At 44.9% G+C, this 72,089-nt stretch overlaps 1 protein-coding gene and 1 long non-coding RNA gene across 2 annotated transcripts; one reads left to right on the top strand and one right to left on the bottom strand.

The window, feature by feature from the left end:
• Positions 1-1,863: 1,863 nt before the first annotated feature.
• LOC115649484 lies at positions 1,864-20,464 on the bottom strand. The gene is made up of 4 exons (XR_003999827.1): positions 20,425-20,464; positions 19,097-19,269; positions 15,928-16,013; positions 1,864-1,876 (listed from the first exon to the last, which is right to left on the bottom strand). It is a non-coding gene; the product is annotated as an uncharacterized LOC115649484 (long non-coding RNA).
• A 22,163-nt stretch (positions 20,465-42,627) lies between these two features.
• Positions 42,628-50,947, top strand: LOC115647675 (paraneoplastic antigen Ma1 homolog). Its single transcript, XM_030554368.1, has 2 exons — positions 42,628-43,590; positions 50,561-50,947. The coding sequence occupies exons 1-2, from the start codon at positions 42,628-42,630 to the stop codon at positions 50,945-50,947; spliced, it is 1,350 nt and encodes a 449-aa protein (XP_030410228.1).
• The last annotated feature ends 21,142 nt before the right edge of the window (positions 50,948-72,089 follow it).

The raw sequence follows: 72,089 nt of genomic DNA, 5'->3' as shown, positions 1-72,089 counted from the left end.
TCACAAATGCTGATTGCCTGAGCAGGGTTGAACTGGCTCAGCACGGGGATGGATGGCTACAGCATTTAGGAACAGAAGGGTTTGAGCAAGTCCCTTCAAGTCTGAATGCCATGTGGTCTGGGAGACACTGCGCAACATTCTTGCGACAACATAGCACTCAGGAATTGTTTCTTCCTGGCCAGTTGCCAGGTATAGACATGATGGACAGGCTAGTCCTTCTGAAAAAGTAGCCTAAATGTCCATCATCTCACCCTTTGGGATATTTAGATTAGAATATTTTAAACTGGATTTTAGCTATGCTTTCATTAAAGTATCCAATCCCCACAGGCATAAACCCAAGGCCTAAACAGTAATGTCTCGTTGCTTCCTTGAGCTCTCCCTATCTGTATGTAATTTCTCTCATCTTATACATGTTTCTTGTAGGGAGTATGTCTTAGCACCTGACACAATGGGGTCCAAATCCATTCCTGGGGCTCCCGAGTGCTAATTCATTAATAAAATAATAATAATGTATGCAGATGCAATGTCATTTCTTCAGAAACTGCTCCAACTCAGCACAATGGCGTTTCCAGTAATGTAGCCCAGAACACAGATATAGCAGACTATTTCTGGGAGACAGTGCTGCTAAGACACTGAGAAAATGATTTGCCACTTTAAAGCTTTGGATTTTAGTCCCAGACTGTGTATTCTCTCCTGGGAGTGTGAGACAACACTTAATTATAAGGGACATCAAAGCCCTGAATAATTAACACTAGTGAGCAGAAGAAGTTAGACTCTAATTCACGTTCTCCTAGTTCCCTACTTAGTTCACCCTCCTCTAGACCAAACTGTATTTTCATGGGGTCAGTCCAAAGGAAGAGGATACATCTTGTATGTGTCCACACAGATATTTAGGTCAGTCTTTCCTCAGGGTCACCTGGGGTGTGGTAGACCGAAAGAGGCAGTTTGCAGAGGTGCCCCAAAAATAATGGAGGAGCAGCTGGGCCAAATTTAACTGGTATTCTGACCAATGTATCCTTTAAATCATGAAGTGTGTTGAACAGTCTTGACCTGTGGACACTAGAACTAGACCCAGTTTTCCAGTAGCAATCTCACCTGTACCAAATTCAGAGGTAAAAGAATCTCTCTATTCCTACTCGGGAGTCCCCTGTTTATGCAACCAAGGATTGCATCAGCCCTTTTGGCCTCAGCTTCTCATTGGGAGCTTGTGTTCAGCTGATTATCCTCCACTTACTCCCAAATCTTTTTCAGAGTCACCATTTGCCAGGACAGAGCGCCTCCTGTAACTATGTCTACATTATTTTTTCTTAGATGTAGACATTAAATTTAGCCTTATTTAAATGTATATTGTTTGCTTGCACCGTGCTTACCAAGCAATCCATATTACTCTGTGTCAGTGATCTTTCCTCTTCAGTATTTACCACTCCCTGAATTTCTGTGTCATCTGCAAACTTTATCAGTGAGTTTATGTTTTCTTCCAGGTCACTGATAAAAAAAATGAATAGGATAGGACCAAGAACCAACCCCAGATGCACTCCACTACACAGAATGTAGGTGATGTTTTTACAGCTCATAGTTTAACCACATCTGAACAGATTTTGATAAAGGAAATTTCCTGACCCTAGGATTATTCCCCAGCTAAATTTTAAGTATCTGCTCCAAAGCCTGTGAGCACTAGAGCTCTTTAGAAGAAGAGCTGGAAAAAAATCTCTGATACAAAGATTTAGGCAACCTTAATACAGGCTCACAGATGTCCTATATTCTCCCTTCATTTCATCAAAGTCTTACCTTCAGTGCTTTGCGCCACCAGGAAGAAGACAGCAAAAAGGAGATAAAGTATCTTCATGCCTAACGTTTGGCCAGGAACTCAGTGTCACTGAGGAGAAGAAATTCCAGGTTACACAGGAGACTGGGACCTTCTCTATTTATAGAGCAGTGGACATTGTGACATGCTGATCTATGGAAATTATGTTTTGATACAGGTGACATTTATAAAATGTGTGCTGCAACCTCTTAATTATAATGATTATTATATGTATTGCAACATAAAAACTCCCAGGGCACATCAAGGAAATACAGTTGAAGGCAGGGATTTGTTATGAAGTTGCAATATGAATATTTACACCTAGCAACCATCTATCGCCTGGTCCAAAGCCCTTTGAAGTCAATGCAGCGAAGAATCCTGTGGCACCTTATAGACTAACAGACGTTTTGGAGCATGAGCTTTCGTGGGTGAATACCCACTTCTTCAGATGTATGTGGTGGAAATTTCCAGGGGCAGGTATATATATGCTAGCAACCAAGCTAGAGATAACGAGGTCAGCTCAATCAGGGAGGATGAGGCCCTGTTCTAGCAGTTGAGGTGTGAAAACCAAGAGAGGAGAAACTGGTTCTGTAGTTGGCAAGCCATTCACAGTCTTTGTTCAATCCTGAGCTGATGGTGTCAAATTTGCAGATGAACTGAAGCTCAGCAGTTTCTCTTTGAAGTCTGGTCCTGAAGATTTTTTGCTGCAGGATGCTAGCATATATATACCTGCCCCTGGAAATTTCCACCACATGCATCTGAAGAAGTGGGTATTCACCCACGAAAGCTCATGCTCCAAAACGTCTGTTAGTCTATAAGGTGCCACAGGATTCTTTGCTGCTTTTACAGATCCAGACTAACACGACTACCCCTCTGATACTTGAAGTCAATGGAAATCCTCCCATTGACTTCAGATGAGATCCCTAGTGCAGAGGGGAATTCTAGAACACAGCACTACTCAAGAAGCGATTGGCAGAAGGATGTGTGTGTTTGTATATTTTTGTACATTTTTTCCCAGCATTTTCCATGTATTTCAGGAATTTTCCTAACTTCATGCATTAAAACCCATTACAAAAAGGTTAAAAAATCCGTTTTAAAATGAGAAATAAAGTGAATCATACTGAAAATACTGTGTGCCAGGCAGGGCCGGCTCTAGGTTTTTTGCTGGCCCAAGCAAAAAAATTTTTGGCTGCCCCCCCACTCTCCCAGACAAGAGTTCCCCTTCTTGCCCACCAGTGGCCCTCTACTCACATCCCCTGCTGCCCCAGCACTGGGCTTCCCCCCAAACGTGGGATCTGCTACCAGCACACTGCAGCTGAGCCCTGGCCCAGCTGTGACTCTGTCCTCATGCGAGTGGAACTGCTGGGTTGCGTGGAGTGGGAGTACTTCCAGGTGGCGGCACAGATGCAGGGCAGCTTAGAGAACACAGCCCCCTCTCTGGGCTTCGAGGCGCTGCTGGTGACCAAGGTGGATCAGTTCGTGCTCACTGCCCTCACCCCCAACATGCTGGCGGCCGAGGACCTGGAGAGCCCCCCGGGCCTGCTGCTTTTCAGCCTCATGGTGCCCTGGCTCAGCCCCAGTGGGAGGGAAGGCGAGGATCTCTGGCTGCGGGGCTACTTGCCCAGCACCGACGAGCCCAGCCGGCTGCTCACTTCCTCACACACTCCGGGAGCCCCTTTCACCCCCACCGCAGCCGGAGCGTGGCTCCAGGGGACCCCGTTTCCCTCCCTCCCTGGCTCCTCACACACTCTGGGCAGGATCGCCCAGAGGATGCAGGGGGCCTGGGGCAAAGCAATGTCGGGGGCCCATTCCATAAAAAAAAGTTGCAATACTATACTATAACAACATGTATTTGGAAATATAAAAAATAACTAGTGAAATACATTCAAAAATTAATTTGTAATAATTTGAAAATACACCAAATACGTTATTTAAAAACATTAAATGCTTTACTGGTATGTATACATTTGCAGTTACATAACGGGCTGTTACTGGGTGATGGTGATGGTTGGTGCCAATGGGCTGTCATTGCCTGGGGCCAGTGCTGCTGTTGCCCAGGGCTGGGTGGGGAACTGGGCTCTGGGTTGGGGGGTGCCCAGCTCACAGGGGCTGGGCTCAGGACTGTGGGGAGATGGGGTTGGGGGTTGTCCAACTCAGAGGGACTGCGCTCAGAGCTGGGGGTCAGGGCTGTGGGGGGGATGGGGTGAGGGGGTGCCCAGCTCAGAGGGGCTGGTCTCAGAGCTGGGAGTCAGGGCTGTGGGGGGGGGGATGGGGCAGGGGATTGTGCCCAGCTCAGAGGGGCTGGGCTTGGAGCTGGGGGTCAGGGCTGTGGGGGGTGCCCAGCTCAGAGGGGCTGGGGTCAGAGCTGGGGTTCAGGGCTGTGGGGGGAATGGGGTCGGGGGGTGCCTGGCTCAGAGGGGCTGGGCTCAGAACTGGGGGTCACGGCTGTGGGGAGTGCCCAGCTCAGAGGTGTTGGGCTCAGAGATGGGGTCAGGGCTGTGGGGGGGGTGAGGGGGTGACCAGCTCAGAGGGGCTGGTCTCAGAGCTGGGAGTCAGGGCTGTGGGGGGGGGGTATAGGGCAGGAGATTGTGTCCAGCTCAGAGGGGCTGGGCTCAGAGCTGGGGGTCAGGGCTGTGGGGGGAGTGGAGTGAGGGAGTGCCCAGCTCAGAGGGGCTGGTCTCAAAGCTGGGAGTCAGGGCTGGGTGGGGGGGATGGGACAGGGGATTGTGCCCAGGTCAGAGGGGCTGGGCTTGGAGCTGGGGGTCAGGGCTGTGGGGGGTGCCCAGCTCAGAGGGGCTGGGCTCAGATCTGGGGGTCAGGGCTGTGGGGGGAATGGGGTCGGGGGGTGTCATAAACAGATAGCTAAGGGTTAATGTCTCTTTCACCTGAAACACCTGACCAGAGAACCAATCAGAAAACCGGATTTTTTCAACCTTGGGTGGAGGGAAGTGTGTCTCTGAGTCTTTTGTCTGTCTGCCTGTTTCCTCTGAGCTTTGGAGAAGTAGTTCTATTTTCTAGTCTTCTGTTTCTAAGTGTAAGGACAAAGAGATCAGATAGTAAGTTCTATGGTTTCTTTTCTTTGGTATTTGCATGAATATAAGTGCTGAAATGCTTTGATTTGTATTCTTTTTGAATAAGGCTGTTTATTCAATATTCTTTTAAGCAATTGACCCTGTGTTGTATCATCTTAATACAGAGAGAACATTTGTATTTTTTCTTTCTTTTTTATATAAAGCTTTCTTTTAAGACCTGTTGGAGTTTTTCTTTACTTCAGGGAAATTGAGTCTGTACTCACCAGGGAATTGGTGGGAGGAAGAAATCAAGGGGAGAGCTGTGTGTTGGATTGCTAGCCTGATTTGGCATTTCCTCTGGGTGAAGAGGAAAGTGCTTTTGTTCCAGGATTGGGAACGGAGAGGGGGAATCACTCTGCGTAGTTTCACAGAGCTTGTGTCTGGGTATCTCTCCAGGAGCATCTGGAGGGGGGAAGGGAAAAAGGATTATTTCCCTTTGTTGTGAGACTCAAGGGATTTGGGTCTTGGGTCCCCAGGGAAGGTTTTTCAGTGGGACCAGAGTGCCCCAAAACACTCTAACTTTTTGGGTGGTGGCAGCAGTACCAGGTCCAAGCTGGTAACTAAGCTTGGAGGTTTTCATGCTAACCCCCATATTTTGGACGCTAAGGTCCAGAATCTGGGAATAAGGTTATAACATGAGTGGCAGTGGCGGGATATAGACAGAATCCAGAAGCCAGTAGGAATATTATATTTTCTTTTCTCTGCTAAGGGCTTTTTAGCAGAGAGAAACAGTTTGGTTTTAAAAGGGAACCAGAGAGAATTTTTTTTTCTGCTCTCTCTAGCAGTTTGTGGTTTGCATATTAAGCGAGAAGACTGTTAAGGGTCTTTTGTCATGCAATAGCCCTCCCATTAGGTGGCAAGTACCAGCACTTATATGCATGCAAATTAAGTGGTTTTTCTGGTTTCCCTTCATTGAACATTAGCTAGAGAGAGAAAAGGAAAAAAGCACTGTTGCTAGGCAGACTTCAGGAGGCAACAGAGAGCCTGCAGTTCAGAAAATAAACACCGGAGGGCACCCCAACACAAGAAAACAGGAACCATGACTTCTAAGGCAAAGATTGACGCCGAAGAACAAATCAAAGACGCTGAACACAGGCGACAGATGGAGATGAAAGAAAAGGAAGAAAGCCTCAAACTGGCAGCCTTCCAAAGAGAACAGGCAGCCCAAGAGGCAGCACACAAAAGAAAACTAGAAGAAGAAGAGGTAGCCTACCGAAGGAAACAAGCAGAAGATGAGTTGGCCCACAGAAGGAAGCAAGAAGAAGAAGAGGCGGCCCACCGCCGAGACATGGAAAAACAACAAAAACAAATGGAAAAAGAAAATGAAGAGAAGGAAAAACAGAGAAAACATGAACTGGATTTGGCAAAAGCTGGGCTGCATGTGCCAGCCAACCCTAACAACCCGGCGCCAATTATTGCTCCACAGTACAGGAAATTTCCCACCTACAAGGCAGGTGATGACACCGAGGCCTTCCTGGAAAATTTTGAAAGAGCCTGTCTTGGGTACAGCATCCCCAAAAACCAGTACATGGTAGAATTAAGGCCACACCTCAGTGGACCTTTAGCAGAGGTGGCAGCTGAAATGCCCAAGCCGCAAATGAATGACTATAAACTTTTTCAAACCAAGGCCAGATACAGGATGGGGATAACCCCAGATCATGCCCGTCGGCGCTTCAGAACCCAAAAATGGAAACCAGAGGTGTCATTTCCCAAACACGCCTACTACATTGCAAAAAACTATGAGGCCTGGTTAACAGGAAACAACATTCAAACCTTGGAAGAAGTGAACCTCCTCATACAAATGGAGCAGTTCTTGGATGGTGTTCCTGAAGACATCACACGGTACATACAAGATAGAAATCCCAAAACTATCGCTGAGGCGGGGAAGATTGGAGCCAAATGGATGGAACTGGCAGAAAGCAAAAAAGCTACTGTCAAGGGGAACGATTACCCCAGGGGGCACACAGACCATAAACCCTACAACCGAGGACAGCCAAAGACCCTCCATACCACCCAAGTAAAGCCACAGATACCCTACTCTTCAACCTCACCAGTCTCCAGTAACTCACCTCGGCCCAGTGACCCATCAGATGGAAGATGCTTTAAGTGTAATGAACTGGGACATATCAAGGCCAACTGTCCCAAGAACACCATGCGAGTGCAATTCATTACACCACCATCACACCAAAGATCCCCAGGCCCAGATGCCTCTCAAATACACTTGGAGCGAAGGGAAAATTTGAGAGTGGGCGGAAAGAAGGTTACTGCGTGGAGAGACACGGGGGCACAAGTGTCAGCTATCCACCAATCCTTCGTTGACCCCAAATTCATCAACCCAAAGGCCAAAGTTACCATTTACCCCTTCATGTCACAAGCTGTAGACTTGCCTACAGCTGAACTGCCTGTCCAGTACAAAGGCTGGTCAGGAATGTGGACTTTTGCAGTCTATGACAATTATCCTATCCCCATGCTACTGGGGGAAGACTTGGCCAACCAGGTGAGGCGGGCCAAGAGAGTGGGAATGGTTACCCGTAGCCAAACCAGGCAAGCTTCCAGACCCATTCCTGTTCCTGAGCCGTCCACAGAGGCCCCGTCTGTGTTACCAGAGACCCAGACAGAGGTAGTGGACCCGGATTCCATGCCTACCACTGACACAGCCACAGCATCTCCAGTCCCAGGCCCGGAACTGGAACAGCAACCAGCACCAACAAGTGCAACCACATCTTCAAACTCAACGCCAGAGGGCGCCAGCAAGCCAGAACTGGCAGAAGCAAAAGACAGCCATACCCAAAAGGCTCAGCCAGAGCCTGAAATACCCTCAGGTGCACCAGCGGAGAGCGGTTCACCAGCAACGGAAACAACCCCATCACCTACATCGCTTCCAGAGGGACCAAGCCCAAGTCCACAGTCTGAGGAAAAACTGGTGACCCCAGCCTCAAGGGAACAGTTCCAGGCTGAGCAGGAAGCAGATAACAGCCTTCAGAAAGCGTGGGCGGCGGCACGGAGCACCCCACCGCCTCTCAGCTCTTCAAATCGATCCCGGTTTGTTATAGACCAAGGACTTTTATACAAGGAAATTCTTTCTGGTGGACACCGGGAAGAATGGCAGCCGCAAAAACAGTTGGTGGTTCCAACTAAGTACCGGGAGAAGCTCTTAAGCTTAGCCCATGATCATCCCAGTGGCCATGCTGGGGTGAACAGAACCAAGGACCGGTTGGGGAAGTCCTTCCACTGGGAGGGGATGGGCAAGGATGTTGCCAAGTATGTCCGGTCTTGTGAGGTATGCCAAAGAGTAGGTAAGCCTCAAGACCAGGTCAAGGCCCCTCTCCAGCCACTCCCCATAATTGAGGTCCCATTTCAGCGAGTAGCTGTGGATATTCTGGGCCCTTTCCCAAAAAAGACGCCCAGAGGAAAGCAGTATGTATTGACTTTAGTGGACTTTGCTACCCGATGGCCAGAAGCAGTAGCTCTAGGCAACACCAGGGCTAACACTGTATGCCTGGCCCTAACAGACATCTTTGCCAGGGTAGGTTGGCCCTCCGACATCCTTACAGATTCAGGGTCTAATTTCCTGGCAGGGACCATGGAAAAACTGTGGGAAACTCATGGGGTGAATCACTTGGTTGCCACCCCGTACCACCATCAAACCAATGGCCTGGTGGAAAGGTTCAATGGAACTTTGGGGGCCATGATAAGAAAATTCATCAACGAATTCTCCAATAATTGGGACCTAGTGTTGCAGCAGTTGCTGTTTGCCTACAGGGCTGTACCACATCCCAGTTTAGGGTTTTCACCATTTGAACTTGTGTATGGTCACGAGGTTAAGGGGCCATTACAGTTGGTGAAGCAGCAATGGGAGGGGTTTACGCCTTCTCCAGGAACTAACATTCTGGACTTTGTAAGCAACCTACAAAGCACCCTCCGACACTCTTTAGCCCTTGCTAGAGAGAACCTAAAGGATGCTCAAGAAGAGCAAAAGGCCTGGTATGACAGACATGCCAGAGAACGTTCCTTCAAGGTAGGAGACCAGGTTATGGTCTTGAAGGCGCAACAGGCCCATAAGATGGAAGCATCATGGGAAGGGCCATTCACGGTCCAAGAGCGCCTGGGAGCTGTAAACTACCTCATAGCATTTCCCAATTCCTCACTAAAGCCTAAAGTGTACCATGTTAATTCTCTCAAGCCTTTCTATTCCAGAGACTTACAGGTTTGTCAGTTTACAGTCCAGGGAGATGATGCTGAGTGGCCTGACGGTGTCTACTACGACGGAAAAAAAGACGGTGGCGTGGAAGAGGTAAACCTCTCAACCACCCTGGAACGTCTGCAGCGGCAACAAATCAAGGAGCTGTGCACTAGCTTCGCCCCATTGTTCTCAGCCACCCGAGGACGGACTGAACGGGCATACCACTCCATTGATACAGGTAATGCTCACCCAATCAGAACCCCACCCTACCGGGTGTCTTCTCATGCCCAAGCTGCTATAGAACGGGAGATCCAGAACATGCTACAGATGGGTATAATCCGCCCATCTACCAGTGCCTGGGCATCTCCAGTGGTTCTGGTACCCAAACCAGATGGGGAAATACGCTTTTGCGTGGACTACCGTAAGCTAAATGCTGTAACTCGTCCGGACAACTATCCAATGCCACGTACTGATGAGCTATTGGAAAAGTTGGGACGTGCCCAGTTCATCTCTACCATAGACTTAACCAAGGGGTACTGGCAAGTACCGCTAGATGAACCTGCCAAGGAGAGGTCAGCATTCGTCACCCATACGGGGGTGTATGAATTCAATGTCCTTCCTTTCGGCCTTCGAAATGCACCCGCCACCTTCCAGAGGCTGGTAGATGGTCTACTAGCTGGACTGGGAGAATTCGCAGTTGCCTACCTCGATGATGTGGCCATTTTTTCAGACTCCTGGCCCGAACACCTACTACACCTGGAAAAGGTCTTTGAGCGCATCAGGCAGGCAGGACTAACTGTTAAGGCCAAAAAGTGTCAAATAGGCCAAAACAGAGTGACTTACCTGGGGCACCAGGTGGGTCGAGGAACCATAAACCCCCTACAGGCCAAGGTGGATGCTATCCAAAAGTGGCCTGTCCCAAGGTCAAAGAAACAGGTCCAATCCTTCTTAGGCTTGGCCGGATACTACAGGCGATTTGTACCACACTACAGCCAAATCGCTGCCCCATTGACCGACCTAACCAAGAAGACCCAGCCAAATGCCGTTAAGTGGACTAATGAGTGTCAAAAAGCCTTTACCCAGCTTAAGGCAACGCTCATGTCTGACCCTGTACTCAGGGCCCCGGATTTTGACAAACCATTCCTAGTAACCACAGATGCATCTGAGCGTGGTATAGGAGCAGTGCTCATGCAGGAAGCAACAGATCACAACTTCCATCCTGTCGTGTTTCTCAGCAAAAAACTGTCTGAGAGGGAAAGTCACTGGTCAGTCAGTGAAAAGGAATGCTATGCCATTGTGTACGCCCTGGAAAAGCTACGCCCATATGTTTGGGGACGGCGGTTCCAACTACAAACTGACCATGCTGCACTAAAGTGGCTTCATACTGCCAAGGGGAACAACAAGAAACTTCTTCGTTGGACTTTAGCTCTCCAAGATTTTGATTTTGAAATTCAACACATCACAGGAGCTTCTAACAAAGTTGCTGATGCACTCTCCCGTGAAAGTTTCCCAGAATCCAGTAGTTAAAAAGTGTTCTTAAAATGTAAAAGTCTGTTAGTTATATACTTAGTAGTATATGTAAAGGTGCATGTGTTGTATTAATCTGTTTATTTTCAAGTTCTAGAAGGAAATTGCCGCCAGTGAGCTTCCCCACTGTCTGCAATTTGGGGGGCGTGTCATAAACAGATAGCTAAGGGTTAATGTCTCTTTCACCTGAAACACCTGACCAGAGAACCAATCAGAAAACCGGATTTTTTCAACCTTGGGTGGAGGGAAGTGTGTCTCTGAGTCTTTTGTCTGTCTGCCTGTTTCCTCTGAGCTTTGGAGAAGTAGTTCTATTTTCTAGTCTTCTGTTTCTAAGTGTAAGGACAAAGAGATCAGATAGTAAGTTCTATGGTTTCTTTTCTTTGGTATTTGCATGAATATAAGTGCTGAAATGCTTTGATTTGTATTCTTTTTGAATAAGGCTGTTTATTCAATATTCTTTTAAGCAATTGACCCTGTGTTGTATCATCTTAATACAGAGAGAACATTTGTATTTTTTCTTTCTTTTTTATATAAAGCTTTCTTTTAAGACCTGTTGGAGTTTTTCTTTACTTCAGGGAAATTGAGTCTGTACTCACCAGGGAATTGGTGGGAGGAAGAAATCAAGGGGAGAGCTGTGTGTTGGATTGCTAGCCTGATTTGGCATTTCCTCTGGGTGAAGAGGAAAGTGCTTTTGTTCCAGGATTGGGAACGGAGAGGGGGAATCACTCTGCGTAGTTTCACAGAGCTTGTGTCTGGGTATCTCTCCAGGAGCATCTGGAGGGGGGAAGGGAAAAAGGATTATTTCCCTTTGTTGTGAGACTCAAGGGATTTGGGTCTTGGGTCCCCAGGGAAGGTTTTTCAGTGGGACCAGAGTGCCCCAAAACACTCTAATTTTTTGGGTGGTGGCAGCAGTACCAGGTCCAAGCTGGTAACTAAGCTTGGAGGTTTTCATGCTAACCCCCATATTTTGGACGCTAAGGTCCAGAATCTGGGAATAAGGTTATAACAGGGGGTGCCCGGCTCAGAGGGGCTGGGCTCAGAGCTGGGGGTCAGGGCTGTGGGGGGATAGGGTGAGGGGGTGCCCAGCCCAGAGTGGCCGGTCTCAGAGCTGGGAATCAGGGCTGTGGGGGGTGCCCAGCTCAGAGGGGCTGGGCTCTGGGCAGAGGGTCAGGGCTGTAGGGGATGGGGTCGGGGGAGCCCAGTTCAGAGGGACTGACCTCAGAGCTGGGGGTCAGGGCTGTGGGGGGAATGGGGTGAGGGGGTGCCCAGCTCAGAGGGGCTGGTCTCAGAGCTGGGAGTCAGGGCTGTGGGGGATGGGGCAGGGGATTGTGCCCAGCTCAGAGGGGCTGGGGGTCAGTGTCATAACATTTCTTCCCAGATCTGGACCTTAGCATCCAAAATATGGATGTTAGCATGAAAACCTCCAAGCTTAGTTACAAGCTTGGACCGGGTAATTGCTGCCGCCAGCCACGAATTATACAGTGCCTAGCTCACTGTGGTCTCCCCAAAACCTTCCCTGGGGGACCCCAAGACTCAGATTCCTTGAGTCTTACAACAAAGGGAAATAACCCCCTCCCCTTGTTTCCTTGTTACTTCCTCCCAGGCTCCCCTCCCTGGACGACCCTTGGAGATTCCCTGCTTCCAGTCCTGGAAACACAAGTACCAAGAGATCTAATCTCTCTTCCCCTTCACCCAGAGGGTATGCAAAGTCAGGCTTAGTAAATCTAACACAAAGAGATTTTCCCCCTGACTTCTTCCTCCCACCAATTCCCTGGTGAGCTGCAGACTCAATTCCCTGGAGTCCCCACTAAAAAAACTCCAAGAGGTCTTAAAAAGAAAGCTTTATATAAAAAGAAAGAAAAAAGACATAAAAAATAGGCTCTGTATTAAGGTGACAAATACAGGGTCAATTGTTTAAGAAAAAAAGTGAATAAACAGCCTTATCCAAAAAGAGTACAATTTAACACATTCCAGCAACTACACACATGTAAATACAAAAAAAAAACAATATAAACCTATTGTCTTACTATTCTTGTACTTACAACTTGGAAACAGAAGATTAGAAAGCCTGGAGATTCCTGTGGTCACTCTCAGAGCCCAGAGAAGGAACAGACCAAGAACAAAGGACTCACACCCAAAACTTCCCTCCACCCAGATTTGAAAAAGTCTTGTTTCCTGATTGGTCCTCTGGTCAGGTGTTTCAGGTTACTGTTGTTACCCCTTTACCGGTAAAAGAACATTAACCCTTAGCTGTCTGTTTATGACAGTCAGGGCTGGGGGGATGGGGTCAGGGCGTGCCCGGCTCCGGCCCAGCCCCTCACCATGCCGCTTACCCCCTCTCCCCGACAGCGCTACAGCGCGTGGTGTCTCCAGCGGGGCCTGAGCTCCCGCCGCTCAGCTGCAACTCGCCGCCCTGCCCCCTCACCAGCGGAGACACGGGGGATGGGGGAAGACGGAGGCGGGGGGATCCTCCGACACACCCTGAGGGGCCCAGCGAAAATTGCCTCACTTCGCCCCACTCCCACGCCTGGGCAGCACTTCTCGCCACCGCCGCAGCCCGGGCTCGGCTCCAGGGGACCCCGCCTCCCTCTCGCTCTCTCCCCGGCTCCTCCCACACTCCGGGAGCCCCTCTCCCCGCCGCCGCAGCCGGGCTCGGCTGGGTGAGGAGCCGGGGACGGAGGGGGAGCCAAGCCCGGGCTGCGGCGGCGGAGAGAGGGGCTCCCGGAGTGTGTGAGGAGCCGGGGACGGAGGGAGGAGGGGTCCTGCTGCCGCTGCCGCTGCCGCTCCCAGCGGCGCCGCCTTTCCGAGTGGGCTCTGCAGGGCGCCGCCGGGCTGGGCAGTGGGCTCGGATCCCGGCTCCGGCGAGTAGCTCCCAGCAATGAGGCCGCAAGGAAAAAAACCAAAAGAAAACAAAAAACGGGGGGCGGGGGACGGCATGTCGCCCTAGCACATACTTGGAGAGCTGGTGCCTAGAGCCGGTGTGACGACACTTTGAGCAAATGCATTGTTATGTTTTTGCACTGTCTCTTTTGAATCTAAACTTGGGTAGTAGTTGGAGAAACCATGAGTTTACCTGATTTCCCCCCCTAACAAACATCAGCCTGAATTATAACACTAAAGTACAGACATAAACTGTCGATGAATCAAACATGTGGAAGCCAAAGGCACTGGCAGGTGCTAAGATCCTCTTAGGATTTGTCTCATTCTCTCATGGAGGAGAGAACAAGAAGTTATTGGGCTGAAACTGTGGCCAAGAAAATTTTGAAGGGTTCTATAGGGAGTTTGGCACCTCAGTGTTGCATGTGGAATTCACTCTAACTAAACCTCAGAGCTGACAAATAATGAATCACCACAAAGTTTAACAACCTGCTTTGGAATCTCCCTCCCAGTCCTCATCTTCCCTTTTCCTTCATTTTCACCCATTTGTAGGCAAAAAATAAAAAAATACTGAGGGGAAAAGGGAGAGGACCAAGTATCAGAATCCACTAGAACTACAGCCACACAGACGGAGCCAAAAACAGGGCAATGAGGTGTTGGAAGGGACCTGCCTCTCTCATCCCCTTGTCTTTGCCCTGTATTTCAATTGTCTCTATAGATGTAGGGTGCTGGTCTTCTCACCTGCCATTTTCTCCGCAGAGACAGGACATGGACCGAAATGCTATCCCACCCAGTGGGGACACAAGGAGTGGGCATGTCACTCTGGCTGCTCACCTCACTCGTCTTTCCCTGTTATGTTCACGCCATACCCACAGAGAAGTGAGACAGAAACAAAAACACTCTTGCTGGAAGGTTATATCCTAATATTCCTTTATCAGAGGGGTAGCCGTGTTAGTCTGGATCTGTAAAAGCAGCAAAGAATCCTGTGGCACCTTATAGACTAACAGACGTTTTGGAGCACGAGCTTTCGTGGGTGAATACCCACTTCCTCAGATGCATGTAATGGAAATATCCAGGGGCAGGTATATATATGCTAGCAAGCAAGCTAGAGATAACGAGGTCAGTTCAATCAGGGAGGATGAGGCCCTGTTCTAGCAGTTGAGGTGTGAAAACCAAGAGAGGAGAAACTGTGAATGGCTTGCCAATTACAGAACCAGTTTCTCCTCTCTTGGTTTTCACACCTCAACTGCTAGAACAGGGCCTCATCCTCCCTGATTGAACTGACCTCGTTATCTCTAGCTTGCTTGCTAGCATATATATACCTGCCCCTGGATATTTCCATTACATGCATCTGAGGAAGTGGGTATTCACCCACGAAAGCTCGTGCTCCAAAACGTCTGTTAGTCTATAAGGTGCCACAGGATTCTTAACATTCCTTTGTTTCTTAGAATTCAGAACAATACATAACACCTGTTAAACAGAGACGCACAACTCACTCCAACTTATTTCAGGCTATCTAGCTGCTGACTCCGCTAAGCCCTGAGCACAAACTTCCCTAGCCTTCAAAGTGGACCACGACAATACCTTGAGCATTTAAAGTGATAACTTACACTTTTAATACAGGTGTCAGCACACCACTTTTTCCCCACAGGTGGTAATGCTCCAGCTAAGTTCCCTCCAGTTGTTGACTAGAACCCAAGGACCTGCTGCTAATTGGTACTGGCTGTCACACTGATGACAACATCTGTGTTTGGGAGAGGCTGTAGAATGTGGGTGTCACAAGTAGGGATGGGCAAACTGTGACAGAAAACATAGAAAACACCCCTCTGCACAAAAAATAATAAATGCCTCCTCGCCCCTTCTGCTGCCAATTAAACCCACCTTGGCCTCTTGCAGAACCAAACATAAGTTTGAGGGAAACTTTGCCAACATTAGAGGAACACTCACACACATGGAGCCAAAATCTCTATAGCTTAGGGAGATAGGGGAGTTAAATATTCTTCTTACGTCCCATCAAACCTCCTCTCCTGGAGGCCGCTCATAATGGAACCATCTCTCCTAATGGCCCTATGCTTCCTCCTTGCTTTGTGCTCTATTCCTGAGAGGAGGTCTGTCCGCCTCCTACATCTTCCCCTCAGCGTTTTGAGGAGATAGCCTATCTCCCACCTGACTTTGCAGGGGATGATTGGTGATCCACTTCCTGTCCCCATCATCTTAGAGGACTGGACAGCCCTGCTCAGAGATTGAATCTACCGATACTCTTGTTTATGTACCATGTCAGGCATGTCTTAGTACTCTAATGCACTGTCAATATTTGACCCAGGTTATTGTAGGGCAATTGCAAAGAAGAAAATATCAATGGGTCTGTGCTATTTTTTTGTCTCTTTATAAAGTATTAAGATACCTGAAAAGGTTTTTGTATTTTAAAGTGTTTTTCCCCCCCTTCTGCTTGTTATTTAGCTTACAAATATCAAGAAAATCAAGTCTGGTCTTCCCTCTTTTGTTGGAAATCTCTTTAGTCCTCCGGGACATGTCTGAGAGGTTCATTAACCTGAAATAAAGAGGTGGAGTTCTTGAATATTTAAAAAAAATCTACTAAGTGCTTAAAAAGCATTTGCATGAAATATTTGCTTCTTTTTTTTTTAAATAAACACAGAGTTTTGAACTCTTCCTTAGTAGACATTGTGTCTTGACTTGATTACATCTCTCTCTCTGCGTATCAATCTATCTGGTCCCATTGTATAAGAATCTCTGGTCACTTGAGGAGATCGGAAGGGAAAAGAGCCCACTGGCCAATAACATTGCACCAGATAGCTTCACTGCAATCTCATATAATAATTAGGTGGGCTATGGAGAATATGACTTTGGTGGCTAACAGCACATACTGTGCTTTGGACAGGTTGGGATTTGCTAGGATTGTGTCCACAGCACCAATGTGCAGCCCAAAAATGCACAAAGCACAAAGACTAGATATGAGGAGTCTGTCACCCTCCCTCACGGAGAGTAGTGCTTGCTCTGTGAACTGTGACATCGATACCAATGGGGCTGTTTCTGGATGATGGAACGATGCAATGTAAGGCTGATCTACACCTAAAACACAGAATCATAGAAGATTAGGGTTGGAAGAGACCTCAGGAGGTCATCTAGTCCGACATCCTGCTGAAAGCAGGACCAACACCAACTAAATCATCCCAGACAGGGCTTTGTCAAGCCAGGCCTTAAAATCCTCTGAGGATGGAGATTCCACCACCTCCATAGGTAACCCAGTCCAGTGCTTCACCCTCCTAGTGAACTACTGTTTCGTAATATCCTAGACCTCCCTCACTGCAACTTGAGACCATTGCTCCTGGTTCTGTCATCTGCCACCACTGAGAACAGCCAAGCTCCATCTTCTTTGGAACCCCCCCTTCAGGTAGTTGAAAGCTGCTATCAAATCCCGCCTCACTCTTGTCTTCTGCAGACTAAATAAGCCCAGTTCTCCCAGCTTCTGCTCATAAATCAGGTGCCCTAGACTGCTCATCATTTCTGTTGCCCTCCGCTGGACTCTCTCCAATTTGTCCACATCCTTTCTGTAGTGGAGGACCCAAAACTGCATGCAATACTCCAGGTGTGACCTCACCAGTGCCAAATTGAGGGGAATAATTACTTCCCTCAATCTGCTGGCAATGCTCCTACTAATACAGCCCAATATGCCATTGCTGGCAACAAGGGCACACTGCTGACTTATATCCAGCTTCTCATCCACTGTATTCCCCAGGTCCTATTTTGTAGAACTGCTGCTGATACAGTCGGTCCCCAGCCTATAGCAGTGCATGGGATTCTTCTGTCCTAAGTGCAGAACTCTGTACTTGTCCTTGTTGAACGTTATTAGATTTCTTTTGGCCCAATTCTCCAATTTGTCTAGGTCACTCTGGACCCTATCCCTAACCTCCAGCATATCTAATACTCCCCCCAGTTTAGCGTCATCTGTTAACTTGCTGAGGATACAATTCATCCCATCATCCAGATCATTAATAAAGATGTTGAACAAAACCGGCCCCAGGACAGACCCCTGGGGCACTCCGCTTGATACCGGCTACTAAATAGATCCCTTGATCACTACTCATTGAGCCCAACAATCTAGCCAGCTTTCTATCCACCTTATAGTCCATTCATCCAATCTGTACTATTTCTTAACTTGCTGGCAAGAATACTGTGGAAGACCAAAAAAAAAAAGCTTTGCTAAAGTCAAGATATATGATTTCCACAGCTTTCCCCATATCCACAGAGCCAGTTATCTCATCATAGAAGGCAATCAGGTTGGACAGGCATGACTTGCCCTTGGTGAATCCATGTTGATTGTTTCTGATCACCTTCCTCTCCTCCAGTGCTTCAAAATGGGTTCCCTTGAGGACCTGCTCCATGATTTTTCTAGGGACTGAGGGGAGGCTGACCAGTCTTTAGTTCCCTGGGTTCTCCTTCTTCCCTTTTTTAAAGATTGGCACAACATTTGCCTTTTTCCAATCTTATGGGACCTTCCCCTCGCCCCTCCCCGATCGCTATGAGTTTTCAAAGATTCAAAAGATTTCAAAGATAGGTTGTCCCAGCTACATCACTCAAGGTTGTGAATAACTCACCCCGTAAGACATAGTTAAGTTGACCTGGTGTAGTTAAGCCCTGGTGTGGACTCTGCTAGGTTGATTGCAGAATTCTTCCATTGTCCTAGCTATGCCTCTTTGGGGGGTGAATTCAGTGCAGTGACAGAAAACCCCCTTTCATATTCACGCTACAGTGGCAGACCTCCAGAATTGCCACTGTGCAGCTCTAACACTTGTAATGTAGATATAAGTGTGGCAGAATCTAGGCCTTCAAAACTAGCAGGTCTGCTTCACTAGGTGAAAAACTAACTGTTATCAAGAACACAGCTGCTCAATATCTTTCATCCTACTTGGGCACCCAGTGAGCCGTGACTACCTAGTTACATTGATAGGCCCAATTCCACTACAGAAGCCTTAGCAATCTTCTTCAGTTTTCCTGGCTGCAGCTGTAGCCCAGTCACTTCTCAGTCTCTCCTCTCTGAATAGCGTGAATGAGACAAATCCTTAACAGGTGCTTAGTATCTGCAGGGGCCATTGACTCTCACATATTCAACACACCAAAAGTGTCTTGCCCTTTTCACTGGTATTGTGAAGGCAGCTGGTTGTCACAGCAACAAACCAAAACCATAAGAAAAAGGGAGAGATTGCCTGTGTTTCTTTCCCATTTTAAGAATTTTGGATTTATGGAAATATTGCAGGGGCTCTTCCCCCATGTTAATCCACACTTGTGGGGGGGTTGGAGGATATGAAGCCTATAGCAGCACCCGGAGTGGGTGGAGCAGTTGCAGAGGCACCCAGGATCAGACTAGGGAGCAGGAAGGAATTGCTGGGACCCCAATTCCCACACTTGAGTTGGCTGGCCATCGCCTTGCTGAATTTCAGTAGCTACCCTTGCTCTCCCTGCTGTCCTACCACCTCCACATTCCCCACACCCATACACACACATTTGCAGCAAGGCTTTATCTCACTGGGCTGGAATGCATACAACAGTAAAACAAAACTAAATTCACATAGACTATTGGTACAACTTGTTCAGAACAAACACACAGACACATACCTTGCTGCTATACCTCTCCCCAGACAGACCAGTTTCCTGGAATTCCTCTGGCAGTTGGGCCTTCATCCAAACCCTAATGATGTCAATGGGAGTCTTATCTTTGATTTTAAATGGCACTAGATCAAGTAGTACAACTTATCAGGTGCAGCTTCCTCAAGCCAGGCATTTGCCACCTGTAATTCCCAGAAATGTGCCAGTTATTTTTATAGTCTTGGCCAAATGAAAATAATATAATTAAGAGATTGCAGCCCACATCTGATAAATATCACTTGTATCAAACAAAATTCCTGCAGTTCTATATAGCACAGTCACCAGTGCTCTATGAATTAAATGGAGCAAAGCTATGTTAATGCAGCATTAAAGCTGGTATGTCGTAAAGTGGTATGTCATCCCCTTGCAGAACGCTTAGTTGAACAAAACTCAAAGTTCTGAAAGCCAGGTCCCAGACCCTGGCACACATGGGAAGGGAGAATGTGGGGCTGATAGGTGCCCTTGTTCCTCTGGTCTCCCAGTCCCTCTGCCAGATAATACTTAGTCCTGCCATGAGTGCAAGGGACTGGACTAGATGACCTCTCGAGGACCCTTCCAGTTCTATGATTCACCCCCACATCCCCTTTCCAAGTGTTGTCATAGTATAATTCCCAATTCTGGACCTTAGCATCCAAAATATGGGTACTAGCATGAATTCCCCTAAGCTTAATTACCAGCTTAGATCTGATAGGCTGCCACCAATCAGGACTTAGAGTAGAGTGCCTGATAGACTCTGGTCTCCCCCAAAAACCTTCCCTGGGGGTCCCAAGACCCAATTTCCTTGAGTCTCACAACAAAGGGAAATAAACCATTCCTTTCCCCCTCCCTTCTTCCTCCCAGCTCCTTCCCACTTTGGGAACACTAGGAGATCACCTGATTCATCTTCTTGAATCATCACACCAAGAGGAGCGTTACCTTCCCCCTCCCTTCTTCCCCCTCACCCAGAGGCAATGCAGATTCAAGCTGCGTGAATCTAACACAAAGAGAAAAGTTATCCTTCCCTTCTCCCCACCAATTTCCTGGTGAGTACAGACACAATTCCCTTGAACCTTAACTAGGAGAAAAAAAATCAAACCGGTCTTAAAAAGCAAAACTTTTAATAAAAAAAAGAAAGAAAAAGTAAAAGGTTTATCTCTGCAATTTAGATGGTAACCAGTACAGGGTCTTTTAGCTTATAGAAAGTGGATAAACAGCCTTATCCAGAAAAAATACAATTTCAACTATTTCCAGCAGACTACACATTTACAAATACAGAAAAACAATGTAAAAGCCTATTGTCTTTCTACCGTTGTACTTACAAATTGGAAACAGAAGATTAGAGAGCCTGGAGATTCTTGTGGTCCCTCTCAGAGCCCAGAGAGAGAACAGACAAAGAACAAAGAACTTACACCCAAAACTTCCTTCACCCAGATTTGAAAGTATCTTGTGTCCTGATTAGTCCTCTGGTCAGGTGTTTCAGGTCACTGTTTGTTAACCCTTTACAGGTGAAAGAGACATTAACCATTAGCTATCTGTTTATGACAAGTGTCCCACTCCTTCACTCCCTCTAAGCCTCACGCTTACCTCACCTGAGCTCCTACCTCTCTCCCGTCACTTTCCATACAGACCAATATATCCGCCTCACTATGAGTCTTCTCTCTCCCCTCACTGCAACCCTCTTCTCCAGCACTCACCCCTCTGCTGCCTAATACATCTCCCCTCCCATCAGGCATTCACAGGTCTCAGTTTCCCTCCCATAGAATATGATTACACTCTGTGAATACTACATTGCTCTCCATGACTCACAAACTTGCAGCAATGCCCAGACATTCCTTCCAAAATTCCTTTTTGTCTTAGGCCAGAGCTTTTCATTAATTTGTCATTAATTGTGTAACTGAAGGGTGAATTCCCAGCTACCAAATTCAATGAGGTGTATGATTCATTCAGTCAATAGCACAGGAGTGGGCAAACTTACTGACCCTCCGATCCACATATGACAATCTTCAGAAGTTCGAGAGCCGGGGTATGCCTGATGGGGCCCAGGCTTCAGCCTGCAGCTGGTTGGTGTGGCTAAGGGCTACTGCCCTGCGGGGTTGGGGCGGTCTTGGAACTTCAGCCCCCTAGAGTATGCCTGCCAAGGCTTGAGATGAAGCCCCGTACCCACTGAAGCCCTGAGCCCAGCAGGTGCCTCCCATGGGGCTGAAGCCCAGATACCCTCCTCCTGCTGGACAGAAACCCCTAGCCACACTGCCCTGCCACAGGGGAGAAGCCCCGACCTTCCCCCAAACAGTCTGGTAGGCAGGGAATGCAGGGGAGGGACTCTGCAAGCCACACTTTAACTGTAAGAGGGCCACATGCAGCTCACAAGCCACAGTTTGGCCGCCCCTGCATTAGTACCTCTCAGTTTTAACACTACAGGGCAGTGATACACAATTAGATCTACCCGTGGGCTGATATGAGAATTTTATGAGGCTAGGTGGGTCATTTGTGCAGAAGGCTGACCAAATAAATAAATAAACCCCTTCAGCTACCAACAAACAGTTGATTTCAACATATGAAATAGTGTTTCTATCTTTTAACACCGTTATATATCAATAGTTTCCATTAAGCTTATATATCATCATAATCATTAATGCCAGGCAATGCAATTCACCCATTTTAGTAGTTAGAAGGATAGTATTTAGAAGGATAGTATTTGTATAGAAGACTTGTACATTTTGTCAATATTCAATGGCTTGCCTTCATGTGTTATATTTAAATGGGACTCTTATGTTTAACCGTTCCTCTCTAACACCTACCTGTACTTTACCAACTTCTTTTCTATCCTTTTTATTAGCACGAAGAGTCAACTCACCTCCCAGGGATATCTCCACCAGAACCATGTGCTCATCTGCACCTATCAGCTTTCCCTCGGCCCTTAGCTTAAAAATCCTCCACAACATTTTTAATTCAACATGCCAGCAGTCTGGTTCCTTTTTGATTTAGGAGGATCCCATTCTTCCTGTACAGGCTCCTCCTTTCCTAAAAGGTTCCTCCATTCCTAATAAACTGAAAACCCTCATCCCTACATCATTGTCTCGTCTCACATTGAAACCCTGCTGTTCTGCCTTTCTAATAAGTCTGGCACATGGAACTAGAAGCATTTCAGAGAATGCTACCATGGAGCATTAATCTCTTTCTTAGCAGCCTAAATTTAGCCTCTAGGACCTCTCTTCTACCTTTCTCTCTGTCATTGGTACCTACGCGTACCATGAACCATGACCATCAGCTCCACCCCAGCACTGCATGTAAATCTGTCTAGATGTCTCATGAGATTCGCAACCTGCAAGCAATTTACCATATGGTTCTCCTGGTTATCACAAACCCAACTATCTATATTTATAATAATTGAATCCTCCATTACTATTACCTGGCAGTTACTAGTAACTGGGGTTCCCTCCTCAGGAAGCGTATCCCCAGTGCAAGAGCTCTTAGTACATTAGTTCCTAGTACATTGGTACAAATATCCCTACATGGAGCTGGTTGGACAAGTGCTATTTTCCTGGGAAAGTTTCCCTTTTGCAATGTTTTGGTTTTCTGTGAGACATTTGTAAAGGAAAGTTTTTTGTTTCAAAACAACATTTCAATGTGTTGAACTTTTATTTAATGTTGGGTTTTGGAAACTGAAACAAACTAGTTTTCCATTTTCACTTTTTGGAATTTTTGTCTTCCTTCTGCTCTCTTTTTTTAGAAATTTCTCTTTTTTCCACCAGAAGAAGGGAGGGGCAGGCAGGGTGGAAAACTGAGGGGGGATTTTATGTATTTTTACTGTTGGGAAACCATGACAAAGAGTGAAAATGTAACCCCCCAAACACACATACATTTTCAGAAGATAACAAATATTTGTTTGAAGTGGCTTGTTTACAATATTGAAGCCCATAGCAAAGGCGCTTGGTTCTGTACTGAGAAGTTCATCTTTAATTACAGAAGCTGTAACTTTTCAACAAAAGAAAAGGATGCCATTCTGATGGAAATATTGTCTTGTTTTTTGACCAAATCTAAACCTGGTCTGAATTTTTTTTGAAACTAAAAATGTTGATGGAATTTTTCACTAACATATCAGTCTTTGATGAAAAAATGTCAGTTGCTAATTTTAGTTATTAAAAGGGAATGCAAATTTCATGAAAATATTTACAAAAGTTTTGCCCCGTTTTTCATAAAATGCTTTAATACTTATTTTGCTGTGGTTCTGTTTTTTTCATGTCACATCTGGATTTATTTTTGTCATTATCATTTTATCTTTTGCAAAATGATAATAGAAAAAACATCCTTCCATATTATAGAGTTAGGGGAGAGCTGAGGGGAGATCCATGTTCAGAAGTGTAAAATTTACTTCATAAGCCAGGGAGATAATCAGTTCACCTGTTTAGATACATATGCCTATTCTCATTAAAATGCTTCAGCAGAATGTTGCAATAGTCAAAAAGAATTCCCCATTTGGATTTAATCATGAATATCTATCTATCTATCTATCTATCTATCTATCGTACTTTTGTAGGCCCCATTACTGAAATTCATCCTGTGACTTTTGATCTGAAATCCAACATCATATAGTTTCATTTTTACGCATATGAACAAGCAATCTGAGAGTATCTTTCCTTTTTGCAAGAGGCATCACAGATGGCTCTGCTGATTGTCTAGGCAAGATCTCTGGGGATCGGGGAGATGTTCCATCACTTCTAAAATCATTGGACCCTGCTTCAAAGGAAATGTGAATTCTGTTCATTTGGGCTGTACACAACCATGTGTGTTGGAGAAATCCAAAAAGAAAAGTATATGACACAGATGAAAGACTGCATTTCCCCTTTAATAAAAGCAAGTTGTGAAATAAGTTTGATGAATGGGGAGTGTGTGTGTTCTGATGGGGGATGGGACTGCTTCTATCTCTTTTGAACTTACACGGAGCTCTTCTTCAGGTTGGAAAACATACTTAGTGCCATAGCTAAATACAGAGTGGAAGACATTGTTTAGTGGTTAAGTGGTTAACACATATTTCAAGGGACCATTCAAAGTAAAGTAAATCTTTAACATTCCTACAGTCATGGAGGGAAAGAAAGAGAGAGAAAGAATCTGAGGGCATTGTTAGTGGGTTAGAGCGACATAATCTATAATCCACTAACAACCCGTATCATTTGCCTTTCCTCCCCCTCCTTCCACCTGGTATTTAACTATCACACTTTGAGTAAGTTTCCCAGACCTACAGAAGAACTCTATGTAAGCTTGAAAACTTGTCTCTCTCATCAGCAGAAGTTGGTCCAATAAAAGATATTACCTCACTCACCTTCCCTCAAAAATACGTTGATCATTCTGTAACAGAATCCAGTAGTTTGAGGGCATTTCTTTAGCAAGACAACTCACCATAAGAACATAAGAACGGCCATACTGGTTCATACCAAAGGTCCATCTAGCCCAATAGCCTGTCTTCCGGCAGTGGCCAATGCCAGGTGCCCCAGAGAGAATGAACAGAACAGACAATCATCAAGTGATCCATCTTGTTGCCCATTCTCCAGCTTCTGGCAAACAGAGGCTAGGAACACTATCTCTGCCCATCCTGGCTAATGGCCATTAATGGACCTATCCTCCGTGAATTTATCTAGTTCTTTTTTGAACCCTGTTATAGTGTTGGACTTCACAACAATCTGTGGCAAAGAGTTCCACAGATCGACTGTGCACTGTGTAAAAAAAAAACCTTCATTTTATTTGTTTTAAATCTGATGCCTATTAATTTCATTCGGTGATCCCTAGTTCTTGTGTTATGATAAGGAGTAAATAACGCTTCTTTATTTACTTTCTCCACACCAGTCATGATTTTATAGACCTCAATCATATCCCCCCTCCTCCTCATTGTCTCTTTTCCAAGATGAAAAATCCCTGTCTTATAAATTTCTCCTCATATGGCAGCCATTCAATACCCCTAATAATTTTTGTTGCTCTTTTCTGAGCCTTTTCTAATTCTCATATATCTTTTTTGAGACGAGACAATCACATCTGCACACAGTATTCAAGATGTGGGCGTACCATGGATTTATACAGAGGCAACATGATACTTTCTGTCTTATTATGTATCCCTTTCTTAATGATTCCCATCATTCTGTTCACTTTTTTGACTGCTGCTGAATATTGAGTGGATGTTTTCAGAGAACTATCCACAACGAGTCCAAGATCACTTTCTTGAGTGGGAACAGCTAATTTAGACCCCATCATTGTATATGTATAGTTGGGATTATGTGTTCCAATGTGAATTACTTTGCATTTATCAACACTGAATTTCATCTGCCATTTTGTTAGCCAGTCACTCAGTTTTGTGAGATCCTTTTGAAGCTCTTCGCAGTCTGCTTGGCACTTAACTATCTTGTGTAGTTTTGTATCATTTGGAAATTTTGCCACCTCACTGTTTACCCTTTTTTCAGATCATTTATGAATATGTTGAATAGGACTGGTCCCATTACAGACTCCTGAGGGACACCACTATTTACCTCTCTCCATTCTGAAAACTGATCGTTTATTCCTACCCTTTGTTTCCTATCTTTTAGCCAGTTACCAATCCAGGAGAGGACGTTCCCTCTTATCTCAAGACTGCTCACTTTGCTTAAGAGCCTTTAAATAGAAATGTGATTAATATATATATTCACTTGTCCATATTAAAGGTATAACAAGATTGTTTAATACTACAGAAGGTGACACATTCAACTAGTATATTGAGAAACCAGTGTGAAGTGAAAAGCTGTAAGGTGAAATCCAATGAAATGTTATAAAGCCAAAATGAAAAAAAGATTGATCAATAATTTGATTGCCAATTACAGATATAGAACAGCATTTCACATGATCCTATTAACTTACATCTGAAGTATACAAAATTACCAGTTACTGATAGAGAGGTTTCTACAGCTGTTTTCTTAATACTCCATTATTTGTTACCAATATTATTAACGATAAATAAAGTAAATGAGTCAAATAAGTTATGTTGCTACCTGATGAAGTAGGAAAGAAGTGGAGAATTATCAACGAATGTGAAGAGTGAGCACTTCTGATGATATACATGTGTCATCACTGATCAGTGTGTATTATGCATCCCCCTCGGTACAGGTTGTGAATCTGTTACAGCCTGCAGGTAGAAGATGGCTCTTTTATTCAAGCTATAGACACGTGTACTTTTAGCTTCAAAGGGCTCTGGTTCAAACCAGAGAATACTAGCCAAGAAGGCACAGCGGTCAACACACATGCATGCTTGACAGCACCTCCATCCTTCAGAAACACAGGAGCAATTTTATGCTCAACGTGGTGCTTCATGTTTGTGGGATCTGTACCTAAGTATTCTGTAATACATCAACAATGTTGCACTGCACCTGGTATCACTGCAGTTTTCACACATGCACCAATTTTTCACAATGGATCATTCAGAATGGACCATGGTGTGAGGACTAGCCCACACACTGACTTTCATTGTTCTGACTTTTTGATTGAATTGGTTTGAAAAGACTTTTTTACCCTGGGAGCAGCTTATCTTCTCATCATCAGATGGTCACTGCCTCAGTTTCCACTGTTGGGTGGGTGATTTAGTCTCAGCTGAACCAAAATCTTGCCCACTTGGGGCAAACAATATAGTTAAAAAGAAAAACAACAAAACTCTCTGGGCTAGAGGTGCTTACTCAGAGGCTGATTGGATATTTCCATTCAGTTTTTCATGTACAACAGTTTTCATCGATTCCAAGGCCAAGAAGGATCATAGTGATCATATAATCTGACCTCCTGTTTGACACAGGCCATAGAACTGCCACAAAAGAATTAATAAATCCTATATTTTAGGAAAACATACAATCTTGATTTTAAAATTGTCAGTAATGGAGAATTCAGCACAAATCTTGGTATATTTTTACCAATTACTCTCACTTTATTTCCAGTCTGAATTTATCTAGCTTAAATTTCCAGCCATTGGATTGCATTACACCTTTTTTTGCGAGATTGAAGAGCTCATTGTAAAAGATGTGTTCCCTCAATTAATTACTTGACGATTGTAATCAGGTCCTCCATACACTTAAGACCTCAGTCCTTTTAAAGCAGCCTAGCTGGATTACCTCTGTTCTCCTCAATATGGACCTGTTTTGACGAATCTCTCCAAGCTCTTGGGGTCCCACATGCACATTTAAATATTTGGGGGATTTCTGCCATCATTTCCATTCCTTCAAGAGAACCTGCTGCCCATAGCCGTATCTGGAAGCTCTGGCACAAGATAATAGGACTTGTCAGTGGGACAGTTTCAGAGCAGAGGGGAAAAGAAGGAGGATCGAGGTGTTGTGAAGTACCAAGGTGAGTGTTACACACTACATAGTCAAACTGACTGGACCTAAGTCCTCTGACAATAACATAAACCAAACAGATTTATAAAAGCTATAAGGAATTTGAAAGTATTAATTCATGGGCACTCACTGAAGCATACAAATACATATGTTCCCTGGCCTAGGAACACCTTGGGATTTATTTATCAGATTATAAGGATCTTGGATTTTATCTATTTATGATTTTAAAAAGAAAAATGAAAGGGATTTTTATGGAAAAGGAATAGCAAAACAGCCCCCAGGCACCAATCAAAACACTCTCACACATATTTGCAATACACCACCACAACCAGTTACTTTTATTGAATGGAGAAGAACAAGCTATTATGAGTAATACAAGGGCTCCTCTGTGAATTTTTTCCAGTTCACAAGATTCTTTACAGCCCAGATGAAAAGGATCCAATGATTTTAGAAGCAAAACGTCATCTGCCAGATTCCCAGAAGTCCTGCACTGACGATCTCTGATGCCATCGCTCGCTTTCAATAAAGCAAAAAGAAAAGAAACATTTTGAGATTCTGTATTTATATCCATTAAGAGAAAGACATTGTTATATTTAATTTCAAATCAAAGGCAGAGCAGGAATTTTCCCCTCGCTGAATTGTGAGTGTAGATATTCCTTGCTAACTCCAGAGCTGTGGATTTATTTGTTTAACGGTGGGCAGGAGACACTGGGAGAGAGGTAAGGAATTTGGGCAGGAAGAGGCAAAGTGAGGGTGGGGTGTGCTCAGGAGAGGAATGGGGAATGGGGCAGGAAGAGTTAGGGCAAGGGTAGAGAGGAGCATCAAGCACCCCCTGTGAAATCATCACGTTGGTGCCTCTGGGTCCAGATGACCACTCGGGGTGCTGGACATGGCAGGCACAAGGCTCAGGGTACTGTTTTTGGTGGTAGCGACAAAAGGGAAAATAGAATGTTTGAACTAAAATGTTTTACATGTCCTAGAGTGTAAATGTATTGTCTTGTATGACAGGGGTAAGTCATGCATGCAAACGTGAATCAAAGTCTTGGAATTAGCTACACATGCAATAAAAAATTAAGCATTCAAAAGTTTAACAAATGGGGGCAGAGGGAGGGTATCGAAGAGGCTCCTTGCCTGGGGCACCATTTGGTCTAGAGCCAGGCTTGCTCCCAAATTAACTTTACTGTAAGAAGCTTCATGTTTAAACTGTAATTTAAACAGCTCTTCAGTGAACTAATGTAGCACAATTTATTTTGCATATATTCCAAGGCCAAAAGGGGATCACTGTGATCATGTAGTCTGACCTCCTATATAACACAGGGCATAGAGCTCCCCCAAAATAAGTTCTAGAGGATTTTTTTTTTTAGTAAATCATCCAGTTTTGATTTAAAAATTGTCACTGATAGAGAATGCTGCAGAATCGTTGGTACATTTTTCAAATGGTAATTATCTTCACTATTAATAATTTTCAACTGATTTCCAGTCTGAATTCTCTAGCTTCAGATTCCACCTATTGTATCATTCTTATACTTTTGTCTGCTAAATTGAAGAACCCATTGATAAATATTTTTTCCCAAGTAGATGCCAATAGACTGTAATCAAGTTATCCCTTAACCTTCTCTTTGTTAAGTTAAATAGATCGAGCTTTGAGTCTATCACTTTAAACCAGGTTTTTCTCATACTTTAATCATTCCCGTGGCTCTTCTTTGAGCCTTCTCCAATTTATCAACATCCTTCTTGAATAGAAGGCACCATAACTGGACACACTCTTCCAGCAACAGGCACACTGCTGCTAAATACAGAGGTAAAATAACCTCTCTATGCCTACTTGAAATTCCCCTGTTAATACAACCCAGTCACATTAGCTCTTTTGACCATAGAGTCACACTGGCAGTTAATGTTCAGTGGATTATCCACCAGGACCCTCAAAACTTTTTCAGAGTCTCTGTTTCCCAGGACAGACTCCTCATCCTGTAAGTATGGCATGCATTCCTAGATGTATATATTTATGTTTAGCTGTATTAAAACATATATTGTTTTCTTTAGCTCTACCAAATGATCCAGATCCTTGTATATCAGCACTCTGTCCTCTTCAGGCTGGTTCTTCTGGCTTCATTCTTAAGTAATTTTCCCTTTAACAAGGTCAGCCTGTACGGGGAGACTTTGGCAAACCAGTAAAGTACTTGAAACCACTATGCCTTCTTGTTAAAGGTGGCCTAGTCAGCAAGCTGTAAATTGGCCATTCAGCAATTTCAGCTTGACCAAGGCAGGAAGGGAGAGGGGCTTGGGGTGCCACAGAAAGGGCAGCTTGACCTCATGTCCTTTCTGATAAGAATTGTGTTGAAATTGCTGATACATGCATTTTAAAAGAGTAGGATATCTCTCAGGAATGTCTATTGGGGTCTCAAGGCCGTAAACTCTTGAAAAACCCACACCTGGTTAATCAATAATCAGAAGGAACCTCTTGCTTGATCATTGAAACTAATTACTTAACAAGTTTTCTTTAAGGGACATGTCAGTCTATTACTAATGTACAAAGACAGGACAAAAGCTTGAGATGGGGGGGACTTGTCAGGACTGTTCTCTCCCTCTGGATGCATCTTGTGTTCCCCACTGGCAGATGGGCTGCCGCTGTGCCACTCGAGAGCCACACTCTTCTTTGGTAATTATTGAGAGTTGGGGATATATTACTAACCTATTGCGGACAAGGGTGAGTGCTTGAGACTAAGTACAGTTTAGCTTTAAGTGAAAGCACTCTTGTGTTGTCCTGTTTGTGCCAGCCATCTATTGGTTGGACGACCGTGTCTCCCCTGATTTATTTCCTGATACCGCCTCGCACAGAGTAAAAGTTACCAAGAGCTTTGGGTGGCAAGAACGCCGGGTAACAAGCCCTCCTCCTCTTCCCTGCTACCGTACTTGAAGAGAGTCACAACAGGTTTTATCAATTCCCCACAGACTGAGGACAGCTGGGCTTTCATATCTAGAAACTTTGTTAGAAGCCAACAGTTCCCATGATTGCTTGACTACAAGAGCCAGAAATTCTCTGTTTTGGGTAGAGGCCATGTCCCATGACGGAGAGAACTTGTGTAAAACACATTAAACATCAGATATGGCTGAATGAATTTTCCTCAGACAATCAAATTTATATATATACACCTCTATCCTGATATAACGTGACCTGATATAACACAAATTCGGATATAGCGTGGGAAAGCAGTGCTCCGGGTAGGGGGGCTGGGCACTTTAGCAGATCAGAACAAGTTTGATATAACACGGTAAGATTTTTTGGCTCCCAAAGACAGCATTATATCGGGGTATATTCCACTGTTGGCCATAGATTGAACATGTTTCCTCTAAAGAGAAGACTGTTCAAAATATAGGCAAACATGTAAGAACATGGAGTTATTATGGGAAAAAAGTGGAACCAAGAAAATGGTTACAACTGTCCTCAGCTAGTTATCGAAAATAGGATCCGTCTGTCCATGACTGGGAAAGTGACATATAGAAATCCAGAATCATTTAAAAATATAAGACTGACTTACAAGCCAATGCAAGCTATTCAACTAGGTCAGCGATACTTTCAAACATTTTCCAATAGTATACAGCAAACTCTTGCTGCATACTGACACAAATAAGACACATCCCTTGTGCTCTTTCCTAGAGGCTTTACTTCTAATTTCCATGTAGTCATAGAGGGCGAGTCTGGCTGCAGCCCCTGTCCCTATTATGATGCTCTGGTGACATATAGGCCTGTAAAAGTGGTTGGAGGAGAGTTATCCTAATGTATCAGCAATACACAGCTGACATAACTGGCCCTATGCTTCCCATCTTGCAAACACTGTCTTAGGGATGGTGCTGGACATGGTGCTTGGGGTTATCAGGTCTCAGAAAGTCAATCTCTATAGCACTGAGCACTATGAGTCTACTACAGGCTGTGGACTGGCCATGGGCAGCAGGGTAAGCAGGGTAAGGCATCTGCAAGTAAGAGAAGTCAGCAAGGTTCAAGCCAGCTCCAAAGTGCTCAGAATCAGAGCAGCCTTTACCCCCTACCTCTGGGCTGTGCCTTGTGTGCAGAGCCTCTAAGAGGATTAGACAGCTCACATATATGAAGAAGAGAAACAAATAGTTCTATTCACACAGTAATGTCCCCTTTGGTAGAATCTTAAACTTACCTATCATCTACAGCAAGGACTAAAGCTAGTGCAACGTCCAATACGCCTAGTCCTGGGAGGACATCGGCGCACGTAGCATCTACCTCTTCGACGATAACATCGCAGTATGCCGTTGATATCACGGTCAGAAACTAGACAAAAATAAAGTTAAAAAGTCTTGATTTTAAAAGAATTGTGATTGCAGTATGACAGGCATTTTTCATTCAATGAATTTCCCATTCACTGAGACCTGGAAAAATCAGCCCAATTATCCTCCTGTATACCATTTTACTAGACCTTTAACAGTATTTAAATGGCTGTAGTTCTCTGTATATTCAGTGGCTGCCCCTAAGAAGAGAACAGAGTGATTCATGAACCAGATGTGCTGGCTTCTTGGCTGCACACTGCAGAACCTTAAAAAGGAGCCTGGGTCTCCTTCAAAGCCCCTCACATTTAAAATACCCTGTCTACTCCTACTGTTCCTACTCTACTCCATCTGAATGGATTTTTGTAGGCACTTTTTTGACCGCATGACTATTTCACAGCCAAATTTCAAGTATCTACTACAAGCCATGTAAGCACTGCATCTCTGTAGATAACATTTTTGAAAAAAATGACACAAAGTTTCAGTCAAACTTAGCGCATGCTCACAAATATCCTTCTATAGACTCCTCACATTTCATTAAAACCTTACCTTGAGCACTAGTTTGTGCCACCAAGAAGAAGAGAGCAAAAAGAAGATAAAGTATCTTCATGGCTGTAGATTGGCCAGGGACTGAATGTTACTTGGGAGAAGAGACTCCAAGATAGACAGGAGAGGGAAACGCTTTCAATTTATAGGGTGCTGGGGATTGTGAAATGCTGATCTGCTGAAACCTTGTTTTGATACAAGTACCATTTATAAGGTATGTGCTGCAATTTGTTAATTATAATGATCCTTCTTTATATAATGATACAATTGACAAGTCTCTGCCTTCGGGAAGTTACAATATGAATATTTACATCTAGCAAACATTGCCTGCCTGGTCCAAAACCCTTTGAAGTCTGATGTCAGATGAAAGGCCTAGTATGGAGCAGAATTCCAGAATACAGCTCTACCTGGCAAGCAACTGTATGGGTTTCTATAGTTATTTTGTACAATTTTTATCAATATTTTACGTGGATTTTGGGAATTTTTCTATTTTCATGCATCAAAACCCATTACAAAGAGGGTTAAAATCCTTTTCAAAATGAGAAATAAAGTGGATCACAATACTGTGTTCCAGGAATGTATGGTTGTGGTGTTTTCCTCCCTGTAAATTTAAACAGGAATTTTAATGCCAGCAATGGGAGAAAACCATGAGTTTTCCTTCCAAATCTCCCATAACAAATATCACCCTTAAATATAACAGTTTATAGTACAGACACAGATGCAAAATGTTGGAGTGGGGGACATCTATTGGGTGGTGAGGAGTTGGAAGAGACCTGTCCCTTTAATCTCCCAGTCACTTCCCTCTATTTCAATTGTTTCTCTGTAGATGGTGGGACCTGGTCTCCTAACGTACCACTTTCTCCACAGACACAGGTCAGGGAGCCAAAAGGCTACCCCTACCCAATGGGGACACCAGGAATGGGCACATCATCTTGTATGGCCACCTTTCTCCCCTTCTTTCCCTGTTATGTCCATGCCATACACACAGAGAAGTTAGATAGAAACAGAAATACTCTGACATGCATCTGACAAAGTGGGTACTCACCCACGAAAGCTCATGCTACAAAACATCTGTTAGTCTATAAGGTGCCACAGGATTCTTTGCTGCTTTTACAGAAATACTCTTGTTGCAAGGTTTCAATATTACACTCCTTTATTTCTTAGAATTCAGAACAATAACACAAAATATCCCTAAAATAGAATGAGAGAGAGCGAGAGAGAGCAGGCTGCTCCCTAAAACGGAGAGTCACAATTCACCTCACCTTATTCTAGGCTGTCTGGCTGTTGACTGATTCTGCTAAGCCTAGCATGTATGCTTCTCTGCAAGGTCCCCTAGATTGCAGCCAGGACCAGAACAAAACCTTGAGTATTAAAAGTTTTAGCTTACAACTTTACTACAGTTTTCAATACACCACACTTTCCCCACAGGTGGCAATGTTCCAGCTGGGTCCCCTCCAGCTGCTGACTGGAACCCAAATATCTGCCCTTACTTGGCACTGGCTGCCACACAGATGACCACACCTGACTTTGGGAGAGGCTGCAGAATGTGGGTGTCAGAGGTAGGGATGGGCAAAATTAATCCAGATAAAATAACACACACCTCCTCCTCTTCCCCTTCCACAGACAACAAACTCCACCTTGGCCTCTTTTCACAGCCAAACGGAAACTGGAGCAAAACTTCGCCGAAGTTTGAGAAAGATTCACTTACTCAGTGGCACCCACATACCTTGTACTCAAATCAAGAGGAATTGGGGGAGGGGTCAATATTCTCTTTGTGGCCCATCAAATGTCCTCTCTTGTTGGCCTCTCACAATGAAATCTCCCTCTGAATAACTCCACCCTTCCCCCTGGCTGGTGCCCTGTTTCTGAGGGGAGGACCATCCATCTCTGACCTCCCCGACCCCAGTATCTTGAGGAGATGGCCCATCACCCTCCTGACTTTCCAGAGGGTGGTCGGTGGCCCACTTCTCCTCTTCCATCCTCTTAGAAGTTTAGCCATCCCCCCTCACAGATTGAAGCTACCAATATCTTCTGAGGAAGAAATGCCCTTCCTCATCCTGTAGTAGTGGGACATGGTAATTCTTCTTTATGCACCAGGTCAGGCATGTCACACTGTGATATTTAACCCAAGTTATTTCAAATTAAGGACGAAGAAGAAATTAGCATTGGGTCTGTGCTCTTTTTTTGCCTCTATATAAAGTGTTAAGTATCTGAAGAGTTATTGTTGTTGTTTTCCCTTCTGCTTGTTATTTATCTTAGAAATATCAAAACAATCAAATCTAGCCTTCCCTTGTTTGTTCGAGTTATCTTTGGTGTCATCAGGGATATGTCTGCAAAGTTCATCAGCCCTGAGCTGAAGAGGTGGAGTTCTTGAATCTTTTTTTAAAATAAAAGTTTTTCTTCTAAGTGCTCAAAAAGCATTCCAATGAAACATTTGCTAATTATATATATATATAAACACTGAACAAAGAGTTTAAAACTCTTCTTTAGTAGATGTCATATCCTTACCAGTTCTTATTCTCTCTCTCTCCTGCCTCTGTGGCTCCCCTTCACCCCATGTCCCAGTATGTCTGTATCTATCCAGTCCCATTGTCTGAGAATGTCTGTTTACCTGAAGATATCAGAATGGATAAGAGCCCACTGGCCCATATTACTGCACCAAGCAATGTCACTGTAGACATATGGAATAATAAGCTGGGACATATGAATTTGGTGACTACCAGCACCCACTCGGCTTGGGAGAGGCTGTGATTTGGTCGGATTGTTTCTACAGCATGAATAGCAGCACAAGAAATGAACAGGGCACAATGACTAGATATGAGGCCAGATTCTGCCACCCTCCCTCACGGTGGCTAAGCCGGAGTGGTCTCTTACCATACTTATCCTTCCTACTCAGTGGGATAGTTTGCTCTTGTGCCCCTAATAATATCTCTGAAAAACTGCCAACTGTCTTCAATTGTTTTTCACATTAGACTTGCTTCCCATGGGATCTTACCTACCAACTTCCTGCGTTTGCTAAAGTCTGCCTTGTGGAAATCCATTGTCTTTATTTTGCTGTTCTCCATCCTACCATTCCTTAGAATCATGAACCCTATGATTTCATGATCACTTTCTCCCAACCTGCCTTCCACTTTCACATTTTCAACCAGTTCCTCCCCATTTGTCAAAATAAAATCTAGAACAGTCTCTTCCCTAGCAGCTTTCTCCACTTTCTGAAATTAAAAAAAAAAAGTCTCCAGTACATTCCAAGAACTTGTTGGATAATCTGTGCCCTGCTGTGTTATTTTCCCAACAGGTATCTGAGTTGAAGTCTACTTGTGTTTTGGATGATTTTGTTAGTTGTTTCAAAAAAGCCTCATCCACCTCTTCTTCCTGGTTAGGTGGTCTGTAGTAGACCACTACCATGACATCACTTTTGTTTTTGCCCCTTTTATCCTTACCCAGAGACTTTCAACAAGTCTCTCTCCTGTTCCCATCTCAACCTCAGTCCAAGTGTGTACATTTTTAATATATAAGGCAACACTTGCTCCCTGCTTGTCCTTCCTGAGTAAGCTGTAGCCTTCTATGTCAATATTCCAGTCACGTGTAGTATCCCAAATCTGTGATGCCAGCTATGTCATAGTCGTGTTTATTTACTAGCATTTGAGTTCTTCCTGTTTATTCCCCATACTTCTTGCATTAGTATACAGACATCTAAGATACTGATTTGATTCCTTCCCCCTACCAGTTTTGTCTTGTCTCTCCTTTATCTCTGCTATAACAGCCCATGATTCCCCCCAGATTCCGACCTTTCTTCCAGTTCTCCATGTTTTTGACTTACCTGTAGGCTTTGGTCACCTGCCCCCTTCAAACCTAGTTTAAAGCCCTCCTCACGAGGTTAGCCAGTCTGTATCCAAATATGCTTATCCCCTTCCTCAATAGGTGGACCCCATCTCTGTTTAGCAGTCCTTCTTCCTGAAACAGTACCCTATGGTCAAGGAAGCCGAAGCCCTCCTGGAGACACCATCCTCGCAGCCAGACATTCACCTCCAGGATTTATCTATCTCTGCCTGGGCCCCTACCTTTGACTGGAAGGACTGAAGAGAACACCACATGTGCTCCCGACTCCTTCACCCTTACTCCCAAAGCCCTGTAGTCACTTCTGATCTGATGAGTGTCATACTTGCAGTATCATTAGCACCCACATGGATGAGTAGCATAGAATAGTAGTGAGAGGACTGGATGATCCTCGACAGTCCCTCCGTAATGTCTCAGATATGGGCCCCCAGCAGGCAACATACGTCGCAGGATGCCAAGTCAGGGAGACAGATGGGTGCCTTAGTCTCCCTCAGAAGAGAGTCACCAACCACCACTACCCTACATTTCCTCTTGGGAGTGGCTTCTCCTCCTCCACCTTTGGGGGTGATTCCTCATCGCTCATTGCCAGGGCAGCATATAGTTTTTCCATCACCATGGTGGCTGGGTTGGGAGTAAGAGTGGAATACTATCTGCTGCCAGAAGTAACCAACAGTCAGTGTCCTCCCTGTGACAGAGCTATATCCTCCTCCCCCAGTGGTGTGACAGCAATCCTCTGTAGCTGGATAGCTTCCTCAGTCTTGGATGTCTCCATGTGAATACTGTCCAGGAATTCCTCGTGGGCATGGATGCTCCTCAACCTAGTCACCTCCTCCTGCAACTCTCCCACCTGCTTCCTGAGAGATTCCCTGAGCAGGCACCTTTCACACTGGATGGTCCCCACAGCCTGGCTTTCTGTGTGCTGGAAATGCAGGCCACAGTTTCTGCAAGTCCACACCAGGATCTGGGTAGAGGCATCCATGCCTACGCTGTCTATCTAGATACAGGGGCAAGTGAAGGAGACAGAAGCAGCACTGGTACTGGCAATGTGGCCCTTCCTAACCATAGTGATTATACTATGACTCCCTCTAACAAGCTCCCCTTCAAACTCTCTGTGTGCGGTCCCTGTTGCTAGCTCCCCGTGGTCGCTTAGCCTCTGGCTTTTAAAGGGCTTCTCTCTAGGTCTGCCCTAGCCCCTCATCAATCACAGAAGGAGAGGGTGATCACAAGGCTGACTGAGGCTGGTCAAAGATGATCAAGAATGATCCAGGGAACAAAGTGTCAAATAGTCCTCAGACCCACAATCCCAACTGACCCAGTAACTGAAACAATTGAAATAACCTGAAAGAGAAAGAAACACACAAACAGTCAAACAAACCTACTCACCCTAAAGTTAGTACTCGCACCTTGTTCGTTCAGCAGGGGGATCTCCTTCTCCCCGTTTCAAACTCCCCTGTTTGTGGACCCCCGTTCACGAGAGTTAAGCATTGAAATAACTCTCCCCCTTCCCTATATATTGCAAGAGTATTGTTGTTTCATCTCTGAATGTGGAAAACAACAGGAAAGAACAAATGAAGTGTCCAGGAGACAGCGCATACCTGTGTGTGCCTGCTCCGTCTCAGTCTGCAGTAATTTGGAGACAGAACGGCTGCATTCTGTAGACACGTAGCTATTTGTTCACTAAGCATGCACAGAGATAGAATCACAGAAGATTAGGGTTGCAAGAGACCTCAGGAAGTCATCTAGTCCAATCCCCTGCTCAAAGCAGGACTAATACCAACAAAATCATCCCAGACAGGGCTTTGGCAAGCCTGACCTTAAAAACCTCTAAGGATGGAGATTCCATTACCTCCTTAGGTAATCCATTCCAGCACTTCACCACCATCCTAGTGAAATAGTGTTTCCTAATATCCAACCTAGACCTCCCTCACTGCAACTTAAGACTATTGCTTCTTGTTCTGTCATCTGCCACCACTGAGCAGATCTGTGCTATCACCAGATAGGGCTGGTAGTTTTCAGTGGTCATCAGAACGGGGTCAGTCTTGAGGCAGAATTGATGTTTACCTGCGCTCTCTCAGAATTAGCTATTTGACACCTAAATACTCGTTTGTCACTTTTGTTTGCACATCAGACGAAGTTGTTTTTGATAGAACAGCTGTACATGGATGTGAACGTCATATTTCTACAGCATAGATTTTTTTTATTATTTCATTATATAATTTCAAATTTCATCTAAATTTTTCAATAGAGTTTTGAATTTTAAAAACAAAAGGCATGCCATTTCAAATACAGTTTTAGATTTTTTGAACAGCTCTGATATTTAATTAGTTTTGGTTCTCTTTTCTATCATGTAACAGCTCGATTTATTTTTTGTGATCACTGTTTTAACTTTGCAGAATGTTAATGGGAAGAATGTTAAAATAAGTGAAGGACCTGTTTTCCTTACTAGAGAGTTAGAAATGAGGGTGCAGGGCAGATTCTGTGTTCAGAAGTTAGGTATTTACCCATTAAGCCAGATAGATAGCCAGTTCACTTGTTTAGATGCATATGACTATCCCAATTAAAACTCTAATATTGTATTAGGGAAAATGAATTCTCCACTCTGGAGTTAACCAGGAACATCTGCACTCATCATTGACTGACTGGGCAATTCCTGCTGTGCCTTTGATTTGAAATCAAATGTTATATTATCCCTGTTGTTATGCACATCAATAAATATGAAAGTTTCTCTTCTTTGCACAGGCAAAGGCAGGACTGACTGTCTAGGGAGGATCTCTGAAAATCTGGGAAAGGATGCCTTGCTTCTAAAATCATTGTCTCTTGCTTCAAAGGAAGTCAGAATTGTCATTCATCTGTGCTCTAAAGAACCCTGGGAGCTGGAGAAATTCCGGAAGGGCACCTTTGTATCACCCATTTGTCTCTTTCCTTTCAATCAAAGCAAGTTGGTGTGAGATCATATTGCTGAAACAGGCAAACGTGCATTGTGGTGGGGTGATTGGGTTCGGGGACAGTTTCTATTGTTCACCTTAGAAATCTATTTCTTTTATATTTATAAAATTAAAATAAAATACTCTAAGAAGTCCCTTTCATGTGTTAAGGTCACACAAGGCGGTTTACAGACAATAGTCTAAATGTCTCTGTATGTTTCAGTGAGTTCATGTGGGCAGATCTGCATTTAGTCCTTATGCTTGTTGCAAATCATTTTGATTTGTGTTGTTATTGGAGCTGGATCCAGTCACAGCTTGACCGTACAGTGTGTAACCCCCATTTTGGAGCTTCAGAGTACCTAGACTTTTTCTTTGCTCTGCAACATCCCCACCTCCAGGTTCCCTTCTCTTCTGACAGAGGTTTCAGACATAACAGCATGTTCCCTTGCAGAAATTAAAATGACAGCATATTGTTGTGCTCATGGGACCCCAGCTCTGAGAAATTCCCCACAGAAGTCCATATCCTGGTGAAGAGAAAAAATGAGGCCAACCTCTCTTAAGGTCTAGGACGTAATTCTGTTCCCTGTTATGCTTATTGGTGTAAATGAGGAGTGATGTCACTGAATCCATCGTAGAATTGCACTGGTGTGAAACTAGCACAAGGGAGATCAGAATCAGACCCATCATTTTCCATAGAAAGATTGCAACAAGTTTACACAAGAGAAATGTCTTCGCTATTTAAAATGGTCATGTGATCTCCCAAAACCTTATCTGATTCCACTCTAAAGGGTCCCTGAAACTAACCTCAGTCACTGTACCACACATCAAACATTTCATCTCAGTTGGCTTCTTTTTAACACTTTAGATGTGTGGGATCTGAATATGAAAACTTATCACAGCCTTAACTAGGCAGAAGGTATTGTCTTTCCAGGATTGTTTTAACTGCACCGTCACTATAGTCCAGCAGGCTGCACTGTGAGACAGATGGTTCCTTTTCCAACACTGATGTTCAATTAGTAGGAGCATCTTTTTGCTGCCCCTGTTATCTAGTGGCTGAGAGCATTGTCAAGCTGGGCCTTAAAAACCTCTAAGAAAGGAGATTCCACCACCTCCTTAGGTATTCCAGTCCAGTGCTTCACCACCTTCCTAATTTAATAGTTTTTTCCTAATATCCAATCTAGATCTCACCCACTGCAACTTGAGACCATTGCTCTTTGTTCTGTCATCTGCTATTACTGAGAACAGCCTAGATCCATCCTCTGTGGAACCTCCCTTCAGGTAGTTGAAGGCTTCTATCAAATCCCACCTCACTCTTCTCTTCTGCAAACTAAATAAGCTCAGTTCCCTCAGCCTCTTCTTGTAATTCATGTGCCCCAGCCCCCTGATCATTTTCATTGCCCACCACTGGACTCTCTCCAATTTGGCCACATCCTTTCTGTAGTGGGGAGACCAAAACTGGATGCAATACTCCAGATGTGGCCTCACCAGTGCTGAATAGAGGAGAATAATCGCTTCCCTCAGTCTGCTGGCAATGCTCCTATTAATGCAACCCAATATGCCATTAGCTTTCTTGGCAACAAGGGCAAACTGCTGACTCATATCCAGCTTCTTGTCCACTGTAATCCTTAGGTCCTTTTCTGTAGAACTGCTGCTTAGCCAGTCAGTCCTCAGCCTGTAGGAAATCAGTCTGGCCCCAGGGACTTGTGCATGTCCAGCTTTTCTAAATAGTCCTTAATCTATTCTTTCATCATTGAGGGCTGCTCACCTCCTCCCCATACTGTGCTGGCCAGTGCTGCAGTCTGAGAGTTAACCTTGTCTACGAAGACTGAGGCAAAAAAAACATTGAGTTCTTCAGCTTTTTCCACCTCATCTGTCAATAGATTTCCTCACTCATTCATTAAGCATCCCACACTTTCACTGATCTTCTCCTTGTTGCTAACATACCTGTAGAAACTCTTCTCATTAGCATTCACATCACTTGTTAGCTGCATCTCCAGTTGTGCTTTGGTCTTCCTGATTACACCCCTGCATGCTCAAGGAATATTTTTATACTCCTCTCTAGTCACCTGTCCAAATTTCCACTTCTTGTAAGCTTCCTTTTTGTGTTTAAGCTCACCGAAGATTTCTCTATTAATCCAAGATGGTCGCCTGCCATATTTTCTATTCCTTCTGCACATCGGGATGGTTTGTTCCTCAATAAGGCTTCTTTAAAATACAGCCAGCTCTCCTGGACTCCTTTCCCCCTCATATTAGCCTCCCAGGGGATCCTTCCCTTAGTTCTCTGAGAGAGTCAAAGTCTGCTTTTCTGGAGTCCAGGGTCCATATTCTGCTGCTCTCCTTTCTTCCTTTTGGCAGGATCCTGAACTCAACCATCTCGTGGTCACTGCTGCTCAAGTTTGCACCCACTTCTATTTCCCCTACCAACCTACCAAAGTTTAAAAGTTAAAGCTTCAATAAGAATCCAGCATGTGGCTTGTTGTTCTAGTTTTTTGTGATAGATTCGATCTTTTTATACTGGGACATGACAGAACCTACATACATACATACACAGCCTTACACACATCTTCATTTTTTCCAATATGAATCCAAAGCGTAAGAAGGTCAGTCCCCTTTATCTTTTGGATTGTAGAACTTTCCAGGATAATGGATTTTTTTTTGTTTTTGTTTTACTTTTTGCCTCAGTAACCAAATCTTTTAATATGTTTTTTCACAATAGAGAGTTTTTATTAGGTTCTGACATTATAAGGTAGTATATGTGTAAGCAGAGTCAGGATAAGCTCTACCCTGACATCTGGTGGAAAGAATGTGAGAAAGTGTATTTGCATAGGCACGCCCACCCTATCCCAGACTGCCAAGCTGTGGGACTGCTTGGTGATAAATTGCTCACCCTCAGTTGGGTGGTACTGGCTAGACATGGGACATGGGTTCCAAGCTGGCTGGCTGGCTGCAGAGACTTTTGGGACTGTGGGTGATTTGGGGGTTGCTGGACTCAAGAGCCCAGGAAAGAGGACACAGCCCAATTTCCTGGGGTGGGTCTTTGCTCACGGTTTGGTCTATGAACTCTAGTAGAGGTGTTTTTCCCAATTTAGTGTTTGTTGTTTATCTCATGTATTAAATCTTTTCTGCTACACCAAGACTCTGTGCTTGCGAGAGGGGAGGCATTGCCTCTTTGAGGCGCCTAGGGGTATGTGTAAGATTTTCCCAGGTCACTGGGTGGGGGCTCGAGCTGGTTTGGCATTGGGTTATTGAAACGGAACCTCTGGATACTGAACCCAGCCCTTGTTGCTGCCAACTCAGAGGGGCAGAAGGGTTACATTTTGGGGGCTCGTCTGGGATATCCTAGGTCAGTACCCCTCGCAAGCACATTTTGAGTGATCCATTGAATTGGGAAAACCCCTAATTACCTTGTTGTTTTTGATCTGTTGTATTGGGAAAAGATTAGAGTTTGTATAATGAGGATTGGTGCAAGGGGATGAATATTGACCCCAGGAACTGTCTTCTGGTAACGGGGGTGCTGGAGGCAGTCGATGAGGGCTCAATAGAACCTATCTTAAGGTCATCCACTGAGTACTTGTGTAAGTGCAAAATGCGTGGGCGCATTTTTGTGAGGGAAGAGGGCGCTTTTGCTGTATTGTGTGAGCTGCCCTCGGCTGTGGACCCTCTACAGGTTCCAGGCACGATAGCAGTGGATGATGGTGAGTGGAAGGTAATAACCACTGGGAGCCAGCCCTCACCAGCCCCTACTGCTGATGTAGAGTTTTTAAAGAAAATGTCAGACTTTTTGGGGAAAGAGGGAAAAACTTTGGCTGATATGCCAGGTCTGTTGGGCCTTAAGCCGAGAGCCCCACAACAGGAGACTGCTCCTTCACCTTATGAGTGGGTGAAGGCTTTGGGGCAAGCATTAGGGAAGGTCATGCCACCCCACCCCGAGTCAAGCCCCTATCGTAAACTGAGGTTGTTTTCTGGGGGTCCCACCCCAATACCTGGGGAGGAAGCATTTGAACCCTGGCTGGAGCACACCACAGAGATGCTGCAGGAGTGGGCGGTGCCTGAGGCTGAAAAGAGAAGGCGACTAGTAGAGTGTCTCAGGGGGCCAGCTCTAGATGTGATTCGCACCCTGAAACTCGGTAACCCTGGGGTCAAGGTGAGGGACTGCCTAGAGGCCCTGGACCATGCCTTTGGGAGAACTGAGGGTTCAGAGGATGTTTATTGCAAATTCCTCAATGCCAGGCAACAAAAGGGAGAGAAGGTTTCTGCCTATGTCCAAAGATTGGAGAAATTATTACAGAGAACCATCATGAGGGGAGCAGTAGCCGTTGAGCAAATGGACCGGACTAGATTGGCTCAGATTGTGAGAGGAATTCAATATCAGAACCCAATCCTTCTCCACCTTCGATTAAGGGAACGGCAAGATAATCCACCAAGTTACTCTCTCCTGATAAAAGAGGTCCGAGAAGAAGAAGAGAGGCAGGCAGCTGGCGAGGTTTGGGAGGTGCAGCAACACCAAGCATCTGGCACAACATCCACACGGACACCCAAGGCACTAATGGTGAATCCTCAAGAGGAACTTACTCAGCGAGTGCAGGCCTGTCATAAACAGATAGCTAAGGGTTAATGTCTCTTTCACCTGAAACACCTGACCAGAGAACCAATCAGGAAACTGGATTTTTTCAACTTTGGGTGGAGGGAATTGTGTCTCTGAGTCTTTTGTCTGTCTGCCTGCTGTCTCTGAGCTTTGGAAAAGTAGTTCTGTTTTCTAGTCTTCTGTTTCTAAGTGTAAGGACAAAGAGATCAGATAGTAAGTTTTATGGTTTCTTTTCTTTGGTATTTACATGAATATAAGTGCTGGAGTGCTTTGATTTGTATTCTTTTTGAATAAGGCTGTTTATTCAATATTCTTTTAAGCAATTGACCCTGTGTTGTATCATCTTAATACAGAGAGAACATTTGTATTTTTTCTTTCTTTTTTATATAAAGCTTTCTTTTAAGACCTGTTGGAGTTTTTCTTTACTTCAGGGAAAGTAAGTCTGTACTCACCAGGGAATTGGTGGGAGGAAGAAATCAAGGGGAGAGCTGTGTGTTGGATTGCTAGCCTGATTTTGCATTTCCTCTGGGTGAAGAGGAAAGTGCTTTTGTTCCAGGATTGGGAACGGAGAGGGGGAATCACTCTGCGTAGTTTCACAGAGCTTGTGTCTGTGTATCTCTCCAGGAGCACCTGGAGGGGGGAAGGGAATCAGGATTATTTCCCTTTGTTGTGAGACTCAAGGGATTTGGGTCTTGGGGTCCCCAGGGAAGGTTTTTCAGGGGGACCAGAGTGCCCCAAAACACTCTAATTTTTTGGGTGGTGGCAGCAGGTACCAGGTCCAAGCTGGTAACTAAGCTTGGAGGTTTTCATGCTAACCCCCATATTTTGGACGCTAAGGTCCAAATCTGGGAATAAGGTTATAACATGAGTGGCAGCGGCGGGATATAGACAGAATCCAGAAGCCAGTAGGAATATTATATTTTTCTTTTCTCTGCTAAGGGCTTTTTAGCAGAGAGAAACAGTTTGGTTTTAAAAGGGAACCAGAGAGAATTTTTTTTTTCTCTGCTCTCTCTAGCAGTTTGTGGTTTGCATGTTAAGCGAGAAGCCATTACCAAACTGTTAAGGGTCTTTTGTCATGCAATAGCCCTCCCATTAGGAGGCAAGTACCAGCACTTATATGCATGCAAATAAAGTGGTTTTTCTGGTTTCCCTTCATTGAACATTAGCTAGAGAGAGAAAGGGAAAAAAGCACTGTTGCTAGGCAGACTTCAGGAGGCAACAGAGCCTGCAGTTCAACAGAGAAACACCGGAGGGCACCCCAACACAAGAAAACAGGAACCATGTCTACCAGGACAAAAATGGAGGCTGAAGATCAATTAAAAGAAGCTGAACACAGGCGACAACTGGAAATAAAACAAAAAGAGATGGAGATAAAAGAAAAGGAAGAAAGCATCAAACTGGCAGCCTTCCAAAGAGAACAGGCAGCCCAAGAGGCAGCACACAAAAGAAAACTAGAAGAAGAAGAGGCAGCCCACAGAAGACAGATAGAACTCCAGAGGGAAGCCCACCAACAGGCCATGGAATTAGAAAAGGCTAAGCAACAGACTCCAGCCAATCCTAACAACCCATCACCCATTATTGCTCCACAGCACAGGAAATTTCCCACCTACAAGGCAGGTGATGACACCGAGGCCTTCTTGGAAAATTTTGAAAGAGCCTGTCTTGGGTACAGCATCCCCGAAGACCAGTACATGGTAGAATTAAGGCCACAACTCAGTGGACCTTTAGCAGAGGTGGCAGCTGAAATGCCTAAGCAGCAAATGAATGACTATAAACTTTTTCAAACCAAGGCCAGATACAGGATGGGGATAACCCCAGATCATGCCCGTCGGCGCTTCAGAACCCAAAAGTGGAAACCAGAGGTGTCATTTCCCAAACACGCCTACTACATTGCAAAAAACTATGAGGCCTGGTTAACAGGAAACAACATTCAAACCTTGGAAGAACTGAACCTCCTCATACAAATGGAGCAGTTCTTGGATGGTGTTCCTGAAGACATCACACGGTACATACAAGATAGAAATCCCAAAAATATCGCTGAGGCGGGGGAGATTGGAGCCAAATGGATGGAACTGGCAGAAAGCAAGAAAGCTACTGTCAAGGGGAACGATTACCACAGGGGGCACACAGACCATAAACCCTACAACCGAGGACAGCCAAAGACCCCACATACCACCCAAGTAAAGCCACAGATACCCTACCCTTCAACCTCACCAGTCTCCAGTAACTCACCTTGGCCCAGTGACCCATCAGATGGAAGATGCTTTAAGTGTCATGAACTGGGACATATCAAGGCCAACTGTCCCAAGAACACCATGCGAGTGCAATTCATTACACCTCCATCACACCAAAGATCCCCAGGCCCAGATGCCTCTCAAATACCCTTGGAGCGAAGGGAAAATTTGAGAGTGGGCGGAAAGAAGGTTACTGCGTGGAGAGACACGGGGGCACAAGTGTCAGCTATCCACCAATCCTTCCTAGACCCCAAATTCATCAACCCAAAGGCCAAAATTACAATTTACCCCTTCATGTCACAAGCTGTAGACTTGCCTACAGCTCAACTGCCTGTCCAGTACAAAGGCTGGTCAGGAATGTGGACTTTTGCAGTCTATGACAATTATCCTATCCCCATGTTACTGGGGGAAGACTTGGCCAACCAGGTGAGGCGGGCCAAGAGAGTGGGAATGGTTACACGTAGCCAAACCAGGCAAGCTTCCAGACCCATTCCTGTTCCTGAGCCGTCCACAGAGGCCCCGTCTGTGTTACCAGAGACCCAGACAGAGGCAGTGGACCCGGATTCCATGCCTACCACTGAAACAGCCACAGCATCTCCAGTCCCAGGCCCGGAACTGGAACAGCAACCAGCACCAGCAAGTGCAACCACATCTTCAACCTCAACGCCAGAGGGCGCCAGCAAGCCAGAACTGGCAGAAGCACAAGACAGCCATACCCAAAAGGCTCAACCAGAGCCTGAAATACCCTCAGGTGCACCAGCGGAGAGCGGTTCACCAGCAACGGAAACAACCCCATCACCTACATCGCTTCCAGAGGGACCAAGCCCAAGTCCACAGTCTGAGGAAGAACTGGTGACCCCAGCCTCAAGGGAACAGTTCCAGGCTGAGCAGGAAGCAGATGACAGCCTTCAGAAAACGTGGGCGGCGGCACGGAGCACCCCACCGCCTCTCAGCTCTTCTAATCGATCCCGGTTTGTTATAGACCAAGGACTTTTATACAAGGAGATTCTTTCTGGTGGACACCGGGAAGAATGGCAGCCGCAAAAACAGTTGGTGGTTCCAACTAAGTACCGGGAGAAGCTCTTAAGCTTAGCCCATGATCATCCCAGTGGCCATGCTGGGGTGAACAGAACCAAGGACCGGTTGGGGAAGTCCTTCCACTGGGAGGGGATGGGCAAGGATGTTGCCAAGTATGTCCGGTCTTGTGAGGTATGCCAAAGAGTGGGTAAGCCTCAAGACCAGGTCAAGGCCCCTCTCCAGCCACTCCCCATAATTGAGGTCCCATTTCAGCGAGTAGCTGTGGATATTCTGGGCCCTTTTCCAAAAAAGACGCCCAGAGGAAAACAGTACGTACTGACTTTAGTGGACTTTGCTACCCGATGGCCAGAAGCAGTAGCTCTAGGCAACACCAGGGCTAACACTGTGTGCCTGGCCCTAACAGACATCTTTGCCAGGGTAGGTTGGCCCTCCGACATCCTTACAGATTCAGGGTCTAATTTCCTGGCAGGGACCATGGAAAAACTGTGGGAAACTCATGGGGTGAATCACTTGGTTGCCACCCCGTACCACCATCAAACCAATGGCCTGGTGGAAAGGTTCAATGGAACTTTGGGGGCCATGATACGAAAATTCATCAACGAATTCTCCAATAATTGGGACCTAGTGTTGCAGCAGTTGCTGTTTGCCTACAGGGCTGTACCACATCCCAGTTTAGGGTTTTCACCATTTGAACTTGTGTATGGTCACGAGGTTAAGGGGCCATTACAGTTGGTGAAGCAGCAATGGGAGGGGTTTACGCCTTCTACAGGAACTAACCTTCTGGACTTTGTAAGCAACCTACAAAGCACCCTCCGACACTCTTTAGCCCTTGCTAGAGAGAACCTAAAGGATGCTCAAGAAGAGCAAAAGGCCTGGTATGACAGACATGCCAGAGAACGTTCCTTCAAGGTAGGAGACCAGGTTATGGTCTTGAAGGCGCAACAGGCCCATAAGATGGAAGCATCATGGGAAGGGCCATTCACGGTCCAAGAGCGCCTGGGAGCTGTAAACTACCTCATAGCATTTCCCAATTCCTCACTAAAGCCTAAAGTGTACCATGTTAATTCTCTCAAGTCTTTCTATTCCACAGACTTACAGGTTTGTCAGTTTACAGTCCAGGGAGATGATGCTGAGTGGCCTGACGGTGTCTACTACAACGGGAAAAAAGATGGTGGCGTGGAAGAGGTGAACCTCTCAACCACCCTGGAACGTCTGCAGCGGCAACAAATCAAGGAGCTGTGCACTAGCTTCGCCCCATTGTTCTCAGCCACCCCAGGACGGACTGAACGGGCATACCACTCCATTGATACAGGTAATGCTCACCCAATCAGAACCCCACCCTACCGGGTGTCTCCTCATGCCCAAGCTGCTATAGAACGGGAGATCCAGAACATGCTTCAGATGGGTATAATCCGCCCATCTACCAGTGCCTGGGCATCTCCAGTGGTTCTGGTACCCAAACCAGATGGGGAAATACGCTTTTGCGTGGACTACCGTAAGCTAAATGCTGTAACTCGTCCGGACAACTATCCAATGCCACGTACTGATGAGCTATTGGAAAAGTTGGGACGTGCCCAGTTCATCTCTACAATAGACTTAACCAAGGGGTACTGGCAAGTACCGCTAGATGAACCTGCCAAGGAGAGGTCAGCATTCGTCACCCATGCGGGGGTGTATGAATTCAATGTCCTTCCTTTCGGCCTTCGAAATGCACCCGCCACCTTCCAAAGGCTGGTAGATGGTCTACTAGCTGGACTGGGAGAATTTGCAGTTGCCTACCTCGATGATGTGGCCATTTTTTCAGACTCCTGGCCCGAACACCTACTCCACCTGGAAAAGGTCTTTGAGCGCATCAGGCAGGCAGGACTAACTGTTAAGGCCAAAAAGTGTCAAATAGGCCAAAACAGAGTGACTTACCTGGGGCACCAGGTGGGTCGAGGAACCATAAACCCCCTACAGGCCAAGGTGGATGCTATCCAAAAGTGGCCTGTCCCAAGGTCAAAGAAACAGGTCCAATCCTTCTTAGGCTTGGCCGGATACTACAGGCGATTTGTACCACACTACAGCCAAATCGCTGCCCCATTGACCGACCTAACCAAGAAGACCCAGCCAAATGCCGTTAAGTGGACTGATGAGTGTCAAAAAGCCTTTACCCAGCTTAAGGCAACGCTCATGTCTGACCCTGTACTCAGGGCCCCGGATTTTGACAAACCCTTCCTAGTAACCACAGATGCATCTGAGCGTGGTATAGGAGCAGTGCTCATGCAGGAAGCAACAGATCACAACTTCCATCCTGTCGTGTTTCTCAGCAAGAAACTGTCTGAGAGGGAAAGTCACTGGTCAGTCAGTGAAAAGGAATGCTATGCCATTGTGTACGCCCTAGAAAAGCTACGCCCATATGTTTGGGGACGGCGGTTCAAACTACAAACTGACCATGCTGCACTAAAGTGGCTTCATACTGCCAAGGGGAACAACAAGAAACTTCTTCGTTGGAGTTTAGCTCTCCAAGATTTTGATTTTGAAATTCAACACATCACAGGAGCTTCTAACAAAGTTGCTGATGCACTCTCCCGTGAGAGTTTCCCAGAATCCAGTAGTTAAAAAGTGTTCTTAAAATGTAAAAGTCTGTTAGTTATATACTTAGTAGTATATGTAAAGGTGCATGTGTTGTATTGATCTGTTTATTTTCAAGTTCTAGAAGGAAATTGCCGCCAGTGAGCTTCCCCACTGTCTGCAATTTGGGGGGCGTGTCATAAACAGATAGCTAAGGGTTAATGTCTCTTTCACCTGAAACACCTGACCAGAGAACCAATCAGGAAACTGGATTTTTTCAACTTTGGGTGGAGGGAATTGTGTCTCTGAGTCTTTTGTCTGTCTGCCTGCTGTCTCTGAGCTTTGGAGAAGTAGTTCTGTTTTCTAGTCTTCTGTTTCTAAGTGTAAGGACAAAGAGATCAGATAGTAAGTTTTATGGTTTCTTTTCTTTGGTATTTACATGAATATAAGTGCTGGAGTGCTTTGATTTGTATTCTTTTTGAATAAGGCTGTTTATTCAATATTCTTTTAAGCAATTGACCCTGTGTTGTATCATCTTAATACAGAGAGAACATTTGTATTTTTTCTTTCTTTTTTATATAAAGCTTTCTTTTAAGACCTGTTGGAGTTTTTCTTTACTTCAGGGAAAGTAAGTCTGTACTCACCAGGGAATTGGTGGGAGGAAGAAATCAAGGGGAGAGCTGTGTGTTGGATTGCTAGCCTGATTTTGCATTTCCTCTGGGTGAAGAGGAAAGTGCTTTTGTTCCAGGATTGGGAACGGAGAGGGGGAATCACTCTGCGTAGTTTCACAGAGCTTGTGTCTGTGTATCTCTCCAGGAGCACCTGGAGGGGGGAAGGGAATCAGGATTATTTCCCTTTGTTGTGAGACTCAAGGGATTTGGGTCTTGGGGTCCCCAGGGAAGGTTTTTCAGGGGGACCAGAGTGCCCCAAAACACTCTAATTTTTTGGGTGGTGGCAGCAGGTACCAGGTCCAAGCTGGTAACTAAGCTTGGAGGTTTTCATGCTAACCCCCATATTTTGGACGCTAAGGTCCAAATCTGGGAATAAGGTTATAACAGCAACACCAAGCATCTGGCACAACATCCACACGGACACCCAAGGCACTAATGGTGAATCCTCAAGAGGAACTTACTCAGCGAGTGCAGGCCTTAACACAGAAAGTGACTGAACTAGAGAGTACCCTCGATTCAGCAAAGACTTCAAGGTGCAAGGAACCCTCTGCTACAATGGTCCAGAGGACTACGTTTAGAACATCTGCACCCCCTCGACAGCAAGGGAAAGGACAATCCTTCTTCTGCTACCGGTGTGGCCAGAGTGGGCACATTGCTGCAAGGTGTCAGAATGCAGAGAATCCCATGCTGGTATATCAAAAGCTGAGGACCACCTGGGGAAAGCTGGGAAACGGCCCCAGGGCCTGGGAAGGGAGCCGCCTAGGCCTGCAGGATGCGGAGGCTCCTCTGGAAGGAACCATGTGGCCCGAATCCCCCCAGGATTGATAGGACCCCGAGCAGAAGTCACTGTAAAGGTTGAAGGGACAGAATGTAGAGCAGTGCTTGACACTGGATCCCAGGTGACTATCATATTCCAGTCTTTCTACCAGCAGATGCTTGGGCATCTGCCTATACGGCCACTGACAAGGCTTGGCCTATGTGGCCTCAGCATGGATGAATACCCTTATCAGGGCTATGTCATAGTACACCTGGAATTCCCAGAAGAGATTGCTGGGGTAAGACAGGAGGTGGACACTGCTGCTTTAATATGCCCTGACCCCAAAGGAGCCTCTGATGTGTCTGTGCTAATAGGGACCAACTCCAGCCTCTTTAGGATACTGGCCGATTACTGCAGACAGCAAGCAGGAGACCAATATCTGAACACCTTGGTGATACACACACACTGTGTCGCGGCTTACAGAAAAATTGAGGACACAAGAAAAGTGATGCCTGATTTGCCAGTAGGAGCACTGAGGTATGCGGGCCCGGTCCCTTTAGTGGTGCCTGCCATGTCAGAAAAGGAGGTGATTGTCAGGAGTACCTGCCTAAAAGGCAGTAAGGGAACATTAGCTGTGGTAGAGCAGCCAACCCAGGGAGGGCTCCCAGAAGGAGTGCTGGTTCTCAGTGGAGTCATAACCCTACCTGCTGAAGCCCAGGAGGAGGTGACGATACTGGTTGCTAATGAAACACTCCGTGATGTGTTTGTAAAACCAGGGCAGAAGATTGCAGACATCTTTGAGCCTGAAAGCGTTGTGAGACCCCAGTGTGAAGCTGAAGTTCCAATGATAGATCCTGCGAAGTTTGACTTCGGGGACTCACCGCTGTCTGAGGAGTGGAAGGATCGCCTGAGGAAGAAGCTTTGCGAGAGATCCAAGGTGTTCTCACTACATGAGTGGGACGAGGGATGTGCAAAGGGAGTGGAACACCATATCAGGCTACAAGATCCCCGACCCTTCAGGGAGAGGTCTAGAAGGATTGCCCTCTCTGAGATGGAAGACGTGCGCCATCATCTTCAAGAGCTGATCGCGAATGGTATCATCACAAAGTCACGAATCCCCTATGCCTCACCCATTGTGGTCGTTCGTAAGAAGAGTGGAAAAATCCGGATGTGTATTGACTACCGCACCCTAAACAGGCGCACTACAGTTGATCAGTACACCATGCCTCGAGTACAAGATGCCTTGGACTGTTTGCTGGGTAGTCAGTGGTTCTCTGTGTTGGATCTTCGGAGTGGATACTACCAGATCCCTCTGGGAGAAGAGGATAAGGAGAAGACAGCCTTCATCTGCCCGTTAGGGTTCTACCAGTTCGAACGCATGCCACAAGGGATTTCTGGGGCCCCTGCCACATTTCAACGACTTATGGAAAAAGTCGTGGGAGACATGAATTTACTGCAGGTGTTAGTTTACTTGGATGACCTGATTGTCTTTGGAAGAACCCTGGAGGAACATGAAGAAAGACTTCTTAAAGTGCTCGATAGGTTGGAGGCATACGGTTTGAAGCTTTCAACTGATAAATGCCAGTTCTGCCAAACCTCAGTGAAGTATGTAGGTCACATCATGTCCCAAGAGGGTGTGAGTACTGACCCCGATAAAATAGAAGCACTCACTACCTGGCCACGTCCCATTAACTACAGAGAACTCAAGACGTTTCTTGGATTAGGTGGCTACTACCGCAGATTTGTGAAGAACTATGCTACGATTGTAAAACCTCTGAATGATCTTACCAGGGGATACCAGTCCAACAAGAACAAATCTAAGACCCAGAATAAGCGAAGGCCTCCAAAGACTCCTTTGCAGAGACACTATGGCCTCTTCGAACCATTTGGGCAGCGGTGGGATGAAAGATGTGAGAGAGCTTTTCGGGAAATCATTACTCGCTTAACGCATGCTCCCATCCTAGTCTTTGCTGACCCAAGCAAACCGTTTATCCTGCATACTGATGCCAGTTTGGAGGGTCTGGGAGCAGTACTGTATCAGGAAGTGGAAGGCAAACCCAAACTGGTAGCCTTTGCCAGCCGAGGACTGTCTGACAGTGAAACTCGCTACCCCATCCACAAGCTGGAGTTCTTGGCCTTGAAATGGGCCATCACTGAGAAATTTCGAGACTACTTGTACGGTGCTCAGTTCCAGGTGTGGACAGACAACAACCCACTGACCTATGTGTTAACAAGTGCTAAATTGGATGCTACAGGCCAGAGATGGGTGGCTGCCTTGGCTAGCTATGAGTTCAGCATTCAATACCGATCAGGGAGGAGCAATGTAGATGCAGATGCCTTGTCCAGACGTCCGCAGGCACCTGACGTTGCTGTGATACCCACGGATGGCGTGAGAGCTATCTGCAGTGTGAGTCGCCGAGAGCCAGAGGCCCCTGAGAGCCTTCATGGATGTGTTGCTGAAGCTTTGGGCCTGCCCCCTGAATGCGTGCCTTCTGCTTCAGTGAACTATATTGCTTTGGACCAATCTCCCTTGCCCATGCTCAATGCGGCTGACTGGCAGGAAGCCCAGCTGCAAGGTATTGACATTTGTGATACACTACTTGCCAAAAGAGAGGGGCGAGGCCCAGCTGAGGTTGTCCCACCTACCCCAGAGGGTAAACTACTATTGAGAGAATGGACCAAACTGAAACTGATTCAGGGAGTGCTACATCGCGTGACCACAGACCCTCTACAAAAGCAACGGAATCAACTAGTGCTGCCAAAAGAGTACAGAGCCCTGGCCATGAGGGCCCTGCATGATGATTTTGGACATTTAGGGATGGAGAAGACCCTGGAACTTATCCGTAGTAGGTTCTATTGGCCTCGGATGGCCGAAGATGTTCGCAGAAAATGTGATACCTGTGCTCGATGTGTTCAAAGGAAAACTCTGCCCACAAGGGCCGCATATCTGAAGAACATCACCAGCAACAAACCTCTGGAGCTGGTTTGCATTGATTTCTTGTCCTTAGAAGTAGACTAGAGGAATATTGGGAACATTCTAGTAGTGACCGACCATTATACGCGATATGCGCAGGCATACCCCACACGTGATCAGAAGGCCACTACCGTCGCTCGAGTACTGTGGGAAAAATATTTCTCAGTTTATGGATTCCCAGCCCGGATACACTCGGATCAGGGATGAGACTTTGAGAGTCACCTTCTGAAGGAGGTGCTGAGGATAGCAGGAATTAAAAAGTCAAGGACAACGCCTTATCACCCACAGGGTGATCAGCAGCCAGAGAGGTTCAACCGAACCCTGTTAGATATGTTAGGGACTTTGCGGCCAGAGCAGAAGGCAACCTGGAGCCAACATGTCGCATTTCTAGTGCACGCCTACAACGCCACAAAGAACGACGCTACGGGAGTCACCCCATATCTCTTAATGTTTGGGCGAGAACCAAGATTACCCATAGACCTGTGCTTTGGTGTATCCGAGGATGGAGATAGCTATGACACTCACCAGCAATATCTATCCCGACTACGAGAAAAGCTGCGGGATGCTTATCACTTAGCTACATCTGCAGCTCAGAAGAATGCAGGCCGCAACAAACATCGATATGATGCTAGGGTACGTCTGCAAGAGCTCCAGCCAGGGGACAGAGTCCTACTGCGAAATTTGGGTATTGCTGGCAAACACAAGATAGCTGACAGGTGGAAGGCAATACCTTACCTAGTGATGGAAAAGCTAGGAGACCTGCCGGTTTATAAGATCAAACCTGAAGAGGGTACAGGGCAGACCAAGACCGTGCACAGAAACCTTTTGCTCCCTGTGGGGGAATTGGTAGGCAGCCCTTATGAGATTGGCCACAACCGGGCAACTGGGCAGAACAAAGGTGCTGTGCCAAAGCCGCCTTCCAACGTGGACAGCCGGCTCCCTGCAGGTAACCTACCCCTAGTCAGCACATCTGAGAGTGAGTCTGAGGAGGAAGACACAACCATGGTGTATCCTGGGATGAAGACAAGATTTCAGTCTCGATCCGCTGAATCAGAAGAGAGCACATCCTCTTCTGCCCTAAACCCTATGGCAGAAGTATTTAGGCCCATTCTTGACATCCCTGAGCCACTGGTGGGACCCCCGTGTAATGACTTACACAGGCTATTGGACAGTGGTGACATACAGATGGAGGATGTCCAGAGCACCTGCAACCCTCCACTGTTAGAACTAGAAATGCAGGGGCCTATGCCAGTACCCGAGGGGAACTCACAGGAAACCTCCCCATCCATCACTCAAGAGGATGTCCCCTCTACCATAGCAACAGAGATTCTCAATAGGCGAGACAGGGTAATAAGACCAGTGAAACGGTTAACTTATGATGCACCTGGGGTGATTAGTGAGGAGCCTATACATTTAGCACACAGGTTTGTGAAAGCTAAAGTGGGCTATCTAATGCCTTTTGGAGGGGACCAATAAGTTGGTATAGTAGGGAATGTGATTTGTCGGGACGACAAATTCTTGGCTGGGGGGAGGATGTAAGCAGAGTCAGGATAAGTTCTACCCTGACATCTGGTGGAAAGAATGTGAGAAAGTGTATTTGCATAGGCACGCCCACCCTATCCCAGACTGCCAAGCTGTGGGACTGCTTGGTGACAAATTGCTCACCCTCAGTTGGGTGGTACTGGCTAGACATGGGACATGGGTTCCAAAACCCAGAGAATGGAGGGAGGGTGAGGGCTGGGGACAGGTATTTGTGTCTTGTGGTGCAGTTTCCTTGTGGAGCCAGAAGCACCAGTTGCACCCCCTGCTCTCTCCACTGTGGAATGTCAGAGTTTTTTTTTTATTCCCTTAAGAATTTAATTATGGGTTACTGAGCTGAAATCAGTTTGGGCTAATGGTGCACTAGCACTGGGGCTCCCCTACTAAGAGCTGAAAATCACTAAAGAGCTAAAATCACTGAGCTGAGAGCACTGAGTACAGTGCTAACTAGTTGGGAGCCCAAAGCTATACTGTGGAACAGAGCTGCTGGCTGAGTGGAGCAGTTTGTGGGGACGGCTGGAGTGGATCACGGGACAGCTGGTGGCAGCGGAGCGACTGGCAGAGCGGAGTAGCTGTGAGCGGCCCGCAGAGCTGAGCAGTTTGCAGGGACAACTGGAGCAGCTCACAGGACAGCTGGTGGAGCAGAGCAGCTGGCGGAGCGGAGCAGTTTCTGAGAATGGCTGGAGGAGCAGAGTGGAGCGGCTGGTAAAGCGCAGCAGTTCGTGGAGAAGGCAGGAGCAGAACCCACGGAGAGGCAGGGCAGTTGGCCCCGGACCACGTAAGGTGCCCCTTTCTACCAGGCTGGGGGGGGGAGACCTGCAGATAGACTCTCGAACTTTGGGCTGCACTGACCCAGGACAGAGACTTTTGGGACTGTGGGTGATTTGGGGGTTGCTGGACTCAAGAGCCCAGGAAAGAGGACACAGCCCAATTTTCTGGGGTGGGTCTTTGCTCACGGTTTGGTCTATGAACTCTAGTTGAGGTGTTTTTCCCAATTTAGTGTTTGTTGTTTATCTCATGTATTAAATCTTTTCTGCTACACCGAGACTCTGTGCTTGCGAGAGGGGAAGCATTGCCTCTTTGAGGCGCCTAGGGGTGTGTGTAAGATTTTCTCAGGTCACTGGGTGGGGGCTCGAGCTGGTTTGGCATTGGGTTATTGAAACGGAACCTCTGGATACTGAACCCGGCCCTTGTTGCTGCCAACTCAGAGGGGCAGAAGGGTTACATATGGATGTGGCTATTGTTTTAGATTGTTCATAGTTTTATTTTTGTGTTCACAACAGACATTTAATAAAGTTGAATTAAATGAAATTGACTTGCGGGAAGGTGGGAATGAAACAGGAGGCACAACTCACCCCACCTCACTGTAGGCTGGCTTGCTGCAGACTGGCTACTAAGCCAAGATCACATACTTCCCTGGCCTTCAGACACAATCAGGAGCACTTAAAGTAATAGCAAAGAACTGCAATGCAGTTTTCAACACAACATGCATTCCCCACAGGTGGCAATGCTCGAGCTGGATACCTTTCAGCTGTTGACTAGAACCAATGGATCTGCCCTTAATTGGCACTTCGTTATTAAACTGATGACCATGCCAGGCATTGGGAGAGGTTGGAGAATGAGGGTGTTAGAGGTGGGGATGGGTGAACTGCTCCAGATAATATAAGAAACACCTCCCTGCACAAAAAAATCTAAAAGGCCTCCTCTTCCCCTTCTTCTACCAATTAAGCTCACATTGGCCTCTTTTCAAAACCTTGGCTGAAGTCTGAGGAAGATTCACTCACCCACTGGCACCCACCTACCTTGCCACCAAACCTCCATCCATCAGGGAGATGGTGCTCTAGATATTCCCCTTGTTTCCCATCAGACCCCATCTCCCAGAGGCTTCTCACTACAGAATCCTCCCTCCCACCAGCCATATGCTTCCCCCTTCCTTTGTGCCCTGTTCTTGGGTGAGGCTGGCCACCTCCTATCCTTCTCTCCCAGCATCTTGAGGAGATGGCCTCTGCTCTGCTCTGCTGACTTTTCCACAGGTGGCCCACTTCTCCTCCCACTATCTTAGAGGCCTGGCCAGCTCCCATTAGAGACTGAAGCCTCTAATACCTTCTGAATAAAGCAATGCCTTTAGCAGCAGTTCATGACACTTCTTTTTTGGGGGGGGGCGAGGCGGTTGTTGTTTTATTTCCTGCTGTTGCATACCTTATGTGATAAATGAAGTGGGGGAAGTAGCTCCCTTTTATGGACACCCAGCCAATCATTTAGCTATAAAATCCATGTTAGTAGCTGTTTTCTACTTGCTTTACCTGCAAGGAGTTAAAAAAAAGTCCACAAGTGAAAGGAAGGGGGTGGGCACCGGACCAAAAGAGCCAATGGGAAGGCTAGAACTTTTTAAAATTGGAGAAAAAAACCTTTCCCTTTGTCTGTCTGTGGTTGTTCTCCGGAGAGATAAGATACAGAGCAGCAATGCTATAAGAAGCTTTAAGCCAGGTATGAAAAATCATCAGATCGCACCTAGAACTACTTATTTAAAAGCCCCAGATATGTAAATAGATCACAAAATGTCTAGAAAAACATGATTAAGTTTATTTCCTTTCTTTTTTAAGGCTTGTGACTCCTCTGTGCTAACCCCAAATGCTTTTGTTTTGCTTATAACCTTTAAGCTGAACCTCAAGAAGGTTATTCTTGATGTTTAGTTTTTGTACGTGTTTTTTTTTAAATCTAGCAAAAGCCAAAGTTCCAGATGTATTTTCTTTCTTTTTACTTTTAATAAAATTTACCTTTTATAAGAACAGGTTTGGATTTTTAGTGTCCTGAGAGGGTTGTGCATATGTTATTTAATTAGCTGGTGGCAACAGCTGATTTCCTTTGTTTTCTTCTCAGCTCTTTTCCAGAGGGGGGAAGGGTGAAAGGGCTTGAGGGTATGCCACAGGAATGAATTCGAAAGTGCTTCTTCCTGGGTCCAAAGGGTTTTTTTGCACTTGGGTGGTGGCAGCCTCTACCCATCCAAGGTCAGAGAAAGCTGTAACCTTGGGAGTTTAATATAAGCCTGCAGTGGCCAATATTAATTTTCAGAATCCCCACCTTCTGCAGTCTATGTCCCAGAGTGGGGAATCAGCCTTGACACCTTAGAAATATCAGGAAAATCAAGTCTGGTCATCCACCTTTTTCTAGAAGGCTCTTTGGAGACCCCAGAGAAACATCTGTGAGGTTTCTCAACACTGAGCTGAAGGGGTGAACGGTTGCTAAATCTTTAACAAAGAAGGTTTTTATCTGAACTACTTAAAAATTGTTTGAAATAAATATTTGTTAATAAAAAAAACCTATAAACAAAGAGTTTTAAATTCTTCCTTAGACTTGTGGTTTCCTAACCATATAATTTTCTCTCTTTCTGTCTCTCACAGTATGTGTCTGTTGATCTGGTCATTTGTCATAAGGATGGCTGTTTACCTGATGATATCAGAAGATATAAAAGCCCAGGGGACCCTATCACAGCGCAAGATATTTGGAAGAAAGGAACTGAGTCCTCTTGTTGAAAGGAGGGTGATGGTGTGTGTGTGTGTGTGTGTGTGTGTGTGTGTGTGTGTGTGTGTGTGTGTGTGTGTGTGTGTGTGTGTGTGTTTCATGGAGAAAGAAAGTGGAGAGAGGGGGAGAGATGGGTTAAATGTCCTCAAATTTGGATAGAACAGAGACTGGGAATGGCTGAGTCATTACACTACTTTTTCCATATGATAACTATCCTTACACCTCTTGTCAAATGGCTGTAATTGACCAGCTTCATTATCACTACAAAAGTTTTTTTCCTGCTGATAACAGGTCATCTTAATTAATTAGCCTCTTAGAGCTGGTATGGCATCTTCTCTGTATGCATATATATACTCTTCTTATGTGTTCCATTCTATGCATCCGATGAAGTGGGCTGTAGCGCACAAAAGCTTGTGCTCAAATAAACTTGTTAGTTTCTAAGATGCCACAAGTACTCCTGTTCTTTTTATGGATACAGACTAACACGGCTGCTACTCTGAAACCTGAAGTTTGGAGGTTTCTGTAATTATGTTTGAAGAATCTCCAGACACCCACATGGATTTCCTTAAGAAAATACACATTTTGACTTAAGTAAAGAAAATTTACAAGTCATTTAGACCCTTCCACATACACCTAATCTGGTTAGCAGCTACCCTTCTTCCTGCTGCACCTCTTTCCAGTACTCCATACCACCTATAAATATCTTGCTGGTGTGGCGTACTGGACCAGACCACCTTACTTGCACTGCTGTTTATGGTACACCCAGCAGGTAATAAGAAGAACAGAGATGGGAAGGGCTGCAGATTTTCAATGTGGCCAAGTTAACTTTACTGTGGGAACCTTCATATTTAAACCAAGAAGGCACAGTGGTCATCACACATACATGTTTGACAACACCTCCATCCTGCAAAAACAAGTGAGTAATTTTATCCTCAACATGGCTCCTCATGTTTGCAGGATCTGTACCCAAGTATTCCATAACACATCTCCAAGAATGCTGCATTGCACCTGCTATCACTGCAGTTTTCACACATGTAGCATTTAGTTAATTTCCAATTTTTCACACTGGTTCATTCAGGGGTGGATCCTGGTGTGAGGACTAGTCCACACACTGACTACTCTTTTCATTGAATTGGTTTGAAAATACTTTTTTGCCCTGGGAACAGCTTATCTTCTCATTGTGGAAGTAGAGAGAGAACTGACAGGGATTTGAAGTGGATTTCATTTTCAAACAGTCCCCTTGTGTGAGCAAGAGTCAGGCTAGCTGTAACCCTAATAACGCGAGATTTGTAGAAGTGAGGATTGTGTGAGGCTACTGGGAAAGAACTGTGTGAGAAGTTGTTGAGACCTTGTGTTAGATAAGTATGGAATATAGACTATAGTCTAAATTGTTGAGGAAAATAAGATATCATGATGACCTATGTATAAACAAAATGCAGCTGTCACTCATTATTGTATGTAACAAAAGGTATAAATGTTTGCTGTAATTGTTTACCTGGAGAGAGACCTGCTCTGCTCTCTCCCTCCATGCAATTTCTAGAGAAAATAAAGTATCTGACTTGCTGCACCCAACCTGAGACTGAGAACTCTTTTTGTCTCCAACATCCTCATCAGACTTGGTCAGTGCCTCAGTTTCTCCTGTTGGGTGGTGATTTAGTCTCGGCTGAAACAAAACCTCCCCTTTTGGGACAAACAATATAGTCAAAAAAAAATAACTAAAATTTTCTGGGCTAGAGGTGCTTCATCAGGGGCTGATTGGATATCTCTTCCGTTCAGTTTTTCATGTACAAGAGTTTCCATAGATTCCAAGGCCAGAAAGGATCATAGAGATCATGTAGTCTGACCTCCTGTTTAATACAGGCCATAGAACTTCCCCAAAAAAATTCATAAATCCTATATTTTAGGAAGAACTTCGCCAAAAAAATTCATAAATCCTATATTTTAGGAAAACAGACAATCTGGATTTTAAAATTGTTATTGATTGAGAATCCAGCACAACTCTTGGTACATTTTTCCAAGGGTTAATTACCTTCACTGATAAAAAATTACACTTTATTTCTAGAATTTGTCTAGCTTAAACTTCAAGTCATTGGCTTGGATTACACCTTTCTTTGCTAGACTGAAGAACTCATTTTTAAAGAGTTGTTCCCCGTGTAACTACTTATAGATTATAATCAGGTCCTCCTTAGCCTTAAGGTCTTAACCCTTTTAAAGCAGTCTAGCCTGATTTCCACTGCTTGGTATGGACTTGTTTTGGATAATCTCCCAGAGCTCTTGAGTTCCCACAAGCACAATTAAATATTTGGAGGATTTCTGCGGTCATTTCCATTCCTGCAAAAGAACCTGCTGCATATAGCCATGCCTGGAAGCTCTGGCACAAGAGAAGAGGACCTGGCCGTGGGACAGTTTCCGAGCAGAGGGAATAGGGAGAAGGTCGAGGTACTTTGGAATTCCAATGTGGACGTTACACACCACAAAGTCAAACTGTGAGTGGATCCAACTCCTCTGCCAATAACATAAACTAAATGGATTTGTAAAAGTTGTAAGGAACAGGAAAGGATTTATTCACAGGGGCATTCATTGAAAAATACAAATATATATGTTTCCTGGTTTAGGAACACCCTTGGAAGAAAAAAAGAAAGGGATTTTTATGGAAAAGAAATAGCAAAACAGCTGCTGTGCGCCAATTAAAACACACACACGTGTTTCAGCAGTATACCACCACAACCAGTTACTTTTATTAGAAGGAGAAGAATAAGTTATTTGTGATGTAAGAGCTCCTCTGTGGATTTTTTTCCAGCTCACAAGATTCTTTACAGCCCAGAGGAAATGGATCCAATTTTTAGATTTTAGAAGCAAAGCGTAGTCTGCCAGATTCCCAGAGGTCCTGCACTGATATTCTCTGATGCCATCGCTCACTTTTAATAAAACAAAAAGAAAAGAAACACTTAGATTCTGTGTTTATACCCATTAAAAGAAGGGCATAGTTATATTTACTTTCTAATCAAAGGCAGAGCAGGAATTTCCCCCTCACTGAACGATGAGTGCAGTTATCCCTGGTTGAGTCCAGAGCAGGGGATCCATTTTCCCTATGACAACACTCTGCCACACAGATTTAATGAGGATAGTCAGATATAGCTAAATATGTGAGCTGGCTGCCTACCTGGATTACCGTTTATATACACTAAACTTTTGAATAAAGATTTCTTCTCCTTTTGCCCCTTACTCTATAGTCAAAAAGGCAGATTCTATATTTTTCTAAGAAAGCATTCCTATTAACATTCTACAAAGTTAAATAACAACCACAAAAAATAAATTAATCGAGGACATAAAAAAAAAGAGAACCACAGCTAATGAAATATTGGAACTGCTGTAAATATGATATAATTTTTCATTTGAATGCTCATACAAATGAAAATACAGAAATTAGAAATTCCATTGAGGGATTTAATCAAAATTGTGAACTTTAAAATGTTTGTCTAACTTTATGACATGTAAAAATAAAACCAAAAACATAAATAGTGTAGAACAATATGACTCACATCCATATATAGTTTTTCTATCAAACATACTTATGTCCATAGCAAAAACTGAAACAACAAATACTTAATTACATGATCAATACCTTATTCTTAACAAATGCATGGACATACCAGTTCGGTCTCCCAGGTCATGTAAGCCTAAAGCTTGACCCTCTTCTGGAGGCAGTTTCATGCTAGAGGGCTGCCTGGTTCATGCTCAGGGAACGAGCTTACGAGGGAACTCTCAGTTTCATATGCCCTGCCTTCAAGTTTCCTCCGCTGTTTTAGAGATTGGGAAAGTCTCTTACCCTCCCAATTGCTTCTCTGGGACCTGTTCCTGCTGCATTATTGATTTGAGCATGCTGGGCATTCTGTATCATTTATTAAACATCTAGCAGATAAAAGAATGAGAATATGAAGGCCTGTAGATCTGCAGTGCATCCAAGGCTTGGTCTACACTGGAGGGGGCGGGTGTCGATGTAAGATACGCAACTTCAGCTACAGGAATACTGTAGCTGAAGTATCTTATTCCAATTTACCTCCCGCCCTCACTGCTCGGGATCGACGTCCACGGCTACTCCGCCGACTCCGCTACCGCCGCTCACTCCGGTGGAGTTCCGGAGTCGACGGGGAGCACGTTTGAGGATCGATATATCACGTCTAGATGAGACATGATATATCGAGCCCTGATAAATCGATCGTTACCCGCCGTGACATACCCCAAGTTAACTTTACTGTAGGAAACTTCATGTTTAAACTGTAGCTTAAACAGCTGTTTACTGTAGTACATTTTAGTTTTCCAAGATTCATATATTCCAAAGCTGAAAGTGGATCACTGTGACCACCTGTATAATGCAGCCCATAGAGCTTCTCCAAAACAATTTCTAAAATATATATATATATATTTTTAGTAAATCGCCCAGTCTTGATTTAAAAATTGTCAGTGACAGAGAATACAACAGAATCCTTGGAAAATGTTCCAATCGGTTAATTACTATCACTGTTAACAACTTCAGCCTTATTTACATTCTGAATTTTCTAGCTTCGCCTTCCAGCCATTGTGTCATGTTATACCTTTGTCTCCTTTGATTGAAGAGCCAATTAATTAATTTTTATTCCCAAGTAGATACTAATAGACTGTAATCAAGTTATCCCTTGACTTTCTTCTGGGTAAACTAATTAGATTGAGCTCCTTGAGTCTATCACTATAAACTAGTTTTTTCTAATCCTTTAATCATTCCTGTAAAAAGCAACAAGGAGTCCTGTGGCACCTTATAGACTAAAACTGAAGACTCACTTCATCAGACGCATGTGAAAGCTTATGATCAAATACATTTGTTAGCCTATAAGGTGCCACAAGACTCTTTGTCACTTTTTACATATCCAGACTAACACGGCTATCCCTCTGATACTTAATCATTCCTGTGACTCTTCTTTGAACCCTCTCCACTGTATCAATATCCTTCTTGAATTGAAAGCACAAGAATGAGACACAGTATTCCAGCAGCAGGCGCACTGCTGCCAAATACAGAGGTAAAATAACCTTCCTATTCACCTGACATTTCCCTGTTAATGCAATCCAATCACATTAGCCCTTTTAACCATAGTATCACACAAGCAGCTCATGTCCAGTGGATTATCCACCAGGACCCTCAAATCTTCAGAGTCACTGCTTTGCAAGACAGACTTCCCATCCTGTAACTGTGGCATGCATTCCTAGACGTATACATTCATGTTTAGCTGTTTTAAAACATATATTGTTTTCTTTAGCCCAGCTTACCAAATGATCCAGATCACTGCGTATCAGCACCCTGTCCTCTTCAGGCTGCTTTTGCCAGCTTCATTCTCAAGTAATCTTCCTTTTAACAAGGTTGGCCCTATTCCTCTTCCCTGCTACCCTACTTGCAGAGAGTCACAACAATTCCCCTCAGGCTGAGGACAGCAGGGCTTTCATATCTAGAAAGCTTTGCTAGAAGCCCACAGTTTCCATGATTGCTTGACTAAAAGACCCAGAAATCCTCTATTTTAGGCAAATGCCATGTCCCATGAGTGAGAGGAACTTGTGTCAAAAACATTACACACCAGATACAGCCGAATGAATTTTCCTCAAACACTCAAAAAAATATTCTGCCATTGGCTGCAGATTGAGCATGGATGTTTCTCCTGAAGAGAAGACTGTTCAAGATATAACTAAGCATGTGAGAACATGGTGTTCTTATGGAAAAGATTGACAGCTGCCCGTATTATGGGCGGAACCAAGAAAATGGTGTGTCTGCAACTATCCTCAGCTAATTAATGAAAATAGGATCCTTCTATCAGTGACTGGGAAAGAGACACATAAAAATCCTGAATCATTTAAAAGTTGTAGCCTCAATTAAAAGTCAACACATGGCTAGTTATTCTACTTGGTCGGCGATAGGTTCAAACATTTTCTAATGGGATATGGCAAACCCTTGCTTCAGACTGATACAAATAAGACATATCCTCTGTGCTCTCTCCTGGAGGCTTCACTTTTATTCTTCCCTGTTGTTTTTTCTCTTCTAAAATGAGACAATAATGTAGCCATAGGGGGTGAGTCTGGCAGCAGCCCCTGTCCGTATTATGACGCTCTGGTGACATAGAGGGGCCATAAAAGGGGTTGGAGGAGAGTAACCCAATGTTTGAGCAACACATGGCTGAAATAAGTGGCCCTATGCACCCCACCTTGCAAACATTAACTTGGGGCTGGGGGGTGCTGGACATGGTGCTAAGGGGTATCAGGTCTCACAAGGGCAATCTCTATAGCACCGAGCACTAGGAGACTCCTACAGGCTGTGGACTGGGGCATCTGCAAGTAAAAGAAGTCAACAAGGGTCAATCCAGCCCCCAGACAATCCAGTATCAGGGCAGCCACAGCAGCCTTCTTTGCCTCCTGCCTCTGGGCTGTGCCTTGTGTGCAAAGTCTCTGAGAGAATTAAACAATTGCTTGGATATATAAAGGAGAGAAACAAATAGTTCTATTCACACCGTAATGTCTCCCTTATGGAATCCTGAACTTACCCGTCATCTGCAGCAAGGAAAAAAAACAGCGCAGCGTCCAATGCGAGTCCTCCTGGGAGGACATCGGCGAAAATAGCATTTACCCTTACGAGCGATACATACAGCAACGGGGATGATGGCCCCGATATTACGGTCAGATTCTGCACACAAAAAAAAAAAGAGAGTCTTGATTTTTATTCACACAGCAGGAGAAAAGAATTGTGATTGCATTATGATGGGCATTTTTCATTCAATGAATTTCCCATTCACTGAGACCTTGACGCATCAGTCCAATTGTCATCCCGAACACCATTTTTCAACATCTTTAATAGCACTTAAATGGCTGTAGTGCTCTGCACATTCAATGACTGCCCTTAAGAAGAGAACGGAGTGAATTCATTAAGCAGATGCACTGACTTTTTGCAGGGCCATCCTTGGGATTTATGTGGCCCTATGCTGTATTATTAAACTGGTGCCCCTATACCTAACGGCAGCCCAGGCTTGCAGCCCAGGGGAAAGGACGAGGCAGCAAAGGATACCGAGATGCCCGCCTTCCCCTCTTCCCCACGGCAGCAGAGTCACAGTTTTGCAGAGACCCCCAATGCAGAATGTGTGGCATCAGTGCATTCGGCTCTGTGAATATGTCCTCTGCCTAAGGAGACTGCAATGATGAGTGCTGGGAGTGCGGGAGCTGACCCGTTCTTACCTGCTGTCATGGGCAGTGGGTGAAGCTGTCACTTGGGAAGGCCCGCTCTCCAGCCCACCTCTTCTGCCTGTGGCCCAACCCATACTCCACTCCTGCTCTGCCCCAGGCCCCGCCCCCACTCTACACAGGCCCCGCCCTCTCCCCATTGTCTCCCTCCTCTCTTCCCTCCCCCCCCTGCTCACCCCTTCCAGCCAAATCCCTGACCCAAATGAAGCAAATAACATTTGAAAAAAAACACTCTTCTGCAATTTCTTTCTAAAGAAAATGGAGCATGTTTTCCACTGCATGCCAGATGGTGAAGACTGGACATGCAGAAGGTACCTAATTAAAAGAACTAAATTTGGGAATAAAAAAGTCAGTCACAGGTTTTTTTGATATACACTGAAGTTTGTCAGAGATTTATTTGCAAAAACGTTGTAGTAAGGGCGAGTCAGCTGTCCTGCTGAATACAACGTTAAATATTATGGAATACATGATGCAGCTCTTCTCTGTTTTACATTTTCTTAATCAGCATTTCTAAGCTGATTTTATATTTTAAATACTCTCTTAAAAAGCAATCATTCCAGATTACGACACATTTAACTCACTGAAACAAAGACATAATTTTAAATTAATCAGTCACAGAGGTTTAGTGTGTTCATAACAATGATCATTGTTTTTAGAAAAAGGGAACTCTAATTTATTGTGTGTGATCTCCATAACAATACACATGTTTATAAAAATTCGCAAACTTTAAAAAATATGTTTCCAAAGATTTTAGCTATAACAAAGCATTTTATATCTTACTAAGGTACTGATTTTGGTGGAGGGTTCTCTTAAAACTAGTTCATCAAATAGTCAGTATGAAAGAAACAGAAACTTCTTTCTCCAGCTATCTGGAAGGAAAAGGGTGTTTTCCCTTTAAGGGCTCTCTTCGACAGTGGGGTGAAGGAAGAAATGGGTGGACGGATAGGACAGGAAGACTTTTTTGCACTATAATAATTAAAATTGAAATGTGTATTTTAGATAAGGGGTGTCTTTTGTAGGATTTATTTAAAAAAACAATATATCTGAAGATCCACGTATTTAGCCTTAAATACGTGGATTTTCAGATATATTGTTTTTTAAATAAATCCTTCAAAAGACCCCTCTTATCTAAAATACACATTTCAATTTTAATTATTATAGTGCAAAAAAGTTTTCCTGTCCTTCTGTCCACCTCTTTCTTCCTTCACCCCTCTGTTGAAGAGAGCATCTAAAAATCTATGCAAGGATTTTTTTAGAGATGTGATATTATAAGCTGCAGCAACACACTAATGAAATACTTGTAAAGCAAATTTTAAACTAAGGTCCTGTAGACTAACATGTTCTGAGTCATGCACAACTGTTTTTGTCAGAAAATTCTGTAACTGACAGTTTATACATGGGGGTTGGAAAATGCCTGTTAAATGGCTTCATTACCCATTGAATGGCTCTTTAGCAGTTTCAGTGTTGTGCTAATAGGTGGAAGGCTTTTTCACTTTTAAGAACTAGATCCCCTCCAGAGGAAGACTCACCAGGCTGCAGCAGCTAGCTGTGGGAGCCTGCAAGAAGGGGCAAAATAGGGATAGGAACAGTTGGGTAGGTGGACACTATGACCCAGGGGTGTCCCAAATTTTCAGATGCTCTGCACAGCCCCGTATGCTGCCTATGCCTATGGATGGCCATGACTTCTTGGCTACCCACTGCAGAGTCCCTCACAGTTAAGAGATAGGAAAGCAGGTAGTCGCCTGCATTGTCAATTTCTCTTGGTGTTTGCTGTTGTGGTTTTGACACTTTCTGACTCCTAACAGTGATGTACCAGGCAGTATCACAAATGCTGATTGGCTGAGCAGGGATGAACAGGCTCAGCAATGGGTTGGATGGCTGCAGAATTTAGAAACAGAATGCCTTCAAATCCAAATGCCTCATGGTCTCTAGACTCTGTTCAAATATTCTTGAGAAGAATCACTGCTCAGTTTCTTCTTGATCAATTGCTAGGTGAAGACAATTGCCAGGTCCTAGTGAGAATGTTGCACAAATGCACCCTTTGGGATATTTAGATTTGTATATTTTAAACTGAATTTTAGCTGTGATTTCATTGAAGTATTCACTCCCCACAGACATAAGCCCAAGACCCAAGTAGTATTGTCTCATTGCTTCCTTGTGCTGCTGCTCTCTGCATTTTCTCTCTTGTCTTATACACAGAGTGTAAATTCTTTGGTGCAGGGGGTGTGTCTCTATTGATCATTAGCACAGAGCTGGCACAATGAGATGCCAGTCCATGACTGAGGTTCCTAGGTGGTAACTTAATAATGACATATATACATACATAAAGCAAATGCATAGTCATTTCTGTAGAACTGGTTTCAAACCAGCACAATGGCATCTCCAGTGTTGAAGCCAAGCACAAAAAATATGACAGATTATGCCTGGGGAACAGTGTAGCTAAGACATTGAGACAATGATCTGCCACATTAAAGATCACAGGTTTCATCCCAGACTGTGTATTATCCCACTGGCATGTGAGACTTTGATCAATAATAAGAGATATGAAAGCTCTGAATAATTAACACTAGTGAGCAGAAGAAGTTAGAATCTAATTCATGGTTTCCTGGTTCCTCATCCATTAGAATAGGGAATAGCCAGCATGGATTTGTAAAGAACAAATCGTGTCAAACTAATCTGATAGCGTTCTTTGATAGGATAACGAGCCTTGTGGATAAGGGAGAAGCGGTGGATGTGATATACCTAGACTTTAGTAAGGCATTTGATACAGTCTCGCATGATATTCTTATAGATAAACTAGGAAAGTACAAATTAGATGGGGCTACTATAAGGTGGGTGCATAACTGGCTGGATAACCGTACTCAGAGAGTAGTTGTTAATGGCTCCCAATCCTGCTGGAAAGGTATAACAAGTGGGGTTCTGCAGGGGTCTGTTTCGGACCGGTTCTGTTCAATATCTTCATCAACGATTTAGATGTTGGCATAGAAAGTACGCTTATTAAGTTTGCGGACGATACCAAACTGGGAGGGATTGCAACTGCTTTGGAGGACAGGGTCAAAATTCAGAATGATCTGGACAAGTTGGAGAAATGGTCTGAGGTAAACAGGATGAAGTTCAATAAAGATAAATGCAAAGTGCTCCACTTAGGAAGGAACAATCAGTTTCACACATACAGAATGGGAAGAGACTGTCTAGGAAGGAGTATGGCAGAAAGAGATCTAGGGGTCATAGTGGACCACAAGCTTAATATGAGTCAACAGGTGTGTTGTAAACAAGACACGAGAAGTCATTCTTCCGCTTTACTCTGCGCTGGTTAGGCCTCAACTGGAGTATTGTGTCCAGTTCTGGGCACCGCATTTCAAGAAAGATGTGGAGAAATTGGAGAGGGTCCAGAGAAGAGCAACAAGAATGATTAAAGGTCTTGAGAACATGACCTATGAAGGAAGGCTGAAGGAATTGGGTTTGTTTAGTTTGGAAAAGAGAAGACTGAGAGGGGACATGATAGCAGTTTTCAGGTATCTAAAAGGGTGTCATCAGGAGGAGGGAGAAAACTTGTTCACCTTAGCCTCCAATGATAGAACAAGAAGCAATGGGCTTAAACTGCAGCAAGGGAGATTTAGGTTGGACATTGGGAAAAAGTTCCTAACTGTCAGGGTAGTTAAACACTGGAATAGATTGCCTAGGGAAGTTGTGGAATCTCCATCTCTGGAGATATTTAAGAGTAGGTTAGATAAATGTCTATTAGGGATGGTCTAGACAGTATTTGGTCCTGCCATGAGGGCAGGGGACTGGACTCGATGACCTCTCGAGGTCCCTTCCAGTCCTAGAGTCTATGAGTCTATGAGTCTATGAGAACAAGGGATATTTTCGTCAGATTAGGTGAAACGAAGAGGACGCATATTGAATGTGTCCCACACAGATGTTCAGTTCTGTTTGGCCTCAGGGATATCTTGATGGGGGGAGGGAATGAAAAAGGAAGTTTGGAGAAGGCACTCAAAATGGTGGAGGGATGGCTGGGCTAAATTTGATTGTGAGCAGTGCAATCAATATATCCTTTAGATAGTGTCCACATGCATCCTTCTTTACTTGTGGACACCAGAACGATACCCAGTATCCCAGCAGTGATCACACCTTGCGTAATACAGAGATAAAATACCTTCTCTACCCCTACTTGAGATTCTCGTGTTTATGCAATCAAAAGCCGCATTTGCCCTTTTGGCCAGAGAATCGCACTGGGGCTCATGTTCAACTCATTACTCAGCACATTCCCCCAAATCCTTTTCTGAGTCACGGCTTCCCAGGACAGAGGCCCCAATTCTGTAAGTAAGGCCTACACTCTTTCTTCTTAGATGTGTACATTTATATTTAGCCTTTTTAAAATGCATATTGTTTGCTTGCACTCAGCTGACAAAGTGATTCATGTAATTCTATATCAGTGATCTGTCCTCTTCAGTATTTACCACTCCCCCAATTTCAATGTCATCTGCAAACTTTATCAGTGAGTTTGTCTTATTCCTGGTCACTGATTAAAAATGTTAGCCACTGGAGGACCAAGAACAAATCTCAGAGGAACCCAAATAGATAGAATGTAGGAGATATATTTCCAGGTCATAGAATCATAGAAGATTAGGGTTGGAAGGGACTTCAGGAGGTCATCTAGTTCAACCCCCTGCTCAAAGGAGGACCAACCTCAACTAAATCATCCCAGACAGGACTTTGTCAAGCCGGGCCTTAAAAACCTCTAAGGATGGAGATTCCACCACCTCCCTAGGGAACCCATTCCAGTGCTTCACCACTCTTTTACTGAAATAGTTTTTCCTAATATCCAACCTAGACCTCCCTCACTGCAACTGGAGACCTTTGCTCCTTGTTATGTCATCTGCCACCACTGAGAACAGCCTAGCTCCATCCTCTTTGGAATCCCACTTCAGATAGTTGAAGGCTGCTATCAAATCCCCCCTCACTTTTCTCTTCTACAGACTAAATAAGCCAAGTTCCCTCAGCCTCTTCTCATAAGTCATGTGCCCCAGCCCCCTGATCATTTTCATTGCCCTCCAATGGACTCTCTCCAATTTGTCCACACCTTTCTGTAGTGGGGGACCCAAAACTGGACGCAATACTCCAGATGTAGCCTCACCAGTGCCGAATAGAGGGGAATAATCACTTCCCCTGATCTGCTGACAATGCTCCTACTAATGCAGCCCAATATGCTGTTGCCTTCTTGGCAACAAGGGCACACTGCTAACTCATATCCAGCTTCTTGTCCACTATAATCCCGAGGTCCTTTTCTGCAGAACTGCAGCTTATCCAGTTGGTTTCCAGCCTGTAGCAGTGCATGGGATTCTTCCATTCTAAGTGCAGGACTCTGCACTTGTCCTTGTTGAACCTCATCAGATTTCTTTTGGCCCAATACTTCCAATGTGTCTAGGTCACTCTGAACCCTATCGCTACCCTCCAATGTATCTACCTCTTCCCCAGCTTATGGTCATCCGTGAATTTGCTGAGGATGAAATCCATTCCATCATCCAGATCATTAATAAAGATGTTGAACAAAACCCTCCCAGGACCAACCTCTGTGGCACTCCGCTTGATACCATCTGCCAACTAGACACTGAACCATTAATCACTACCCATTGAGCCCAACGGTCTAGCCAGCTTTCTATCCACCTTGTAGTCCATTCATCCATTCTTGCTGGCAAGAATACTGTGGGAGACCATATCAACAGCTTTGCTTATATCAAGGTATATTATGTTCACTGCTTTTCCCATATCCACAGAACCAGTTATCTCATCATAGAAGGAAATCAGGTTGGTGAGGCATAACTTGCCCTTGGTGAATCCATATTGACTGTTCCTGATCACCTTCCACTCCTTCAATTGATTCCTTGAGGACCTGCTCCATGATTTTTCCGGGCACTGTGGTG

The sequence above is a fragment of the Gopherus evgoodei genome, chromosome 3, assembly GCF_007399415.2.
Source record: "Gopherus evgoodei ecotype Sinaloan lineage chromosome 3, rGopEvg1_v1.p, whole genome shotgun sequence".
NCBI classification, from domain to species: domain Eukaryota; kingdom Metazoa; phylum Chordata; order Testudines; family Testudinidae; genus Gopherus; species Gopherus evgoodei.
Note: the sequence above shows the minus strand (reverse complement) of the source record. Positions and strands in the feature narration are given on the sequence as shown.

What these genes read in the sequence shown, in the direction of transcription:
- LOC115647675 (XM_030554368.1), top strand. Translation starts at nt 42,628, where the DNA reads ATGCGTGGGCGCATTTTTGTGAGGGAAGAGGGCGCTTTTGCTGTATTG. An exon ending in GGACACCCAAGGCACTAATG is followed by an intron (nt 43,591 to 50,560) that starts GTGAATCCTCAA and finishes AAGGCACTAATG; the next exon opens with GTGAATCCTCAAGAGGAACT.